Source organism: Eretmochelys imbricata, chromosome 14 (genome assembly GCF_965152235.1).
Source record: "Eretmochelys imbricata isolate rEreImb1 chromosome 14, rEreImb1.hap1, whole genome shotgun sequence".
NCBI classification, from domain to species: Eukaryota; Metazoa; Chordata; order Testudines; family Cheloniidae; genus Eretmochelys; species Eretmochelys imbricata.
The window spans coordinates 38,725,247-38,793,889 of record NC_135585.1 but is presented as its reverse complement, the minus strand read 5'-3'; the positions used below and the strand labels follow the sequence as shown (position 1 = coordinate 38,793,889).

At 52.5% G+C, this 68,643-nt stretch overlaps 4 protein-coding genes across 12 annotated transcripts in view; 2 read left to right on the top strand and 2 right to left on the bottom strand.

The window, feature by feature from the left end:
- Positions 1-6,769, top strand: part of LOC144275090 (uncharacterized) — a 12,188-nt gene extending 5,419 nt beyond the window's left edge. For 2 of the 4 annotated variants that reach the window (XM_077834210.1, XM_077834208.1), the window contains exons 4-7: positions 3,167-3,293; positions 3,864-3,980; positions 4,728-4,841; positions 5,430-6,769. In XM_077834210.1, coding sequence (XP_077690336.1) covers positions 3,167-3,293; positions 3,864-3,980; positions 4,728-4,841; positions 5,430-6,511 — 1,440 coding nt within the window. In that variant the 3' untranslated portion in view covers positions 6,512-6,769. The remainder of the gene's footprint in view (positions 1-3,166; positions 3,294-3,863; positions 3,981-4,727; positions 4,842-5,429) is intronic. The other 2 variants (XM_077834211.1, XM_077834209.1) reach the window with 2 other exon arrangements.
- A 1,732-nt stretch (positions 6,770-8,501) lies between these two features.
- On the bottom strand, positions 8,502-19,400 carry LOC144275098 (E3 ubiquitin-protein ligase TRIM7-like). Of its 2 annotated transcripts, none has more exons than XM_077834233.1 (7): positions 18,784-19,400; positions 15,501-15,587; positions 14,306-14,521; positions 12,752-12,777; positions 12,066-12,181; positions 10,897-10,929; positions 8,502-10,419 (listed from the first exon to the last, which is right to left on the bottom strand). In XM_077834233.1, exons 1-7 carry the CDS (start codon positions 19,210-19,212, stop codon positions 9,893-9,895), a joined length of 1,434 nt encoding a protein of 477 aa, XP_077690359.1. In that variant the 5' UTR covers positions 19,213-19,400; the 3' UTR covers positions 8,502-9,892. The 2 variants fall into 2 exon arrangements, with proteins under 2 accessions (XP_077690359.1, XP_077690358.1); XM_077834232.1 differs by having other exon boundaries at positions 14,288-14,521; positions 18,784-19,379.
- Positions 19,401-36,151: 16,751 nt separating this feature from the next.
- On the top strand, positions 36,152-40,953 carry LOC144275089 (uncharacterized). Its single transcript, XM_077834207.1, has 3 exons — positions 36,152-36,421; positions 37,724-37,819; positions 38,738-40,953. The coding sequence occupies exons 1-3, from the start codon at positions 36,226-36,228 to the stop codon at positions 40,654-40,656; spliced, it is 2,211 nt and encodes a 736-aa protein (XP_077690333.1). The 5' UTR covers positions 36,152-36,225; the 3' UTR covers positions 40,657-40,953.
- Positions 40,954-51,078: 10,125 nt separating this feature from the next.
- Positions 51,079-62,548, bottom strand: LOC144275095 (uncharacterized). Of its 5 annotated transcripts, none has more exons than XM_077834222.1 (4): positions 62,355-62,548; positions 58,380-58,500; positions 55,266-55,373; positions 51,079-54,432 (listed from the first exon to the last, which is right to left on the bottom strand). In XM_077834222.1, exons 2-4 carry the CDS (start codon positions 58,465-58,467, stop codon positions 52,946-52,948), a joined length of 1,683 nt encoding a protein of 560 aa, XP_077690348.1. In that variant the 5' UTR covers positions 58,468-58,500; positions 62,355-62,548; the 3' UTR covers positions 51,079-52,945. The 5 variants fall into 5 exon arrangements, with proteins under 5 accessions (XP_077690348.1, XP_077690350.1, XP_077690349.1 ...); XM_077834224.1 differs by having other exon boundaries at positions 51,079-54,429; XM_077834223.1 differs by having other exon boundaries at positions 62,423-62,537.
- Positions 62,549-68,643: the final 6,095 nt, after the last annotated feature.

Here is a 68,643-nt window from a genome sequence, read left to right as displayed (position 1 = left end):
TGGGAAATCAAAGGATAAAACGTCCCCTCCCACACATCCTGGATAGGATACTGTGGGGCAGGGGCGCCAGAATAGGGGGGCCATGGCCCATCCACTTTTCGTCATGGGTCCCACCCCTGCCCTTCCTCTTCCCCCCGAGGCCCCACTCCCCAGCCAGGCTGGCAGCTGGAGCCCAGGGCAGGTGGAGGGTCTGCGGCTCCTCACAGCTGCCCGCACGGCTGTTATCATGGCCAGGCTGCAGCTCCGAGGCCCCCGCCAGAGCCGGGCTGGGGTAGGAGCCATGTGTGCAGCTGTGGGGAGCTGGAAGGTGGAGGTTCTGCGTTTCCCTAGAGGTGCCAGGGCTCCCCGGCCGGGCTCCAGCTGTTGGCCTGGCCGGGAGTTGGGGCCTTTGGGGAATCGGTGGGGTCACAGTGGGGGCCCTCCGGACCCCCTTCCAAAGTTTGGGAAGACTCCACTGCCCCTGCTGTGAGAGCCTCAGCCTGAACAAGGTCCCACAGGTGAAAGGAAGCGTCGTCATATGGAAACATCCCTCTGAGACCTGGGCTGGGCCGGCAAAATCCTTGCCCAGCAAGTCTCGCTGGGCGCCCTGCGTGAGGGGTCGTGGGCAAGTGCGTGCACGTCAGCAACAGTGGTATAGTTATTATTAGCTCTATGCATTGCTGAAGTCCCTAGGGACCCCCGCCCTATTATGCAGGACAGGGTGAAAACCTAGAACCAAGAGACAGCGCCTGCCCCCAAATGCTCACAGTCTTAAGATGAGGCAACAGCTGCATAGACCAGCGTCATGGCTCGGTGGAATTTCACAGGCAGCGCCTCCCCATGAATGGGGCAGTATGGAGCACAGAGTGAAGGTGCTTGCTGCAAAAACGTTGGCATGACCAGCACGCCAAAGATAGACTCCTGTATTTTAAGGCCAGAAGGAAGCATTATGATCAACCTCTACTCTTATCGCCTGCATAACACAGACTAGAGACTCCCACCCCAGGAGGCCTTCATAGAACCCAGCAACTTGTGGTTCAACTAGAGCCCAACTTTTACAGAGAGACGTCCGCTCTGGAACATAGGAGCGGCCACTCTGGGTCAGACCAAAGGTCCATCTCGCCCAGTATCCTGTCTGCTGACAGTGCCCCATGCCAGGTTTAAAGGTTTCAAGTGATGGTTTATTACCCTCGCACTTCAGTTTGTCCCTTATTTTGCTGAGCTGTGAAACGAACAAATACCCTGGAGAAACCTGGTGGAAGATTTTGGTTCAGGGTGGGTTTTTTTCCCAATGTGAAATGCCTTTTTTTGATAGACAGAAACATTTGTGAACAATTTTTTCATTTTGGTCAGTTTTTTGTTTGTTTAAGAAAATTTTGGTTTCGTTTCACCGAGACGCCTCGCCCTCCCACCCCCCCCCCCCGCCTTTTTATTACCTTGATCTTTTTTCCAGCGGGGGAAGGAGCTTTTAAAACTGACAGAAAAGTGGGGATTTTCCCACAGAAAGGAAACAGAAGTTTTTTAATGTTTTTTTTTTTCAAAAAAACCCAACCAAACCCTAAAACAGCTTAAAAAGAAAAATGTTCGACAAAATGCAACATTTCCATTTCTTCTGATTTTTTCCCCCCTGCCAAATAAACTTATCCTCTTCAAACCTTCTGTATAATACTAACTGAACTAGTTGTCTTTAAAAAGAAAGATGCTGGGTTTTCCAAATCAGTTTCCCTCTGGGCAAGTTCAGTTCTTCAGATCTAGATCTGAACTCCGCAGGTCAGGTCTCAAGCTACTGTAAAGCAGTGGTTCTCAACCAGAAGTACATGTACCCCTGGGGGGACATCAACTCATCTAGATATTTGCCTCGTTTTACAACAGGTTTACATAAAAAGCACTAGCAAAGTCAGTACAAACTAAAATTTCATATCGACAATGACTTGTGTGTAGAGCAGTATAAACTATACACTGAAATGTAAATACAATATTTATAGTCCAATCAATTTATTTTATAATTAGATGGTAAAAATGAGAACGTCAGCAATTTATCCATAATAGTGGCTGTGACACTTTTGTATTTTTATGTCTGATTTTGTGAGCAAGTCGTTTTTAAGTGAGGTGAAACTTGGGGATACGCAGGACAATTCAAATTCCTGAAAGGGGCACAGTAGTCTGGAAAGGTTGAGACTCATTGCTGTAAAGCAAAGAATGCAGCTGTTCACTGTTATAGTTCAGGGCACCTCTAGTCCAGAGCTTGGGGGGCGGGCGGCAGGAAGGGGAGTCAAGATTCTCAAAAGTAACCCAGCAACACATGCATAAAACAGCACGACAAGGTGGCACGGTCCCCCGAGGGAATGGAAGGAATCAAAGAGAGAAATTAACCTTGTGGACTGAGCCAGATGCTGAAGGTTCAGGTTTCATTTGGCTGGGTGAGAATAAAGAGCAGGAGGGCTCCATCTCGCACCTGCTGGATCCTGCATTGGAGGAATTCCATATGGAGCTTCCATAGATTTGCTTGGTCGGTCCCTGTGAACCCAGTGAGAACCACCTCAGTTTCACATACTAATGAGTGACCCTCATCCTGGGAGACTGAAGGTGCATTAGGTAGCAGAGGCATAGACACAGACTCCGTGGGTGCTCCAGTGCTCAAGTACTCACAGAAAAAAAATAGGGGGTGCTCAGCACCCACAAGCCACATCTGTTGGGCGGGCCACGGTTGGCTGCCGATCAGCTCTTCAGTGGGGCCCCCGGGCTGGCTGCCGATCGCGGCAGGGGCTCAGGGGAAGGTGGAGAGGAGCCAGAAGTGGGCAGGCAGGGGGCCTTGGGGAAGGGGACTGAGAGGAGCGAGTGAGGGACAGGCAGAGGAGTTGGGGAAGGGGGCGGGAAGAGGCGGAGTGAGGGCGGAGCCTTGTGGGAAGGGGCAGGGCCTCAGGCAAAGCACTCACCTGGAAAAATAAGTCAGCACCTATGAGCAGAGGGAATGGCCAGAGGCCTGAATGATGAGTGGGGAGATGTTAGACCTAGGAGTGAGTGAGCCATTGAGCAGCACATGGGAGCAGTAGGGAGGAGATTCTAACTTGGGGATTAGGGATACTATAAGCCTTACTGAAAGTAAACAGGAAACTAGAACAGTCTGGGGCAGGTGGGATTGTGACTGGGGAACAGGTCCTGAGTGGGGGAACTGTGGCTGTTTCAGGGGCTGGTGACCTTCGAGGAGGTGGCTGTGTATTTCACAGAGGAGGAGTGGGCTGTGCTGGACCCCGGTCAGAGAGCTTTCTACAGGGACGTCATGCAGGAGAATTACGAGAGTGTGACCTCGCTGGGTAAGGGATTCCTTGTTCCCTTGGGTATTAGAAGCTTTCTCTCCGCAAATATCACGTTCAGTGCTTAACCCTTCAGAGTAACACTTCACTTTTAATTTCTCTCATTCTTCGACTTTCCTCCCCCTCTTTTCGGTTGGAAAAGGAGAAACGGGAGAAAGTAGAACTCTGGCAGAGTTCTTTCTCCCAAAAAAGAATTACCATTTCAAAATATTTTCTAAAAATGGAATTGAAAGCTAAACTGTTTTGCAATGAAATAATTTTCAACCAAATCTCATTTTCTGAAGAGAAGTCTTTTTTGTTGAAAGTTTCATTCCCTGCTACAGCCTGGTATCTGGCCTAAGCGGTTTGATATTAGTGCTATGGCTAGATCACAGGGCATGTGCAGATCCCATCGTCTCCTCCAGGGGGCAAAGCATGTCCGACTCTTCCAAAGGGTCTCCCACGTCCGTCTTCCGATGCCACGTCCCCACGGAGTGGGGAGGGGCCAGGTTAAGTCATGGAACTTTCTTTGTAACAGACATTCCACAAACCATTCATTCACCCCATCCCACCATGTTCTTCCCCCCTCAGCAGGATTTCTCATTCCCAAACCCAATGTGATCTCCCAGCTGGAGCGAGGGGAAGAGCCGTGGGTCTCGGATCTCCAGGGCTCCGAGGAAAGGGGGAGCCTGAGAGGTGCCTGCATAGGTGAGGAATTGATTAAACTAACACACACCACCAGCCAATGAAAGAAACAGCTGGGAATCCTCCAAAAGCCTCGTATGTTTCCCCAGTTCTGCCTCATCCCACACGGGTCACGATTGTCCCCACTAGGAGTCCCCTCATGGCAGATGTCACTCCAGGCTTCCAACCCACCTTGACACCAGCTCCCACCCCACTGACCTCCCTTGCCCTTGAGAGTTCAGATGGGTGTGAAGGGAGATTGGGGGGACTCCTCTCTGTCCTCTGGGGAAGGGATTGTGGGGATTTGGTTCCTGATTTCACAAGCTCGTTGATGGCTTCATTCCACAGAATGAGCTTGGCTCTAACGCCCTTGAACTGCTGCACTGGGTGATACCCCCAACTCTTTCCCATCCCTTACTGCACTGAATCCCACTGGTCCCAGCGTCCCTGTGACTCTCTGTCACTGGGCCCCTCTCCGTCTGTAAGAAGTGGATCCAAGGTGGAGTTTCCACTCTCTAGGACATAAAGTTGGTTTCCATGCATTATAGGAACCGCTTTGCTGATGAGTGTCTAGCTCTCAGTGTTTTCAGCAGAGAGCTGTTTCCCGCCCCACCCCCATAGCAGAATGTGCAGAGATTTTGAGCAGCTAGGGAGCTGGCCCTGGGATTTTACCGCTTTAAAATGAGCTGGGGTTAAAAATCATGGAACGCTCTTCGTAAGAAATATTCCACGAATTCACCTCATCTCACTTGGTTTCTTTGCCTTGCGCAGGATTTCCAATTTCCAAGCCTGATGTGATTTCCCAGTTGAAAGGGGAGGGTGAGCTGTGGGTCCCCGATCTGCATGGCTGTGATGAGAAGGAGAGCCCGCGGGGCACCTGTGCAGGTGAGGAACCAGCTCTACTGATGCACACCATCAGCAAGGAAAGGAAATAGCTGGCCTGCTGAGCTGCCCTCTACCCCCCAGAGCAGAGTTATCCTCAGCTGTGTCATGGCAACCATCAGCATGGCTTCCCACCCATTCCTGACTGACCCCTGGCAGTAGGTTCCTTCGCCCAAGTGCCCGCACGTAGGCGCTGAACTCCATGGGTGCTCACCAATCAGCTCCTCCCCCTCCCCCCAGCGCCTCCCACCCACCACGGATCAGCTGTTCAGCGGTGGGCAGGAGGCTCTGGGGGGAGGAGCAAGGATGGAGCATGTTCAGGGAAGGGGGCGGAGCACCCCTCGGCCAATCAGAAAACCAGCGTCTCTGTGCCCACCCGTTCCTGACTGACACCTAGCAGTAGCTTCCTTCACCCTTGAGTCTTCAGATGGGGTGGAGGCAGAACTGGTCCCCTCCTCTCTGTCCTCTGGGGAAGAGTTTGAGCAGGAACTTAATTCTTTTTCCCATCTCCCCAGCTGTTACTGTGGTTTGTTTCCCCCCTACACATTCCCTTCTCTGAGGTTTCCTGTCTGGATTCTCTCTCTGTCCCAGCAGGTGGGGGCCCGGCCTGTGAAAATGCTCAACACCACGGTCCCCAGCAAATGGAGCTGTGCAGGACGCCGTCCGTGAAATCCGAAGGGAACGCGTCCTGGACACCGGTGCAGGGGGAGCCGCACCCAACGTCATCAATGAAATGCGAAGGGGGTCATGAACAGGAGGACGTCTGTGCGAGCTGGGGCGGGTTAGAAGGGCAGGAGGGAGCCCAGCCCGCTTCCCCCGGGGGAGGCAGCGAGGGCCACAGATACATCCAGGTCCTGCTGAGCCTCCAGCCGGAGCAACAGCAGCGGCCGTGCCCCGAGTGCGGGAAGATCTTTGTCGACGGCGCTCACCTCCTGCGCCACCAGCGGCTGCATGCCCTGGAGAAGCCCTTCCCCTGCCCCGACTGCTGGCGGGGCTTCCTGCGGCGCTGCGACCTGGCTGTCCACCGGCGCTCCCACACCGGGGAGATCCCATTCCCCTGCCCCGACTGCGGGGAGGGCTTCCTGCGCCGCTGCGACCTGGCTGCCCACCGCAAGAGCCACATGGGGGAGTGGCCCCACCAGTGCCCCAAGTGTGGACGGCGCTTCCGCAAGCGCTCCGTCCTGGTCAACCACCAGCGCACCCACCTGCAGGACGATCGCTACAAGTGCCCCGAGTGCGGCCAGGGCTTCAAGTGGCCCGGCCAGCTGGAAATGCACCGGTACAGCCACATGGAGGAGAAACGGCACACCTGCTTAAAGTGCGGGGAAAGCTTCAGCCAGCGCTCCCACCTCCTGGCCCACCAGGGCAGCCACCTCGGGGACGCCCCTTACCACTGCGCCGACTGCGGGAAGGGCTTCGCCCAGCACCCAGACCTCATCCTCCACCGGCGGAGTCACACCGGTGACCGGCCCTTCCACTGCCCCCAGTGCGGCATCGGCTTTGGCCGCAGCTCGGACCTCAGGAACCACCAGAGCGTCCACGCGGGCCAGCAGCCCCACAAGTGCCCCGCATGTGGGAAAGGCTTCCAGGAGAGGGCACACCTGGCTGCCCATCAGAAAAGCCATGGCGGGGAGGATTTCTACCTCGGCGTCACCTCAGTTTGGACAGGGTGAGCGTCAGCTCACCGGGCAGCAGCCGGTCCCGAGCTGGTAATGACGCCCTGGCTCTGCCTGGCCTAGCAATCACCAGGTGAAGCCTTGATCAGCACAGCCACGTGCTGAGCTGCCACTGGGGCGGGGATTGTCAGCGAGCCGCCGTGTGCCCGGAAGGCCATCACTGTTTGTATTCGAGTACCATCTACGCCCCAGTGTGCATTGAATAAAATTCCTGCCAGAAAGCGTGTACCAGCAGTACCCCTGCTACTAGATTGATCTCTGAAGCCCTTGTCTCTATCATTTAACTTTGCCAGTCTAACCATTCAGCCTGTCAGCACTCATGGTCGGGGCGGCCTCAGCTTGAGGGGCTTGAAACTCTCAAAAATAAATCAACTCCAACCGCTTCCTCATTTTTGAGCCAATTTGGGAAGAAGGTGTGTTGCCAGGTGAAAGTTTCACCTTTGTTTCACCAAGGTGGTGCATGCTGTGGAGCAGGGACTTGAAATTTGGTGGGGGTGGGTTGCCCTCGTGTCTGGACCTTGCTTTTTGCCACCCCTGTAAAAAAAAAAAAAAATCCACCTGAATCGGCCACAGTTATAAACCACCAAACAGCTTGCACGTGCTCAGTAGAGGTGACTTGAAGAGTTCTGCAGCTAAATGCTGGCAAGATTTTGTCTGCACTGAGCATGTGCCAGCCTCATAGCTATTACAGGCTAACTAGATGATAGAATCATAGAATATCAGGGTTGGAAGGGACCTCAGGAGATCATCTGGTCCAACCCCCTGCTCAAAGCAGGCACAATTCCCAATTTTTCTCCCCCCCCCAGATGGCCCCCTCAGGGATTGAGCTCACAACCCTGGGTTTAGCAGGCCAATGCTCAAACCACTGAGCTATCCCTCCCCCAGATCTCCCCCCAAGGGAGCATGCTCTGAGCAGGATGGTCCATGTGTCTGCTCCTCGCAGCAGGAGTGCCCACCTAAGGTCCCTCTAAGCCGTATGGCTGCACAGCAGCCCCTTAAGTGCCGCGGTGGGGAGTGATGCTTCTCCCCCAGCCTGGACCTGTCATGGCCAAGGGAGAGGCACCTTTCCCGTGGCTCCAACCCAGCCCTGCCACTGCCAGGGGAGAGGCACCTTTCCCTGCCCCAGCCCAGGTGCTGCTACAGGGAGAGAGAGCTGGGGAGAGTCCTCTCTCCCCGCTGTAGCCCTGGGGCAGCCTGCACCCCAAACCCCTCACCCCATGCACTCCAACCCTCTGCCCCAGCCCTGAACCCCTTAACCCCACCCCTGCCGCACATAACAAAGTTCATTCCGCACATGCGTGGGAAAAATAGAGGGAACACTGGTGCCCACTATTATATGGCACCCACTGGCCCTCTCTTGCTCCCCACGTAGTCACATGGCTCAGTTTATGGACCCTGACCCAGTCTTGAGATGTTTCCTTTTCTGCAGCCTTGTCTGCCCGTCGTGGCCGCTGCCCCAGCTAGTGGTCACACCCGTGCAGGCACCTGCCAGCGCACCTTCTGTTTGCGTCTCAGGTGGGCACAAGCAATGCTACGATGCGCCGAACCTCACCGGTGCTAGGAGTGTGCACCGGCGCAGCTACGTCCCATCACAGACGAGGCCTCAGCCAGACGTGGAAATGTACTCCGCTTACCTGGCATTGAGACGGGCAGACGGAGGAGCCATCGTGTTATGCACTCATGAAGGCACCAGATGGGGAAAGCTGGGTTCTAGCCCCCCTCAGTGCCCTTAAGCCTGTCATGAAAGCAGCTCAGCCCGGGTTACAGCGGGGCAGAGCTGCAGTCCCTCCAAGGGGACATAGCAGTGCTCAGCCCAAGTGCTGCGAATATCCATTAGTGCCTGTGGATTAGCCATCACACTCAGCCCACCCCTGCTGTCCTCACCAGCTGCAGCGGAAGAGGGAGGCTCCTGTCTGGGGCAGCTCTGTTGCCTGCATAAGGCTGTATGCCAGGCAGGCAGCAGTGAAATACTTAACCCCACAGGAGCTTTTTCTATTTGCACAGTGAATTTTATTTTCCTACGAAACAGAGCGACAGTTCAGAGAGGCACAACACTGATGGGGTTACAGAGGCTAGAGTGAATGCTGGGCTGGACTTAGATACAAGCAGAGGGAAAACCCCTCTGGTTAACTTTACCCTGTTGCATCTGTGTTCAACCAGGGCAACTCCTGAAATCAATGGGGTTTAGGGCTGGAATCAAATCTGGACTGACTCCTGGAGTCTGCTCTCAATTGACACTGGAGTCACTCCAGACTGCTGTAACTTGCAGTTGTGTTAGTGTAACTCAAAAACATCATCCAACCTCAGGGGACCCCCTGGGTTCGATTGCCCTTGCTTATCTCACATTAACTCCAGAATATGGCCTCTAGACAAGCTGGCTCCATTTACCAGTGGATCAGCAGGTTATCACAGACCACCACCCCACCCCAGCCCTTCGGTCACCTACAGCTCATGCCCAACAAGCCTGAGCAAAACTGAGGCCCTGGGCTTCCAGCAGCCTCAATAAGGCCCCAAAACACCAACATCAAGGGCAACCCTATAACACTCACTAGGTATTTGACAACATAGGGAAAGCAACAGAAGGGGAAGCAGGCTTTACGCTTGTTACGTGCTAGTGGCCAGGAGAAGGGGTAACATTGTGTTATGAGAGAAAGCATCCTATTGCTAAGGCTGGGGAGGAAGGGGAGAGGGAATTGCAGCAGCTACATTTGCAAAAGGTGACCTGCAAAGTGCAAAAAAAAAGGCCCAGCTGTTTATGCCTTCTTCCCCCACACAGCTTGATTTACCACTGAGACATCAGGAGAATCAAGTCTAGTCTTCTCTGGCAGACTCACTGGAGGTTTCAGAGATGTGGATCAGGAGCTCAAACGAGCAGGTGGGAGTGGTGAATCTTTAACAAAGAGAGCTTTTCTCCCAAGTGTGTGTAGGGCAACTGAGTTAGTGGGGTGTTAAAAAAAAACAACCTGCCTGAATAACCTAATTCACTTCATCTCAAGCAGGTTCTTTGATATGGCTGCCAGGTCTCCAGTGGGCTATAGTCTTCCAGGACAGGTGTGGGGGGGAGGGAGGGGTGGTTGTTAAAAAACCACCTAGGAGCGCAAGTCACATTGAAAGGCAATACAACTTGTGCTCCTCAGCATCTAAGCAGAGATTCCCAGCAGGCCATGGCATTTTCCAGGGTAGACAAGCTCTGAATTTCTAGTGTAATGAGAAGAGAAAAGTTTGGAGGAAAAAGATCATTTCAAACTTTCAGGCTCTCTTTACGCCTCAGAAAGCAGCAAAAAAACAAAAAAAACACCCCAACAACAACAAAGAACAGAGGGGCCAGGACCCCCACCCTTTGCAGGTCCCCTTAAGGAGCAAACCAGGCCAGGCGTGTCAGTTGCAAAGTGTGAGGGAGGAGCCCACGTAGAAGAGCCAGAAGAAAGGGAAGATTTTCTCAGAGAAGGCGGCCGTGAAGGTGAAGATGGGGGCCATGTTATCAGCGTTGTAGAATGCCACCCACCCCCCTTCGTAGTCCAGGTAGACCCCGATCTTCCTGGGCCTCTCGCAGAGGGACAGGGGAGTCTCAGGGGAGGTGAAAGCCTGGTATTGGTCCCAGTTCTTGCCCTTCCAATTCAGCCCCACCGCCCAGATCCCCTCCTCGGGCGAGAAGTCGATCTTCTCCTTCCTCCTCACCGACTCCCTGGCAGCCCCCACGGCCCAGCTGTCCCCGTCCCCAACTTCCACCTCCCAGTAGTGCCTCCCCGAGGTGAAGCCCTCAGCCCCCAGGACAGAGAAGGAGTAATCGAATCTCTTGGGGTTGGCCGGCACGTCCTGCGGGGCGCTCCTCAGCCTCACGCTGCGCTTATCCTCGGACAGCACCAGGTAGGGATTTGCGGTGTCCAGGTCTAGAGTTATATCGGCTAGAGAGAGGGAGACAGGGATTTAACAGCAGAGCTCATCCCTGGGGACAGCCCCTTACGCCACCAGATCTTCCCTCTTTTAAGCTGTGGTACTATCTGTGGCCAGGCAATAGCCTGAGAGATGAAGGAAGCTGCAGGGGAAAGGGGAGGTCTCTGGGCCCAGAGACGCTGCATGCTCTTACAGTTTCCAAACTGTGTTTGCCTTTAAGAAAACAGGAGATTCAGGAAGAAATTCAGGGGGTCTGCTGAGGAAATGCAACAGGTGTTTGTCTCACCCTGCTTCGCAGCCGTCAGCATTTTGTTTCCTTATCCAAAAGGGAAACACCACGCTGAGGGGAGATTCTGGCTGAATTCCCTTCAGCCATCTCGCCAGGCCTACACCCGCACTGTTACTGCCACAGCAGCAGGGCTAACGTCAGTTTCCAGCATTGTTCCTGGGGCACTGGAAGAAGTCAGTGGAGGGAGGCGGAGGCTTACCTGTGTCGTTCTCCAGCTCAAAGCGCAGATTTTCTAGGGGAATGAAAGGAGAGAGAACTGAGCCCTGGCTTTCATGGGGATGAGCATCTAGACCAGGTTGAAAAAGTGAAACAATATCCACGAAAGCTTTCCTTCTGCCACTGAACCGGGGTAGGGAATGGGAAACAAGTTTTTCCATTACACTGGAAGACGAAGGAGTTTCCATTTTAGCACAAAGGCCACTGTTGGAAGACTTTCAACGACCGCTTAATATCCCGTGTCGAAGGCAGTGGTTCTCAACCTGTTTACCATTGTGGGCTGTATATGCAGCTCCCTATGGCCTGGTCTACACTAGCAAGGAAAGTCGATCTAAGTTAGGCAAGTTATGTAACTTAAGTCAACTTACAGCACTGTGTTATGTTGACAGGAGACGCTCTCCCATCAACGTAGCTTCTGTCTCTTGGGGAGGTTGGGTACTGAAGTTGACAGGAGAGCTCTCAGCCCTCGACTTACTGCATCTCCACCAGATCCACTAAATCGATGCTGCTGCATCAATCGCAGTGGCACCGATTTTAGACAAGCCCTGTGTGTTATGTGGGCTGCATCCACACAATATATACACTACCTGTAGGGCCCTGAGGATGTCCCGTGGGCCACAACTGTGTGCCGATTGGGCCACAAGCCGGCCATGGGTTGATAACCACTGGTCTAAGGCTTCATTATAGCCTCAGAGCTAGGAAATGCCCAGTGAAGGGGAAAGTATCCTATCCCTTGCAAGACACACTGTCACCAGGTCCTCACAACCCAACTCAGAACAGTGCCTTCCACAGCAAGGAGTGAGAGACACGCTACACACCCAATTCTTCCAACTCTTGCTATAAAACAAGCCCTCAGAGAAGGAGCAGCACATGTGGACGGAGCATATATGTGGCGGTAGGGGGTCACTGGAGGAGATGTGAAGTGATTTTGAGGACCACATGCTGCAACCTTAACCACGGGGTTGCTGCTGCTTTAGTCTAGCAGCGGATTTTAAAATTACAGGGTGGCAAGACAGAGACCACTGACTCAGGCACAGGTAAGGCCGACTGATATAAGTTAGGGACTGAGAGACCAGGTAAGCTACTGACGTAACAGCCCTCCCCAATATTACGGCAGCTATGAGCAGAGAAGACACAGATGCTTCCATTCACCTTTGAACTCTAGCAGGACTTCCTTCAGGACGGCGCTTTTCTGAGAGAAACTCCTGAGTCTTTTTTCCAGCTCCGCAAACGCAGGCTCCGGCTTCTGAAACGTCCAGTTCTCGCTGCTGGAGAGAGAGGAGGACGAAGGGTTAGAAACAGGCCTGAGGCCTGGCCCCAGGAAACCTGGGAGCTCTCAGGCCAGTTTGGATCTGAGCTTTGCAAGACAAACCGGGTTGTTGTGAGTCATGTGACTACAACCCCATGCTCCGAATGGCCTGGAACAGGACTTCGGAGGGCAGGAATGGAGACCCGTTCGAGAGCTCTCTGAATTCCCACTAGCCCAGTTCTCTCACCCTGGGCTACTCCAGGAACAAGGGGCACCAATCCCAGGGTTATGTGGAAAGAAAGGAGACAGAGATCCAGAGTGGGTCTCACATAAAACACTAGGACCATAGACAGCACAGGTCTCCAGCGGGGATAGAACCTGGGCTCTCTAACACCAAAAGACAAAGCCCCTACCACAGAAGCTAAAGGAGTAATCCCATTGGCTGTCACATAGCAGCTAGCCCCTCCCCTCCTTGCTATGGCAGCTGCTAGCAGCACACATGATCACGGGCGTCGCACTCCGTGGCATTCAGTGCTGTTTCCAAGCCGAGCTGAGCGTGAAGGGGAGGGAGATGGAGGCCAGGACTTACCCGATCCTGCTGCCGCCGCCACCACCCTAGAGAGGAGGAGAAAGAAGAGGAAGTCAGTGAAATGTGTCCCAGACTGGGGAGGCCTCTTGGACCTGCAGGGGAGTCCCCACTGGAGTCTGACACACAGGCTCCCGTTCAGAGAGCAGCTGCAACTTCCAGCTCCTTCCAGCTGGGATGTTTGCTCTCAGCAGCCTCAAGAAGGGTCAGCTGGGAGGTGGCCACAGGGGAAAGCATCTCCCCATGCACTTTACAAGAAGAAAAGATTTTCTGCCTTGGGAGCGAGAGCCCCATCCCCCCAAGTCTCCCTATCCTGCTAAACAGGGAGCTCAAGTGGTGCGGATGGATGAGCTTAGGGGGGTGGGGGGCATTACAGTGCAGCATTCCTGGCTCCAACTCTTTGTCCTGCCACTGGCTTGCTTGGAAAGTCAGTCCTTTTCTGCCTCAGCTTTCCTATCTGTAGAGCAAGCCTAGCAGTGCCCTTCTAGCTTCGAAGCTAAACTCACTTGTGTTTGCAGAGGGATTCCAGATGACTGGGAGGAAGGTGTTCAATGGGCACGTCTACACTAGAGCAGCCCAGCTCTGGCACTGCGGCTGAAGCACCGTAGCGTAGACACGTCCTACATCAACGGAAGGTGTCCTCCTGTCGCTGCAAGTAATCCACCTCCTTGCGAGATGGTAGCTAAGTTGATGGAAGAATTCTTCCATCCACCCAGCTGCATCTCTAGTGGGGATTGGGTTGACCCAATTACATCACACGGTGCGAAATTTTTCACAGCCCTGAGCAATGTAGCTAGGTCCACCTATTTTTTGGTGCAGACCAGACCTATGTGAACAGGGGCCGCATTCAGATCTGATTCATACCAGTGTCAAGCTAGACTGACTCAGTAGATTTACACCAACCAGTCCCACTTGAGAGCACAATTTGTCCCACTGAGCTATTAACATGAACGCTGGCTGAAATTTACCCCATGATTTTTTTATTTTTTTTTTTTAAGTTCTCTTTTCCCAACTTTGAGATTTCATGGATGTTTTTAATGCAAGAAATCTCAATTGTTTCCTTTTTTGTAACAAACAGCTTTTGAAGCCTTTAAGTTCAAAATCTGGCCATGGAACAAAATGGACCAAAACAAATGCATTTTTTTAAAAAGTGTTCCTTACTGTGAAAATTAGATGATTAAAAAAAAATATAAATTTAAAGGGGGAGTGGGTTGACTGGCTCCAGGTAGCATCTAGATAATGTATGTGTCAATTATGTTGTGAACTCTGAATCCTGGACTCCGACAGGGAATGGATCAGAATACATATGACAGACACATCCCTGTCGAGTGAAGGAGTTTGCAGTGGATCAGGACTCCTGGGTTCTACTCCGAACTCTGGGAGAGGAGCCAGGTCTATAGATGGGGTATCTGGGAGTCAGAACTCCTGGATTTTAGTCCCAGCACTGCAATCAACTTGCTTTGTTCCATGCCTCATTTTCTGCCTTCCTCTAATCGGCAAGATGGAAGATAATGATAGTAACCCTACGATATCTCTCACCTGCGCGGACTGGCTCACCGGCTGCTGCCCCGTCTCTCCTCCCTTCTCAGTGATCAGTTTGTCAATGTGGGAAATTTCTTCTGAGAGTTTAGAAACACTCTCATCCCTTCTTTGGGCAATGTCTCCGTCGAGCGCTTCCAGCCGGGACAGCAGGAACTGCTCCTTCTCCTCCAGGAACCCACGCAGCTCCTTACACTCAGAGAGGATCTTCTGTCTCTCGGCTTCTGTCTGTTTCTGCAATTACAGAGAGGGTGGCTCGGTAACAGACCATAAGTAGTCTCTCAGCAGATGGGGAGACTTCTTTAAAGAGAAAGGACAGAGCAGGATCCTCAGGGCAGGATCAAGCCCTTTAGCAGTAGCTCGTTAACCTGTCACTTTTCCCTAGTCTCTGCATCTTGTGCCCCAAAATCTGAGGTTCAGTTTCTATTTTTTTTTTCCCTGACAGTGACAAAAAAATAACAGAAAGTGTGAATGATGCAGTAAGGGTTACTTGAGTCTGCAAACAGCCTGAAACAATATCTCTCAGAGACATGAACTGTCACCATGTATCAAAATCATGTTAACTCTGAAGCCTAGTGATTACAAGGTAGAAGTCATCCTTGATAAACATTTTACCGCTGACCACAATAGGCGACAAGGGAGAGGGATGATCCTATTATGAAGATATGCTCCATGCACTGCAAATGGAATTTCGTTTGGAGATTGTGAGTGGGCAGAGTTCAGGAGAGACCAGAAGCCCTCACCTTTCCACAGAAGCCCAGCCGTGGAGAGGGAGGTGACCTGGAGTCTGGCCAGATGACCAATTCCTCATCCCGGTGAGGGAAGAGGGAAGGGAGGGGAAAAGGGGCACAGAGAAGGAACTAAAGTGAAGTCCGTATCAGAGGGGTAGCAGAGCGTGCGTGCCTCCTCTGTGATGGTTTCCAGCAGCCCAGAGAACAATATGGCTGCTGAGCTCTGCAGACAGGCAGTTCTTAGAGCAGACAACAGCAGCAGCATATGCAAGGGCATCTGCACCTTTGCTAACAGCAACAGCATGGATTTTTCTCAAAACCTTGTCCACCTGCACTGAACCAAACTCTCCAGCCAGCCAGCCCATGTTCTCTCTCCCCATCACCCCCAGGGGCTACAGAGAAACAGGCCCTGCGTTTGCCGTCTCACTCAGGGCACTCTGATCCCAGGCAAACCTGGGGTGGAGGGCGGCTCTGGCACATACCAGCAGCTCCTCACTTCTCTTCTCCTCATTGGCTTTGGCTTCTTCTCTGTCTTTTCTCAGACCGGCCAGATGCTCTTGTGGCGCCTCCTGGAAGAAGCAAGAAGGATCTTTGTTGGGATGGTTTCGCCACAAAGTTCCCAAATTTAGGAACACAGGAATTGCCAGTCTGGGTCAGACCAGGAGCCCATCTCCAGCCTCCAACACCAGCTTCTTCACAAGAAGGTGCGATAAACCCTGCAGTAGGGAATTATGGGCTAGTCTGCCCCCAGGCAAACCTTATTCTAGCTCATAGAGCAGAGGTGGCCAAACTCTGGCACGCAGGACCATCCTGCCTGGCCTATGAGCTCCCTGCCGGTGAGGCTAGCCCTCAGCCCCTCCCCCACCATCCTCCCTCCCCCGGGCAGCATGGGTGGCGGGGCTGCGAGCTCCTACTGCTCTGAGCAGCACGGTAAGGGGGCGGGGAGGGGGGGTTGGCTAAGAGGCAGGGAGTCCCGGGGGGCAGTCAGGGGACAGGGAGCAGGGGGTGTTGGATAGGCGTGAGAGTCCCGGGGGGGCTGTCAGGGGACGGGGTGTGGATAGGGGTCGGGACAGTCAGGGGACAGGGAGCAGAGGGGGTTGGATAGGGGGTGGGGTCCCGGGGGCAGTTAGGGGTGGGGGTGTGGATAGGGGTCGGGGCAGTCAGGGGACGGGGGCGATTTGATAGGCGTGGGAGTCCCGGGGGGTCTGTCCCTCTTGTTTATCTTCTCTCTAAACTGAGCAGCCCCAGCGCTGACAAATCCTGCCCATTCACAAGTCTCTCTGGAGTCCAGATCATGCTCTATGCCCATCTGTAAACCCCTTCTGTTACTGCTTGACCAGAAATGAATACAGTATCCCAGGTGAGGGCATCTCACCGATTTATAGAATGTTGTTAAAATACCGACCTTGTTATTCTTTATCCTTTACGTAGCCCAACAAATCCAGGCACAAATTCTGCCAAAAACACATACAGCTTCCCTAGGAGCCATTGGGACTGCTCACTCGCATGTCTGAGGGCAAGACGTAGGCCTCTCTGGGACTTTGTTTCTTAGCTACACTTCATGCTCAACCATGCAGATGTGAGAAGAGGAGACAACAGGACAAATGGATCTTCAACCGGGGGAGGGGGGGGGGGAGGAAGAGGGACAAAAAACCCCAGGCACAATTGGAAATAGAGGAGCCCTCTTCGTTTTACCTCCCAGACAGAAATTCCGTCATGTATTGACATACCAAAAAAATCCATCCTGCCCAAAACAACCCACTGCAACCAAGTCCTAGCCCCTCCAACCTACTTCAAAAACCGAGTCCAAATCCACGCATCCCTTAAAACCCCAGCTCTGAACATCCCCAGACATGGCAGCAAAAACACTGCCCCAAAATTAGCTCCCAGCCCCTGCCTCCAAATCTCCCACCCCTCCTGACATACCCTCAGTCATTCCAACACGACACCCAAACCGATCCCCCCAGCTTGGAACACCCCCTACGTCCAGCTCTGCTCCTCCCACAACTGGAACCAAACATTGCCCCCCTCCCCTCAAACCCCTAGACATAGAATCATAGCAATGTAGGGCTGGCAGGGACCTCAAGAATTCATCTCATCCCTGCCCATGCTAAGGCAGGACCAAGTAAACCTAGACAATCCCTGACAGGTGTTGGCCATTCCCTCCAATGGTGGGGATTTCAAAACTTCCTTTGGGAAGCCTATTCCAGAGTTTAACTACCCTGACAGTTAAAAAGTTTTTCCTAATATCTAACTGAAATCTCCTTTGCTGCAGATTAGATTTGCTGCAGACAAGATTGCTTCTTGTCCTGCCTTCTGTGGACATGGAGAAGAAATGATCACTGTCCCCTTTATAATAGCCCTTAACAGAACTGAAAACTTATTAGGGTTTTCCTCCCACTCTTCTTTTCCCAAGGCAACATGTGCAGATTTTTAACCTCTCCTCTCAGGTCAGGTTTTCTAAACCTTTTCTCTAACCTTCGCCCCCCACCTTAAATCCCCAGCTCCAGAGATCCCCTCAAATTCTCATAAAAATCTGCTTCCGATCCAGACTTTGGGGCTAGCATTTAGGCCTCACCCTGCAGTAGGAGCCTGTCTCAGTTACAAAGGCCTGCAATAAATTTGATTGTGTTTGTTTTACGTCACTAATCATTTCTGTTGCCCTTTTCCGAACCTTTTCCAATTCCAATATAGCTGGATGTGGCGACCACATCTGCACGCAGTATTCAAGGTGTGGGTGTACCATGGATTTATATAAAGGCAATATGATATTTGCTGTCTTATTATCTACCCCTTTCTAAATGATTCCCGACATTCTGGTAGCTTTTTTGACTGCTGCCGCACATTGAGTGGATGTTTCCAGAGAACTATCCACAATGACTCCAAGATCAGGCTATCCAAAGAAAGCTGATTAGAGGAAGGAAGGAAAATAATCAGAGCAGCCTGTTTCCTTCAGCCAGACGCAGGACTGACGTGCTTCCTTAACACCCGATTTAGATTCCTTCTTAATACAGGATTACCTTGCAGAAGATAAAACACACCCTGGCCTGTGCAAGCCACCCAAGAGACACTTCTCCCAGGCAAAGCCATACCTCACGATTTTGCCCCTATAGGGTTGCCAATTTTGGTGGGATGTAGCCCTGGAGATATCCCTGGAGGTTTAATTGCATGCCAGAATCTTGAATTAAAGATTCATCTTTAATTCCTGGAGACTCCAGGTTGGAAACCCTAGCAACATACCAGCTCAGGGGAGCTGGCACAACGTGTATAGCCCCGGGGAGTGCTGAGAGCCACTGAACCAAACTGGAAACCCCGTACACCAGCAGTTCTCAACCAGGGGTCCGGGACCCCTGGGGGGGGGGCCACAAGCAGGTTTCAGGGGGTCCACGAAGCAAGGCTGGCATTAGACTCACTGGAAAGAAAGACGAAGCCCCCCCCCACAGAGCTGAAGCACAGGTCCATGAGCCCGGCCACCCCGGGGCTGATGCTGAAGCCCGAGCACCATAGCTTTGCCGGCCCCCTCTGGTGTGGGGCCTCCATCAACTGCCCGGCTTGCTACCCCCTAAGCCGGGCCTGGCCGTTATATGCAGAAAAGCGGTTGTTGGGACTCTCCGGTGGGCCGTGGAGTTGTTATAGCAGGTTGGAGGGGCCTCGGAAAGAAAACGGATGAGAACCCGGGCTGTATAGGATGGAAACCGCTTCAAGCCAGCGGGGTGCGGACGCACCCCTAGTTCCAGCACCGAGGCACCGGGCGGCTTTTCCTACCTCACAGCCCCGGGCAGCCTCTTCTATGGGCACCACCCGGTGGGCTCGGTGGTCCCAGGACAGGTGGCAAACCAGACAGACGGGCTTCCGGTCCTCCTGGCAGAAGAGCTTCAGGGCCTCCCCGTGCCGCTCGCACACCCCGGCCCCGGCCGCCCCCGGCCCGGCGGCCGCCTGGGCCCCGAAGCGCTTGACGATCTCCACGATGTTGGCCAGGGGCCGGTTGGGCCGGAAGAGGCGGTGGGGGACCGGCTCCCGGCACTGGGGGCAGCCCAGGCTGCGCTCCGAGTCCTCCCAGCACTTGGTGACGCAGGCGCGGCAGAAGTTGTGCCCGCAGTCCGAGACCATGACCGGGTCCCGCAGGTACTCCAGGCACACGGGGCAGGTCAGCTCGTCCTGCAGGCTGCGGGCCGGCCCGGCCGCGCCCTCCATGGCTGCAGCTGCAAACGCACAAGGGGCTGCAGGGGCCGCCGCCGAAGCCGCCTCTCCCGCGGGGCGCGGGCCGGAGCGGGGCCGCCGGGCAGGGGTGGCTCTGCACCGCAGCGAGCGCAGGCGAGCCCGGAGGAGATGCCAATCGCCGGGCAGGCAGCCGAGGAAGAGGGAGGAGAGGGGAAGGCTCGCCTGGGTCCTGCAGCAATAGACAGCGCAGCGCTCTCTCGTGGCTAGCTACAGGCAGGACTCCTGGGTTCTCTCCCTCCTCTGGGCGGGGAGTGGCCTTTAGTGGTTAGAACGGGGGGCTGGGAGTCAGGACTCCTGGGTTCTGTCCGGGGCTCTGGGACGGGAGTGGGGTCTAGTGGTTAGAACAAGGGGGCTGGGAGTCAGGACTCCTGGGTTCTGTCCGGGGCTCTGGGACGGGAGTGGGGTCTAGTGGTTAGAACAAGGGGGCTGGGAGTCAGGACTCCTGGGTTCTGTCCAGGGCCCTGGGACGGGAGTGGGGTCTAGTGGTTAGAACAAGGGGGCTGGGAGTCAGGACTCCTGGGTTCTGTCCAGGGCCCTGGGACGGGAGTGGGGTTTAGTGGTTAGAACAAGGGGGCTGGGAGTCAGGACTCCTGGGTTCTGTCCGGGGCTCTGGGACGGGAGTGGGGTCTAGTGGTTAGAACAAGGGGGCTGGAGTCAGGACTCCCGGGTTCTGTCCGGGGCTCTGGGACGGGAGTGGGGTCTAGTGGTTCGAACAAGGGGGCTGGGAGTCAGGACTCCTGGGTTCTGTCCAGGGCTCTGGGACGGGAGTGGGGTCTAGTGGTTCGAACAAGGGGGCTGGGAGTCAGGACTCCTGGGCTCTGTCCAGGGCTCTGGGACGGGAGTGGGGTCTAGTGGTTAGAACAAGGGGGCTGGGATCAGGACTCCCGGGTTCTGTCCGGGGCTCTGGGACGGGAGTGGGGTCTAGTGGTTAGAACAAGGGGGCTGGGAGTCAGGACTCCTGGGTTCTGTCCAGGGCCCTGGGACGGGAGTGGGGTCTAGTGGTTAGAACAAGGGGGCTGGGAGTAAGGACTCCTGGGTTCTGTCCAGGGCCCTGGGACGGGAGTGGGGTCTAGTGGTTAGAACAAGGGGGCTGGGAGTCAGGACTCCCGGGTTCTGTCCGGGGCTCTGGGACGGGAGTGGGGTCTAGTGGTTAGAACAAGGGGGCTGGGAGTCAGGACTCCTGGGTTCTGTCCAGGGCCCTGGGACGGGAGTGGGGTCTAGTGGTTCGAACAAGGGGGCTGGGAGTCAGGACTCCTGGGTTCTGTCCGGGGCTCTGGGACGGGAGTGGGGTCTAGTGGTTAGAACGGGGGGCTGGAGTCAGGACTCCTGGGTTCTGTCCGGGGCTCTGGGACGGGAGTGGGGTCTAGTGGTTAGAACAAGGGGGCTGGGAGTCAGGACTCCTGGGTTCTGTCCAGGGCCCTGGGACGGGAGTGGGGTCTAGTGGTTAGAACAAGGGGGCTGGGAGTCAGGACTCCTGGGTTCTGTCCGGGGCCCTGGGACGGGAGTGGGGTCTAGTGGTTCGAACAAGGGGGCTGGGAGTCAGGACTCCTGGGTTCTGTGCAGGGCCCTGGGACGGGAGTGGGGTCTAGTGGTTAGAACGGGGGGCTGGAGTCAGGACTCCTGGGTTCTGTCCGGGGCTCTGGGACGGGAGTGGGGTCTAGTGGTTAGAACAAGGGGGCTGGGAGTCAGGACTCCTGGGTTCTGTCCAGGGCCCTGGGACGGGAGTGGGGTCTAGTGGTTAGAACGGGGGGCTGGGAGTCAGGACTCCCGGGTTCTGTCCAGGGCCCTGGGACGGGAGTGGGGTCTAGTGGTTAGAACAAGGGGGCTGGGAGTCAGGACTCCTGGGTTCTGTCCAGGGCCCTGGGACGGGAGTGGGGTCTAGTGGTTAGAACAAGGGGGCTGGGATCAGGACTCCTGGGTTCTGTCCAGGGCTCTGGGACGGGAGTGGGATCTAGTGGTTAGAACAAGGGGGCTGGGAGTCAGGACTCCCGGGTTCTGACCAGGGCCCTGGGACGGGAGTGGGGTCTAGTGGTTAGAACAAGGGGGCTGGGAGTCAGAACTCTTGGGTTCTGTCCCCAGCTCTACAAGGGTAGTGTGGTTAGAGCAGCAGGGGGCTGGGAATCAGGACGCCTGGGGTCAGAGGTGGACTAGGGGTTTCTGAGGCCCTTGACTAGAGCAAATGGGGGCCCCTCCCCACCCCTTCCATCTGCAGTCCCCTCTGCGCCCCGCGCCCCCGGTGCTCCTCCGGGAGAAATGGGGTTGGGGCATGGGGCTTCCCCTGTTTCCCAGCAGGAGCACCAGGTAGGTTGGGGTTAAATGGGTTAAAAAAGAGGGGGTGGGAGTCAGGACTCCTGGTTCTATCCCCAATTCTGGGAGAGGAGAGGGGTTTAGTGGTTAGAGCAAGGGAGGGCTGGGAGTCAGGACTCCTGGGTTCTATCCACAGCTTTGGGAGGGGAAAGGGGGTCACTGGTTAGAGCAGCAGGGAGGGCTCAGAGTCAGGACTCCTGGGGTCTATCCCCAGCTGTGGAAGGGGAGAGGGGTTTACGGGTTAGAACAGCAGGGGACTGGGAGTCAGGACTCCTGGGTTCCCTCTCCACCTCTGGGAGGAGAGTGGCATTTAGTGGTTAGAGCAGAAGGACCTGGGAGTCAGGACTCCTGAGTTCTATTAATGGCTGGGCCTTTGACCCCTCTATGGCTTTTGGGCAGGTCCCAGCCCCTCTCTCGGCCTCAGTTTACCTGTCTACATTTCCCATCAGGCTCCTCTCTGCCAGGCTGATTATTTCTCTGGATTTTTGGTTGGCAACTTGTAAAAAAAAAAAAAAAAAATTATGCCTCTTGAGGGAAGAATCAAAGGCCCAACAAACCCACCCCACCAATCCAGTCTGCTCTGTTCACCAGCCAGCCAGCTCCCCAATCCCCCAGGCTCCCCTACTACCACTGTCCTTCCCCCCCATCAGCCCCATCCCATTCCCCAATCCTCTCCTAGCCTACCATTTGTCCCCAGCCAGGCCTGACCCCCAACAACCCTTCCCTGACCAGCCAGGCCTGCCCTCCCTCCTCCAACCCCTAGGAAGGCAGGTCTGCCCCCTCTCCATGCCAACCAGCCTGCCCTGCCAGCCCCAGCCAGATTTCTCCTAGCTTGGCCTGACTCATCCCCAACCCTCAGCCAGGCCTGACCCTGTTCAACCGGCCAGCCAGACCTACCCCCCACAACCTCAGTCAGCCCCAAAGCAGCCAGGCCTCCTCCCACTCTGCCCCCAGCCAGACCTGCCCCTCCCCAGCCGCTGGACACCTGGGGTAAGCCCACCAGCAACACATGGCCAGGCCTCTCTCAATTTGGTTTGCCCCCTGCCAGGCCTGACCCTTTCCTTAGCTAGTCCCCTGGATCTATCCCCCTCACTCAGCCACGGTTGACCTGGCTCCCCATCCACCTCAGTCAATGCTCTAGGCCAGGGGTTCCCAAGCTATGGCTGCTAGGGTTGTCACCTCTGAGGTATAAAAGACCGGGACATCCGAACCACTTGGTCTGGGCCAGCTACCTCAGAAAAGGGGCTGTGCTGGGTGGTGGCCACCCTAGTGGCTACTGGAGCTTGAGCGTCTCTTAGCCACCCCCACCACCTTCCAAACTCCCTGCCTCTCAGGGAGCCATGCCCCTAGTTCCCCACTGGCTTCCCCCAGGCATACTCCAAAGGAATCGGGCTCTCAGAAATACACAGCCTTGGCTGCAGCTCTGGGTTTGAATTCAAATTCAATGGACATTTCAATCTTTGGTGAAAAAACAGAGGAGGGGATAACTGAAAATACATTCACATTTTCCTTCCTGGTTTTCAACCAGCCTCGGTGCCTTCAAATTACCAGTTCATGGTGAAATTGAACTAATGTGTTTTCAGTGGTTTGAATGGAGTAAAGAACATGTGAATGTCACGTATCAGTGCAGACAAGTGGCTAAACTGAGGAGGATCTAAAGTTTGAAGATCTGGAGTCTGAGGGTTTGTCTACACAGGAAAGCTACTGTGAATTTAAAGCTTCCTCCATTGGGTGATTGTTTCCTGATGTACCGTATAGAGACTCAAACCAAATGTATACCCCTAATAATAATTAATAAAAACAGTAAGAGGATGAGAAAATGCCACCATGGCTACACAGCAGAGCAAAAGAGACAGTTAGAGGCAAAAAGGCATCCTTTAAAAATTGGAAGTCAAATCCTAGTGAGGAAAATAGAAAGGAGCAAACTCTGGCAAATCAAATGTAAAAGTATAATAAGACAGGTCAAGAAAGAATCTCAATAGCAACTAGCTAAAGACACAAAAACCAACCGCAATTTTATTTAAGTATATCAGTTGCAGGAAGCCTGCTAAACACTCAGTGGAGCCACTGGATGATCACAACGCTAAAGGAGCATTTAAGGAAGACAAGGTCATTGTGGAGATGCTCAATGAATTCTTTGCATTGGTCTTCACTGCAGAGGATGTGGAGAAAATTCACACACCTGAGCCATTCTTTTCAGGTGAGAGATCTGAGGAACTGTCCCAGATTGAGGTGTCAATAGAGAAGGTTTTGGAACAAATTGATACATTAAACAGGTAATAAGTCACCAGGACCAGATGGTATTCACCCAAGAGTTCTGAAGGAACTCAAAGGTGAAACTGCAGAACTACTAACTGTGATATGTAACCTATCACTTAAATCAACCAATGTACCAAATGCCTGGAGGATAGCTTATTTAACACCGATTTTTTTAAAAGGCTCCAGAGGTGATCCTGGCAATTACAGGCCAGTAAGCCTAACTTCAGTACCAGGCAAACTGCTTGAAACTATAGTAAAGAACAGAATTATGAGACACATAGATGAACATGATTTGCTGGGGTAAAGTCAACATGACTTTTGTAAAGGGAAATCATGCCTCACCAATCTATTAGAATTTTTTGAGAGTGTCAAAAAGCATGTGGACAAGGGTGACCCGGTGTACTTGGACTTTCAGAAAGCCTTTGACAAGGCCCCACGCCAAAGGCTCTTAAGTAAAGTAAGCAGTTATGGGACAAGAGAGAAGGTACTCTCCTAGATCAGTAACTGGTTAAAAGACAGGAAATAAAGGGTAGGAATAAATGGTCAGTTTTCACAATGGAAAAGGGTAAATATCAGGGTCCCCAGGGATCTGTACTGGGACCTGTGCTGTTCAAATATTTATAAATTATCTGGAAAAGGAGGTGGCAAAGTTTGCAGATGATACAAAATTACTTGGGATAGTTAAGTCCAAAGCTGACCAAAAAGATTTACAAGGGGATCTCACTAACCTGAGTGACTTGGCAACAAAATGGCAGGTGAAATTCAATGTTGGTAAGTGCAAAGAAACACACATTGGAAAAAACAATCCCAACTATACATACAAAATGATGGGGTCTAAATTAGCTGTTACTACTCAAGAAAGAGATCTTGGAGTCATTGTGGCTAGTTCTCTGAACACATCTATTCAGTGTGCAGTGGCAGTCAAAAAAAAAGCTAACAGAATGAAACATTAGGAAAGAGATCATAGAATCATAGAATATCAGGGTTGGAAGGGATCTCAGGAGGTCATCTAGTCCAACCCCCTGCTCAAAGCAGGACCAATCCTCAGCTAAATGATCCCAGCCAGATAGGAGATGCCAGATAGCTAATAGGAAAGAAAATATCATAATACTACTATAAAAATCCATGGTATAGATTCATAGATACTAAGGTCAGAAGGGACCATTATGATAATTAAACAGTATGCCCACACCTTGAATATTGCATGCAGTTCTGGTCACCCTATCCCAAAAAAGATATAGTAGAATGGGAAAAGTTACAGGAAAGGGCAACAAAAATAATTAGGAGTATGAAATAGCTTCCATGTGAGGAGAGATTAAAACAATTGGGACTGTTCTGCTTAGAAAAGAGATGACTAAGGGAGGATATGATAGAGGTCTATACGGTCATGAATGGTGTAGAGAAAGTGAATAGGGAAGTGTAACTGACCCCTTCAGATAACACAATGACACTAATAGGAAGCAGGTTTAAAACGAACAAAAGGAAGTATTTCTTCAAACACACAGTCAACCTGTGGAGCTCCTTGCCAGAGCATGTGAAGGCCAAAAGTGTAACTGAGTTCAAAAGAGAATTAGATAAGTTCATGGAAGGTAGCTCCATCAATGGCTATTAGACAAAATGGTTAGGAACACAACCCCATCCTCTGGGTGACCCCAAACCTCTGACTACCAGAAGCTGGGACTAGATCATTTAATAATTGCCCTGTTCTGTTCATTCCCTCTGACACATCTGGCACTGGCCATTGTGGACAAGATACTGGGCTAGATGGACCATTGGTCTGACCCAGTATGGCCGTTCTTATGCCAGAGTTGGGTGAGATGATGTGTGGTATTGCCTACATCAGACGTTCAAAAATCATGTCAGGCCCCAATCACAAGATTGGCTTGAAAAATCACTAGATTTTTGAAATAATGATCATTGATACTTTCTAGTTCTTATGTAGCACTTACCATCCATAGGGTTCTTTACAAAGGAGGTCAAAATCATTGATTGCCCCTATGTCACAGAAATTTTGAGTTCTTTGTCTTTGCCTTCTGGGGTTTGAGTCCTCAGGATACACTTGAGTTAGGTTTCCACACTTGTCTTTGTAACCCTAAGGGGCAGAAATGTACTTTTTTAACAAAATGAGAGCTGAGATTTTCATGTAATCACTTGGATACTTTGGTAATGGGGGGCCACATAAGTTTGATAAATAGCTAGACATGTCCCCAAGAGCTGGGGCTTTCAATAAAACATCAATATCATGAGACTTGTGATAAACCCATGAGAGCTGGCAGCATTGGTTATGGGATGTGCCTGATCTCATTTAAGTTCTTATTGCCCCTAGAACATTACTCGATATTGTGAGTATGTTATTCAAGCTCATCTGACAAATACAGACCATGGGTGCGGTAACAAAAGAAATTAAACAAGCAGTATCAAGGCCAGAGCTGAATAATACAACCACTAGCTTTTATATAGCACTTTTCATTAGCAGATCTCAAAGAGCTTACCTAGGAGGTCAGGTGCATCATCAGCTCCTGTTTCCCACACCAAGGCTGGGAAGGGCTGTGACATAGTGGGGATTTTCCCTTGTTATGCTGTATGTGAGCCCATGTGAGTCTTACTGTTTTGCATGAATGCTGTGTGTGCCTCAATTTCCCGGTGTATTGCACCAATGTCTAGGTGGTGGGAATAAGGGTGTGTGACTTTTGCAGGGGCTGCTTCAGCTGCCTGCATGGATGCTATGGCAGCCCCTTCGTAACCTGAGACCCAGGAAGGGGATGTGACCAGGTGACTCTTGGCCCAGGTGGCGAGAAAAAAGGCTGGAGGAGGAGCAACAGGCGGGGGGCGGGGGCAGGTAGCTGGAAGCTCAGTCTCCGCTGGGTTGGGGTGCAGGGGGAGGGCCAGAGCCCTGGCTCTGGGCTCCCCTCCCCGAAGATGGACTTGGCTGAAAGTCACTGATTTCTGTGCTAACAAGTTCTGTCCTACGCTGAGTTCCTGTTGAATAATAAGCCTTCTGTTTTATCGGCTAGCTGTGAGTCACGTCTGACTGCGGAGTTGGGGTGCAGGACCCTCTGGCTTCCTCAGGAGCCTGCCTGGGCGGACTCACTGTGGGAAGCACACGGTGTGGAAGGGGACGCTGAATGCTCTGAGGTCAGATCCAGGAAGGTTGAAGCTGTGTAAGCTTCTTGCCCTGGAGACAGTATGCTCAGAGAGAGGAGGCTCCCCCAGAGTCCTGACTGGCTTCATATGGAGTAGTTCCAGAGCATCACCCCAGTGACTCTGTGACAAGGGCCAACTTCTGTCAGTTTCTTTGGCTTTGGTGCCTCACCTGCCAGCCACCTCAAGTGTAGGCCCATTTTACAGATGGAGAACTGAGGCACTGAGGTGAAGTGTGGTCAGCCAGTAGTTTGATTGTAAACTGTTCCCAAGAGGGACTGTCTTTCACTGTGTGCCTCTACAGTCATCCAGCAACATGGAACCTGGAACTCTTGGCACTATGCCTTACCCTTGTATAATGCTCTTCATCAATCTGAAAGCATTTTACACTGGAGTTCAATATCATTATCTCCATTTTACAGATGGGGAAACTGAGGCATGGAGTGTGACTTGCCCAAAACTCACTGAGCAAGCCTGTGACACAGCCAGGGATAGAATCCAGCCTCCTGCACCCCACTCCTCTTTGCTATCCACGAGGCCACACTGCAAATAGCGATACGTCCCACCTCTGCCTCAACTCAGATTAAGGAGTGTGCTGGGCCACATCCAATGTCCTATTCTTATTCCAAAATATGATTTTTTTTAAGGTCACACTTTCTTTCAAAAAATATTAAAAGAGGGGAAATTTTTTAAAAGAGGGGAAAGTGCACAAATAAAGTGATAACTGTTTCCAGAGCCATTGGGGAAGAGATTCTAGAAAGAAACTGTAAGTATGCAGGGGGAGGGGGGAAATCTATTTACATTGCAACAAAGGCTGATGCAGGCCAGGCAGAAGCTGTGCCCGCAGGTTAGCGTCACGGGATCGCTGAAATAGTCGAGGCAGAGGGAGAGGGTGATTTCGTCCTTGAGGCTTTGGAGAGGGTTTGCAATAGGCACCGTGTCTGAGACAGAGAAACAGGAAGGAAACGTTAGTGCTTCTGATACATTCCTGGACTGCATGGCTGCAGCCCTTTATCTAGAGGCAAGAGGATTTATCTTCCCCCGAGGATAAATCGACCCCCCCCGAGCATTCTCCCGTCGACTCCTGTACAGTACTCCACCGCCGCGAGTTATTGTTATTTTTCTTTTTCTTTGCTGAGCGCGTATAGTTGAATTCGCGTAAGTTAAATGCGGGTATGATGCGACTCCACTGAGTGGCTCTTCTATCTAGCAGACAAAGGTCTAACAACATCAAGTGCCTGGAAGCTGAAGCTAGACCAATTCAGACAAGAAATGAGGCACAAGTTTTTAACAATGGGGGTAATTAACCATTAGAATAATTTAATAAGGGTTGTGGTGAATTCTCCAGCATAAGCAATTTTTAAATCAAGGTTGGACATTTTTCTAAAAGGTCAACTCTAGTTCAAACAGGGATTGATTCAGGGAAATCTTATGGCTTGTGTTACACAGGAGGTCAGACTAGGTGAACACAATGATCCCTTCTGTCCTTGGAATCTATACATCTATTCAATCTATTTGGTGTTCCCATGGAAAATTTAATTGGATGCTACAAAGAAGCATGTTCGTGCATGGGTTAGAAAAGAAAGTTTGTAGGAATAGTTGCTATAATAGGGAGTGTTACCTAGTGGCTATGACACTGGACTAAGACCCTAAAGACATTGGTTCTATTCCTGGCTCTGACTTGCTAAGTGACTTTGGGGCAGTCACATTGGTCTATGCCTCAGTTTCCCTATCTGTAAACTGGGGTCAATGATCCTTTGTAAAAAAAAACTCCCATTGAAAAGTACTATTATTATTAATCAAGTGATGACATTACAAGCCAAAGCATAACTTAAGTACCATTGCTCCCTTCCCTCAAAGCTTCTTATTTTCTATTAATTCTCTCTACTGGAAGATTGCCCTCTTTTTGGAATTTCCCCCCCCCCGAATGCCTTTTGTGACACTGGCCCTTTAAATTGGGCAAAGACAAACAGCTGATGCCCTAAAGTGATCACTTTGCAACAGGCAGTAGCTGTCTTTCACTTAGTCAGTGTGTGTAATGTTTCCTTGTGCTTGTTCTTGTGTCAAGCTATGTGTAATGATTCTGAAACCTAGATCTCAAGGCGTGTTGTAAAGAGAGATGTATGTAACATTGTTCCCATTTTACAGATTGGTAAGGCTGAGGCACAGTGAGGTGAAGTGACTTGACCAAGTTTGCAAAGTGACTCACTGGCTTGAATTCACTCCTTTTGACCCCTCAGTCCAGTGGTCTACCTGTTGGACTGGGCTGCTTTCCTTCACTTTGTTACTGACTGACAAAAATATGTTGCAGATCAAGAAAATTAATCCTTACTGTTTGGTCACCGATTAATTTGCAAAGTGACTACTTCTAAGCGCTTGGGAGGCTGAAAGGCTGAGTTAAGGTGATTTAGGTTTCCTAACTGTACATTTCCATAGCACAGTATCCTGTCTTCCATCAGGGGCCAAACCTACCACCCAACGTGGGGCTCCAACCCATGACCCATGAGACTGAGTCTCATGCGCTACCAACTGAGTTAGCAGAGCTGTGCCTATGATCTAAACTACTCCTCAACTAGTTAACAGATTTACTTGAAAATTCTTAGAAAATGAATTCCCTGCTATCAATTTTATGGGGGGATCCCTTGCATTTTTCATTTGTACCAGAGCAAAGGACTCATCCTCTTTAAGCATAATATGTAACTCAGCCTTCACCATGGAGCTGCAACTGGTACCTCCATAATAAAAACCCATCCAACTATATGCTGTTCACAGAGAGAGAGGATTAGACCTCATGTCCCTGTACCTTTCCCCTCCTCTACCACTGTCGGTGACCTGCAAGTAGGGTGACCAGATGTCCTGATTTTATAGGGACAGTCCTGATTTTTGGCTCCTATTACCTCCCCCATCCCCTCTCCCAATTTTTCACATTTGCTGTATGGTCACCCTACTTGCAAGTGGCTTCTGAATTTTTCCCCACAGATTCCCCCCCACACACTTTTCTGTGCTAAACCCACATACCCGAGCCCAATGATTGCAATTCATTAATAAGCTCTTTGGATCAGAGGCTATCTTTTTGTTCTGTGTTTTTACAGCGCCGAACACAACAGGGTTCTGGCCCATGACTGTGGCTCCTATGTGCTATGGTAATAAAATAATAAATAGTCACTACCCTCTGAGAAAGGTGGCAATATTGTCCCACTGAACTCTTTCCGGCCTAACCCATCCTGATCCTCTGTCACTCTTCTCTTTCAAGACCTGCCTTCTGCTAATACCACCTATCATCTGATCTACACACACAGTGTGTGTTTCTCTGTCCCAGTGCTCCTCATTGTGTCCATGTCTAATACCTGATGCCTTTGCCCAGAGCAGCTGGGTTATAAACACAGCACCAGAGTCTTTTGTGCATTACAGACCCTTCTCCAAAACCAGACAAATTCCCTCCTTCCTGCCCAGGAGTTTGGATACATTTTCCCAGATCTGGGATACATTTCCTATCCCACTGTCCTGACTCATATTTGCTGTGGCTCAGAAGGAAACTCCAGGGAGCATCTGTCTCACACACACCCTCCCTACCTTCTACTTACTTGAGTCAGAGCCCTGTGGGTCAATAGTGATTTCATCACCCAAGGTGAAGTTCTGGAACAGTCTGGCTGAAGATCCCCATGTAAGTGCTGAGGGCCAGAACCCCAGCGGGTGTAAATTAGCATAGCTCCATGGGGCTAGATTCCCAGCTGATGTAAATTAGAATCGCTCCATGGGAGTCAATGGGGACCAGATCCCCAGTGGGTGTACATTAGCATCGCTCCATGGGAGTCAATGGGTACCAGATCCCCAGAGGGTGTACATTAGCATCGCTCCATGGGAGTCAATGGGGACCAGATCCCCAGTGGGTGTACATTAGCATCGCTCCATGGGAGTCAATGGGTACCAGATCCCCAGCGGGTGTAAATTAGCATCGCTCCATGGGAGTCAATGGGTACCAGATCCCCAGAGGGTGTACATTAGCATCGCTCCATGGGAGTCAATGGGTACCAGATCCCCAGCGGGTGTAAATTAGCATTGCTCCATGGGAGGCAATGGGGACCAGATCCCCAGAGGGTGTACATTAGCATCGCTCCATGGGAGTCAATGGGTACCAGATCCCCAGCGGGTGTAAATTAGCATCGCTCCATGGGAGTCAATGGGTACCAGATCCCCAGCGGGTGTAAATTAGCATCGCTCCATGGGAGGCAATGGGGACCAGATCCCCAGCGGGTGTAACCAGCCATAGCTTCCACAAAGTCAGCCGAGCGATGCTGATTTACACCCGCCCAGCATCCGGCCTGACGCCTGGTTCCCGAGGCCGGCGGGGACCAGCCCCGCTCCCCGCGGGGCGCTGCGTGGCACAGGGGCCTGGAGAGCCCGGCTGCCGAGCACGGCCCTGGCTGGACCCGGATTCCCGACACACACTCCCCGCAGGCGGCTGGGGTGGGGGCAGAATCCCTCTGGCCAGATCCGCCCCCTTTGGGCCGTGTTCTGCTCCGGCGGGAGCGCAGCAATGCGGATCCAGGAGCTGGTGCCACCAGAGGGCTCTGGTTATTGCGGAGGGACGGGAGGCTGCTCTGGCTTATGCCTTTGCTCTCTTCCTCTGTATTTGCTTCTTCTTCTCCTTCGCTCAGGATATCAGGGGGCTGAGCTTCCTGGGTCAGACGCTGAGTGCCAGCAGCTGCGTCCATAGTGACCCAGGAGCCAGGACTGAGCAGTTGCTGCGCCAGGGAAAGACCTTCAGCAAAGCGCCCTCTGCGCCCAGCCCAGATTGGGACTCTCTCCGGTGGCTGGGACCTGCCCCGGGCTCTGCCCACACCAGCTCCTGAGCCGGAGCCTGCAGGTGATTGAGAGAAAGAGAATTCAGTCTTGGCTGTGGCCAGACTGTAAAAATGGCTCCTCGTTACCCTCCCCATAATCTCTGCTCCCCGGGGGTCCGCGAGTCCCCGAGCTGCTGCTGTCACTGGCAAGCCCGGGCTCTTGCTCCTGTTTGCATGAGTGGATCCAGAAGTTAGCATTCTCCTCTGTGTGTGTCTGTGTGTGATTTAACTTGCTGAAGGCGGCATGGAGCTGCGGTTGGCTCTGGGGGGGAATGTAAATTGGATTTCAAAAAGCCTCTGTATGATCATGCACGGAAAGGTGGGATTTAATTAGCCAGCGCTCGCAGAAGTGTCTTTGCTAGAGAAAGAGAAATATGTTGCCAACACCAAAAGAAAATGCAATCAGACATGAAAATCAGCTGCTAGAACATAGGATTGAAGGGTAGCGAATACATTTGTAAAGAGCTCTGGCCCTTGGAATTGCAGATGAGTGAACCTGATTTCAGTATCTGGAAAATCTCTTTCCAGCAATATTTAAAGACGGTTATAAACCCTCAGCTTCATAGGCTGATAGGTCAGTATTATGTGATCGAGACTAACCAGCATAGCTTCTGCAGAGCAACATCATGTTGCTCTAAGCTATCAGAGTTCACTAACCCAGCGGCTCTCAACCTTTCCAGGCTACTTACCCCTTTCAGGAGTCTGATTTGTCTTGCCTACCCCCAAGCTTCACCTCACTTAAAACGGCTTACTTAAAAGAATCAGACTTAAAAATGTAAAAGGCTCCCAGCACAGTATTACTGAAAACCTGCTTCCTTTCTCATTGTTACCATACCATGAGAAAACAAATCAACTGGAATATAAATATTGTACTTACATTTCACTGTATAGTCTATAGAGCAGTAGAAACAAGTCATTGTCTGTATGAAATTTGAGTTTGTCCTGACTTCGCTAGTGCTTTTTATGTAGCCTGTTGTAAAACTAGGCAAATATCTAAAGGAGCTGCTGTGTCCACTGGAAGGCCTCTGTGTACCTCCAGGGGTACGGGTACTCCAGGTGGAGAACTAGGGCAAATAGTGGATAAGGGAGAAGCAGTAGACAGGTTTAATTTGGACTTTCAAAAACTTTGACAAAGCCCCTCACAAAGGGCTATTAAGAAAACCAAATAATGATGGGATGAGAGGTAAAGTTCTATTCTGGGTTGGAAATTGGCTAAGAGACAGGAAACAGTAGGTATAAATGGCCAGTTAACATAGATACAGAAGCTTAATAGCAGCTCCAGACTAGGAGGTTTAATATATTAGTGATTTGGAAACGAGGTGGCCCCCTTTGCAAATAACTAACTGCAAGAGTTTTGAGTCAACAATTAACTCTTAACCATTAACTAACCCAGCTGGGCAAATGGGCAAAAGAACATCTGTGTCAATGAATGCATGGCAATGTACAACGGAGGGAATGATTTGAACCTGCTGCTGGGTTGTAAATTGGTAGAAGTGGGTGAAAATAAACGGAGGCAATTTTCAGCGACTCAAGGCATGTGTTATCAACTCCACAGAACGTGCTTTTGTGGTTGACTAAGAAGTTTTGTGTCGGCTGCCCAAGAGAAAGGGTTTAAAGAGTAGAAAATAGTTTAGCTTTGAAACATCGGCTAAAAACCAGAGACAGATGGTCAGCTGGTGTAAATTAGCAGAGAGACACTGGACAGGAGCGGCTCGGATTTACCCTCTGCATGTGGCCCAGGCTGGGTGGGACTGGAAATGGAAATCACATGGGATACACCATCAACACACAACCCCCCACAATGCCTTTTCCACGGAGTCCCTGCTTGGGACAGACCACTACTTTAACTCTTCCTTTCTCCTTCCCCCAGGCTTTTGCCTCTTTCCCCACCCTGCCCTTCTGAAATCGTGGGGTGTAATTCTCCATCTGCCTCACATTTTGTTGCAGCCCGGTCACATCCGTGCAAAGCAAATGCAAAAGCTCCAACGTTCTGATCTGGTTGACTTTTGCACCCACCCTGTGTAGGTGTAAATGATCCGTCCCAAGGGGCTAATTGTAACACACTTAAAGACCTAGATTGTATGGCCAGAAGGGATCTCTTTGGTCACTAGTCAGACCTCCTGTGTAGGATTTCACCTGGAGATTCATGTAGTGAAGGTGGGGATTTTATTCTTGACCCCTGTAAAGTGTGTGTGTGTGTCACAGCACCCTCTATCCTCAGAGAGGATAAGAGGCTACTACTGGCACCAGCTGCTGAAGTTCCTCCTTTAGCTCAAGAGGCTCAAATATGTGCTTTGATGGCGGAAGATTCTGTGTTCAAATTCTGCTACTGACCCTTCTCTGCACGTGGCTCTTTCACAAGGCTGTGGGAACCCTTGTACCCTTAATTATTGGGCTCAAAGGAGATTATTGTTGTTGTAGTTTGGTGTCCATTTGGAGCTGAAATTTAGCCAATGGATTAGGGCCATTTCATTGGAGATAGGCAAAATGGAGGCTTGAATACCATGCAGCAGTGAAAGAGGACTGTGTTTTGTATGTTGTTTGAAAATCTCGCACTGTTTCAGGACTGAAGTTATGTAAACATTTAAATTAAGCCCTTTTCTCCAAATTTCCTGCACCAAATGCCATGAGATAAAATCACAAGAATACAACATTGAGTTTCCAGCCTCCTAAACTGCAGAGATGCTTGAAAATGTGACCTCCTATAGGCTCAAAAACCAGAAAGAAAATACTCCCCCCCCCCCCCATCATTTATCGTTATTTTTTAAATCTCCTTATTTTTTGGTTGGGGCCTGAATGCTTTGGGGTTGGCAATACTGTAGTTACCCTTACCTTTCTGCTACGTTCCCCTCACACACACTGATATAACTCATGCTTAGTGTGGCTTTCTCCCCTCTAGTGACAGAAACGTGTAGAGCTTTGAGCTGGCCCCTGATGATGGGGCACACCACCTGGGTCTCTTACGTCTGGCAATTGCAGCTCATACTGTTGGATCTAGAGGTTGCAGGTTTAAGCCCCACCCAGGAGCGGGAATCTTACCCTTCTGCTTCTATCCAAGAGAGGGTGAGGGGTATGATGCTCTCAGTAGATGAAAGGGATCTGGTCTCTTCCCCTCCCTCCAGTCTCATCCTTGGCTGAGTCTGTTCCTGGCTTGGAATGCAGCACAGATGGGACCAGGGTGTGGGCTGCCAGGAGGATGCAGCCACCAGATGGAGAAGTTGAAGCTGGTTAGTATATACCAGTGGTTCTCAAACTTTTGTACTGGTGACCCCTTTCACATAGCAAGCCTCTGAGTGCGACTCCCCTTATAAATTAAAAACACTTTAAAATATATTTAACACCATTATAAATGCTGGAGGCAAAGCGGGGTTTGGGGGGGTGGAGGCTGACAGCTCGCGATCCCCTCCCATGTAATAACCTTATGACCCCTGAGGGGTCCCAACCCCCAGTTTGAGAACCCCTGGCATAGACCTTTCCAGATCAGCTGGTCTGTCTTGCATGCGCACCTGCTTCCCTCCAGCCCCTGTGTCAACAGCAGAGTAGCCCCTGGGTATGGGGGAGAAAGGGGGAGACCCCCCCCCAACACATTTTCCTGAGACTCCAGACTCCCCATTGCCCCTGCTCCACGCCTCCTGCTATCAGCCCCTTCCCCACTGAAATGAATGGGAATTGGGTCTCCTCGCTGTTTCTGAAAACTTCACCCTTTAGTTCTAGAGCTGGTCGGAGACACTGGGATGGAAACCTTATGCCATCGGAATATGCAGTTCTGTCATCAGATTGATTTGGGGGAAAAAAGGGAAGAAAACGTTTTGATTGTGTGTTTTGAAATGACTCGTTTTGAAATAGTAAGGAAACAAGTCAGAACAAAACCTTTCAAATGCCCTGAAACAACTTTTTGAATTTTCCTTTGCCGAGAATTTCGAAATTTCCGGTGTTCGTGCCAACTCCCAACGCAGGTCCGTTTAGAAATCACGAAACCCTCTGTGACATGGAACCTCTGTACTCTGCACAGCTGTGCTCGCTTACATGTCAGTGTTGGGCGCTTACACGGCCTTCGTTATTGTAGCACTTGTGCACTTTGCAATCACAATTTTTAACATCTATATTCGTGCCCCTCCCCCAGTGCTATATGTTTGTTGGAGAAGCCAGGTCCAAGAACTGGGCTTTGCACTGGTGGCGGGGAGGGTCCTTGCTTCCTGAGAGAGTTTATTCCACTGCCTTAGGCACCTCCAAGAAAGTTCTGATTCATGCAGGGCCACCAGCTGCTGTAATCAGGGTACCACCCACAGAGTCCACTTAATAACCAGGAACCTGATGCTGCAGCCTGGGCTGATCCCAGGAATAAGAGGTAGGGGCTTAGCAGAAGCACATTAGGCCTGCACAGGGGAGGGAATGACAGTCCACCCCGGGAGGCAGAGGGCAGCCTGGCCCTGCGATGCCTGCACCGGCGGACTTACGGCTGGGGCGGCGGGTGCTGAGCGGGGGAGGTTTTGTTGTTGCAGAGGCCGGCGACCAGTGGAGGAGGCAGGAGCCGTGTCTCACCATGGAGCAGTACGTGCTTCTGGACCCCCGGCAGAGGGCCCTGTACAGGGATGTCATGCAGGAGAGCTACGAAACCCTGATGGCCCTCGGTAAGTAATCGCTTCCTCTTCTCCGTAGGGAGCCGTGAGTGGCCCCATTCAGGGGTCTTCCTTGCTGGGGAATCCACCCCCTGCTTCCCCCTATGCCCGAGAACTCAGGGATGTAGTGGAGAAGGGAGTGAATGAAGCCATGGGAGCAGGACAGTGGGTCCCAAGTGGTAGCTAGGGCTGGTGGTAGCTAGGGCACTACCAATTTCACGGCTGTGAAAAACATGTCACAGACCATGAAATAAGCCCTTCCCCATTCAATCTGATCTCCTTCTGCTGCTAGGAGAGCCCCAGCCAGCGGGCTCCTAGCTCCAGCTGCCCTGGGGAGTCACGGGACTTGTCCAACCCCTGCACAGCCGCTTGGGGGGCGGGGAGAGCTCAGACCCACTTCCGGGAAGCTCCCTGATTGCTGCCTTCAGAGTCCAGCTCTGAAGGTGGCATGGAAGTGAGGGGGGCAATCCTGTGACACCCCCCCCCCAACAGATTTGTGACTCCTCCATAATCCCCTTTTGGGTTGGGACCCCACGGTTATACCACCATGAAATTTCAGATTTAAACATCTGCAAACGTGAAATTTACCAGTTTTCAAATTCTATGGCCATGAAATTTACCAGAATGGACCCTGAATTTGGTAGGACCCTAGTGATAACAGAGGGAGACAAAGGCGGAGGAAAAGGATATCCCAAAGGCAGGGCTGCAGAAGCCTGCAAAACAGGACAGGACGTGTCCCAGGATGCCAGAAGGGTCTGGGAGGGGAGGAGGTGGGTCCCTGTACTGGAGGCAGCAGAGGGTGTGAGGAGGATACGTCCAGGCGTGGGGGGGGACAGGCCCCTCAGAGTTACTAGGAAAGGCAGCAGAGGGAGACTGAATCTGAGTGGGAGAGCGGGCATCTGAGGGCTGGAAACAGAGATCTCCCTTGAGGAGCTTTGGGGTGAGAATTGGCGGATGCGATAGCAGGGCTGAGTGAGAGGGGCTCCTCTGGGGTGGGGAAAGGGAAAAGCAGCCTATTTAACAGGGGCAGGAGTAAAGGAGTGGGGAACAAGCTAGTAGAAATGTGACTCCTCTCTGATGGGCTGTGATGTCACTGGATTTCTTGAGCGGTGAGGAGAGAGGCTGAAGGCGGATAGGAGATGAGGTCTCTCACAGAGGGGAGAAGGACGAAGGACCTGGTTGTGGCAGAGAGCAAGAGCCCCAGGGGCTTCTGGGAAGGGGCCACTGAGGCTGAGGGAGGCGGGGGGGGCGGCGTGGCAATGCCCAACCTGCTCTGATCTTGCTCGTTTTGTTGCTCGCCCTGTCCCCGAGCAGAATTTCCAATTTCCAAGCCTGACCTGCTCTCCCGGCTGGACCGAGGGGATGAGCCGACAGCCCTGGATCTTCACGTACCCAGAGGTGGCCGGGCAGGTGAGTCCCTCTCCAGGAAGGAGAGGATCCCTGCAATGTCACGCATGGCTTCCCACCAACCCTGACTGAGCCCCGGCAGTAGCTCCCTCCCCGGGAGCGTCCAGATGGGATGCAGAGGCAGAATCGGTCCCCCTCCTTTTGGGGTCGGGTTCTGGGTGGAGATGTGGCTGCTGGCCGTTTGATCTCCCTGCTAAGGGCAGACAGAAAGCAGAAGATCAGGAGTCCGAAGTGCAGGCAACGTGATGTTTATTGGTGTTAATCAGGCAAGCATAGCCATAGCTCTGCACACTGGCAGAGCCTGTTTCCCCAGTGTCCCCGTTCCCCCCTCCGTAGCAGGCATAATTATACCTGTAGTGCACACCCTTTGTCCAACCCCTTACCATTTATGGTCATGTGCCATTTTGGAGGGACTTCGGTCTGGGGGCTTCGGTAGCACCTCTTTTGTACCCCATGGGAGGGGTAAGGAGTGAGGTTATGCTTCAGTCAGGGACAGGCATTTCTTTGGCCTGTTAGTGTTTCTTATACCCCCCGCCCCACTCCAGTCCCTTTGCCCCTCCTGACTGGTTGCCTGACCTTGCCTTGAGATAAGATTTGAGGCAGTCTTCAAGTGTACGCTCTCTCGTATATTACACCCCCATTCTACCCAGCAACACCAACTTTAGCTCTATTTCTTATCTCTTCCTCCCCCTCCCCCCATCTCCTTGTGGGCAGATGTAACACACAGTGTTCTTTGTTCACCCATATTAGTAAGAATATAAAAATATCAAAAGCCAAACGGGCCAACAAGACCCAAAATTCTATCTCCAGCAAATATAGAGGCCTGAATGCTGCATTATCATCACTAACACTCCTCGGCAGTTGTGGTTTGTTCCCCTCGCCGTGCAGGGAATGACTCGTGTCTGGGTCTCTCTCCCCTAGCAGCAGACAGCAGCGCCAGTGGGAAAGAAGAAGAGAAACCCCAGGAAGCGAGCCCAGAGGAGCCAGCCCCGGGAAAAGCCGATGGCGCTGGGAAGGCTCCCCAAAGCCCCGAGGCAGGGGAGAAGCCGCCGGCTAACAGCGGGGAGAGCCCCAACACCTGTGCCGAGTGTGGCAAGACCTTCAGCCACAAGTCGGCGCTGGCCAAGCACCAGAAGATCCACACGGGCGAGAGGCCCCATGAATGCCCCGACTGTGGCAAGACCTTCATCCAGCGCTCGGACCTGACCATCCATCGGCGGGTGCACACCGGGGAGCGCCCCTATGCCTGCCCCGACTGCGGGCGCCGCTTCAGCGTCAGCTCCTCCCTGCTGACCCACCAGCGCACCCATGCGCCGGGCGGAGAGAAGCCCAACCGCTGCCCGCAGTGCGGCAAGAGCTTCGCCGACCCCAGCGCCCTGGCCCGGCACCAGAAGAGCCACCTGGGCGGCAAGCCGTATGAGTGCGGCGTCTGCGGCAAGGCCTTCGCCTGGAGCTCCCACCTGGAGCGGCACCAGCGCATCCACACGGGAGAGAAGCCCTTTCAGTGCGGGGAGTGCGGCCGGGCCTTCGCCTGGAGCTCCCACCTGGACCGCCACATGCGCACCCACGCGGCAGCTGCGGAGGAGGAGGAGGCTGAGGAGGAAGCCCCGCCCCCGCCGCAGAGATGCGCCGACTGCGGTAAGCGCCTCAACCACCAGACGGACCCACAGCGCTTCAAGCACAAGGGGACGCAGACCCAGGACGGCGGCGGGGTGGGAGAGGGGCCCTGCCAGGTCGAGGAGAGTGGCCCCGAGCGGCCCCACCGCTGCCAACAGTGCGGCAAATGCTTCAGCCAGAGCTCGAACCTGCTCAAGCACCAGCGCGTGCACACGGGCGAGCGCCCCTACGCCTGCCCGGACTGCGGGCGCCGCTTCCGCTGGGGGTCGGCCCTGGCCAAACACCGGCGCACCCACGCCCGGGAAAGGCCCGCCGAGGGCCCGGCGCCGGCCCGTGACGCCGGCGCTGCCGGCAAGCCGTACCCGTGTGGGGCCTGCGGGAAGAGCTTCGGCTGGATCTCGCACCTGGAGCGTCACCGGCGCATCCACACGGGAGAAAAGCCCTACCGGTGCGGGGAGTGCGGGCGGGCCTTCGCCGTCAGCTCCCACCTGGAGCGTCACCGGCGCATCCACACGGGTGAGCGGCCCTACCGCTGTGGCGACTGCGGCAAGAGCTTTGCCGTCAGCTCCACCCTGCTGGCTCACCGGCGCACCCACGCCACCCGGGAGGGGAGGCCTCACCAGTGCCCTGACTGTGGCAAAGGTTTCACCGCCGCCCCAGCCCTGGAGCGGCACCGCCGGCTGCACCGGGGTGAGAAGCCTTACCAGTGCAGTGTCTGTGGCAAAGGCTTCGCCTGGAGCTCGCACTACGACCGGCACCGGCTCACCCACACCGGAGAAAAGCCCTTCCCCTGCGCCCACTGTGGAAAGCGCTTTGGCCGCAGCTCCCACCGCAACCGGCACCAGCGGGCCCACGCCCAGGCCGGCGCGGAGAAACGGCACGTCTGTCCTGACTGCGGCAAAGCCTTCAGCCTCAGCGCGGCCCTGGCGGCCCACCAGAGACTCCACACCGCCGGCACCGACAGCCCGCTCTCCCTGCTGCCGCCCGCCTGGTGGGAGGCCGAGAGGAGGACCGGGACGACCACGCCACCGCCCGAGGCCTGGGCTGAGGATCCGGCCACCCGCTTCCAATGCCCTGTCCCCTCCGCTTCCCCGACTGCTTCCCCCCGGGCCTGGGCGACCAAGCCTCTCTCAGCTCCTGGCGCATGGAGGCCAGGGGAACGGGAGGCCAGTGCTGCTGCCCCTCTGGAGAGCTGGGCCCAGCAACCTCCTCCCAGCTCCTAACATGGCTAAGCAGGGTGTGTAGGGGGAGGGGGAACCCCTGTCTTTGGAGAGAGCCAGAAACACCCTCTGCCCTGGATGGGGCTGGTTGGGGGACTGGCATGTTCTCCCCCCCCAGCCAGGGGATTCTCTGCGGGTGAAGGGGGGGTGGCAGTTTGCCCCCTCACACCGGCAGCATGATTCACTGCTGATGCAGAAAAATGGCCCTTGAGCCGCCTGGTAGCTGAGACCCTCTTCTCCCCCCCCGCAGAATGCCATAGGGCCAGGGGGTTCCCCCCACCCACCCCATACCCAGGCGGAAATGAGAGCTAGAAGGGAAGGGGGTGGAGGGCTGGGTCTGGGATAGGGACTAGATATGGGGGGAGGTGGGGTGGACATCAAGCAGGGGGGATGAGAGTTTGGGGACTGGGGGTGTAGGAACCAGAGGGGGCAGCAGACATTGGGTGGGGGGAGGGTGGGAAGCAGAGCGAGGTGGGGGGCTGAGTGTTTAGGGTTCAGAGGGTTGGATGGGAAGCAGACGGAGCTTGCAGCGTATGGGTGTGCTGGGGGCAGGGGGGTATCTAGCATCGTGGGGTAGAGATGGGATTACGGAGGTACCGCCCACCGATACAACTTTTTCCACCTGCTCCACTCCGTTTGCTTCTGTGCTGTTGCCGGCTCAGAAGGAAATGGGGGAGACCTCAGAGCAGACAGGCGTGGAGGATGTGGGGCAGAGGTTGGGAGAGAGAGAGTGGCAGGGCGGGGGGATCTGTCCCTGGAGCAAAGGACTGGCTTTGGAGCAGCACACGGTTCACCAGTGGGACTCCCTGGTGCTGGAGACACCTGGAGAAATAAGCGCAGTGAAGGGCCTCTGTGGCTGGGAATCTGCCTTGTTATAGGCAGATCAGGGATCCCCAGGAGCCAGGAGGGGCCAGTGACCCAATGCCCGACAAAGGTGTGAAATTTGGCCCTAGAGCCACAGATGCACAAGCCCCGCTCCATGGGTCCTGACCCTCTTTCAGGATGTGAAAGGCAAGGCTCAGGACTCTGCCTTGCTCTCTGCTCCAGGGGGATGAATTCACCCAGGACCATGCGGCGCTGCAGCTGGTTTCCATGGGCCCTCCCCTTTGTGGGAGGCCTAGAACAGCCTTTGTGGACCCAGGGAATCCGATGTCAATAGCATTAGCTTTGGGGTGTCACATTTATATGATCCCCGCCTTTGTGTTAGCCTGGGAGGGGTCACATTTTATACAGTTCCCCCTCCGTTCCGTTAGCTTCAGGGTGTCATGTCTATACTGTCCTTCCTTTCCGGAGCCTCCGGGCATTTCATTCATACTGCTCCCGTCATATTCGGCGTGACACATCCCATGCTAGACAAAGGTTGGTTAGAAAGGCTGAGCTAGTATATTTTCTACGTTGGCTGCACTAACGCTGGGTCTGACTGTGCTTCCCTGGGTGGGTGTCAATGGAAAAATCCTCTCTGGCCTTTCGGGGCCAGTTGGTTAAGTAGCGATGCTCACAGCTAGAGACGGAGACAGACCGAATTGGGGAAGGAAGTTACTGCCTGAGCTCTGCAGTGATGTCAGACAGTCAGGAGGGAGTGAAGGTCAAAGATAAGGGCGCTGGGAAACGACAGCGTTTGCTCTTGAGAGCCAGCCAGCTGAGAACTGTGAACTTGCTGAACTGGGACAGACAGGAAATGTCCTGTGAGTATCAGGGAAAGCTGCCCTGAATCCTAAAGGGCTACGCATGACACCCCAAGAGGAGGGAACAGTGTGGGAAAGGGGGTGTCTGCGGGCTCCTGAGAAGAAGAGGCTGGTCAGAAAAGAAAGCTGGGGAAGTCAACAGGCCAGGCCGGCCCTGAAACCAGACCAGGCTGAGTCCATCGGTGAGGAGGCCACAAGGAGTCGGGAACCCTGACGGCTCAGCTGCCGGAATCCGCCTCCTTCCTGGGAGCGTGGCTGCTGACGGACAAGGAGCTAACACTACATCTCCTAGTTACCACAGCAGGTGACTCCTTGGAACCGGGTTCTCCCGGCCGCATCATTGGCTTTTGTCACTCGCTCAAGCGGTTTGTCTCAGGGAAGAGCCTGAAAGGCTGGTTTATTGTTGGGGGAGGTGGGTACTGGGACAGAGATGGGTTGGGAATGGCACAGGGGTGTAGTTGGGCTGCAGGCACAGAGGTGGGACGAGGGTTTAACTTTTGACTTCCTTGCTTTGGATTAGAGGGTAATAAAGTAGAATGTAGTTTAGCAAAACTCAGTGTGTCTGGAGTCGTTCATAAAGAACAGGAGGGAGAGGGAGGGGGAGTGTTGGAAGACAGAAGGAAGTGTATTTGTCTTTGCTGCATCCATCTGTGGTGAGAGCCCAAACAATAATATCCAGCTCTTACTTAGCGCTTCTCATCCGCAGATCTCAAAGCATTTTACAAAGGTGGTCATCAGTGGGAATTTTCTGTAATATTTTTATGAATCCTAGGCATACCTCAGTTTCCCTTGGTACGCTGCACTGCAACCCCATGAGTGCAAAAGGGTTAACGCTGCTCCTGGAACAGTGCAGGAGATGGGTGTGTGGCACCTCGCTGTCTAGGGGGAATAACTGGGTCACTGAGGAACTGATTGAAACAGACCCAGATCAACAGAGGATGCAGCAAGACAAAGCGAGACCCCCAAGGACTGAACAATCAATGCCTAACAGGAAATCCCAGCAGGCAGGACATGTGAACTGGACTAAGAGTTGCCCTTTTGGAGGGACACAGGAACTGTGAGCTGGGCAGACAAAGGGGAGGGGGAGACAGGGAGGGAGTCCATCACAGCTTGGCTCATGGCACTCGCTTGGCCAGGATGGACTGGCATAATTTCTGCCTCTCTCTGCTGCCCTGAGGCTTTCAGATCTGGTGAGTCAAGGGGACTAATAAATGGTTCCCTTGTTTAGGAAAGGCTGCTTGCATCTCTGCAGGACTCTCTGAGAGCCTGGTGCCCTGAAGGGCTGCCGTACAAGCCTCCCGCAAGAATCTGGCTCCGCTGGATTTGCTGGTAGAGAGAGACAGGGATCACTACTGCCTAAGACTCAGTCTCGGAGGCCGAGGGCCTGCCCTCTGGGTCCTAGACACTGAAGGGGGTCACTCCCCAAAGACTGGTGATGGTTGGGGGGCGGGAATGTAGACCAGACCTTGTGACTCCATGACAGTATCATTATCCCTCTTGTACACATGGGGAAACCGAGGCACAACAGAGCAACCTGCCGGAGGCCACCTAGCAGGCCTGGGGAAAAGCCAACAATAGACCCCAGCTCTCCAGAGTCACAAATAGTGGATTAGCCACTGGGCCAACGGGGCCCATCCGCAGGGGCCCCAGCCAATGGGGGGCACCTGGAAAAATGGGCAACCACATCACCCTGACCTGCTCTCCACCCACCCGCCGCTCCTGCTAGGGAGCAGGGCAAGCCCCCGTGCCCCAATCTCATTTCCCTGGGGGGGATGGGACCCCACTTGTTCTCACCCAGGGCCCCACAAACCCCTAATCGGCCTCTGAGAGTCACAGTCCAGTGCTCTATGCCCTAGGCCACCAATGGTGGGAGTAAGTATAGGGAGTCTGTCTTCCATAGCACCAGCTGGAAGCATTCAAAACAAGCAGGAAAGAATGCCATTTTTAAAAATCCCAGGGTTTTAAAGACATTTTTTCTTCCCCTTCTGGTCTCTGAGCCCTTGGGTTATGCATGTGGGTCATGGTCTCAAGCTTTTTTCTGCAATCACAGAAGCTAGCAACTTACTTAAAAAGATTTTCCTACAGATTTTCCAGGAGCTGGGCACATACCTCGAGACTCTTAAAATGGGGAGAGTGGGCAACCTTGCTGTGCGTAAGATAAGTGGATTTTCAAAAGTGCCTCAAATTTTGCTCATCAACCCCTCTCGCCACATGCCCACTTTGCTGCCGAGCCCAGCCCCTGCCAGCTGCTGTGCACAGCTGCTGTTGGTCTGTGCAAAAGTGGGTACAAGGAGCCAGGTGTGCAAGAGAATTTCAGCTGCAAAGGAATCGGGCAGGTTTAGTCCCATGTTTATGCAGTGTCTAGATTTCATCCTAATTCCATTTTGACTGGAAACACTGCAGCTGGGAGGCTAGAGCCCCCTTCTATCCACCTCTGAGAAAAGAGACCCCTGGGGATGTTGATAGACAAGAGCTGGTCCCTCCTGTTGTTACACAGCTGTGGGCACCCTGAATGCCACCTCCTTTCCAGGTCAGGGTAGGGGGGAGATGTTGGGGGGGGGGCAATGATTTTTTTTTTTGTTGGGGGGGGTGCTGGTGCTGAATGATTTTTGGTAGGGTGTTTGAAGAGGGGAACTGGAGCCAATGGGTTGCTATGGCAGGGGTGTGGGGGTGATGCCCCCACAACCTCTGCCCGATGGAGTGACCTGACCTCCTCCCAGCCCCCTGTCTGTGCTCTGGTTGTGGAGCAGGAAAGAGGGGGAGGGTGGCAGGACAGCCAGGGAAAGGGGCTGTTCCCCTGGGAAGGGAGGGCCTTATACGCCAGTACTGGTAGATTAGCACTTAGTACAGGGAGGGGAGGGCTCCCTTAGGGCAGCTAATTAGCAAAGCCAAAAAACTTTCCCAGGTGCAGAACTTGGGGGGGGGGGGTATGTTTTGCTGGCCCGTCATCTGCCTGCCTGTAAGGTGGTGGGACTTCTCACATGGTGTCTGTGCAGCCCCTGGAATCACAGGGGGCCTGATCTCAGTTGGGGTCTCTCAGGGCTACCATTATGCACTGTAGCACCTAAGAGCCCCATCCATGGAGTAGGACACCATTGTGCCAGGTGCTGTACAAACACAGAACAAAAATATTGTCCCTGCCCTGCGGGGCTTACAATCTATAACAACAAAAAAGGGGTGTGAGTAGGGGAGGCAACAGAGCCAAATTATTTCCGGGGTGTGTGGGGAGGGGGGAGACAGAACAGGAGCCAAATTATATGGGGAGGAGGCATGTGAACCAAATGATTTTTGGGGGGGGACTAATGGGAAAGGGAGACAGGAGCCAAAAGGGGGGTGGGGTGGAACAGGAACCAAATGTGTTTTAGGGTGTGTGTGTGTGTGGATTTTGGGGTGCCACAGCAATGCCACAACCTGGCCAGGGAAGGATGCTGCAGAAATGCTTTAACTTTGCAGAAAAAAATGTTTCTTTGAAGGAACACAAACCCCAGCTCTTTAGTGGAGAAAATCACCCTCCCCACGGACCACTTCTTACCTAACAACTCAATCTATCAACTCGAATACAGACTAACACGGCTGTTACTCTGAAACCTAGCTAAAGAGAAGAAAAGATAAACCAGCTTCAGGTGGGACACTGCCAAAGCCGGCCACATGGCATGAGACAGTATGGCTCGCTCTGGCTAGTTGTTGGCTGGTGGTCCTCTGTGCTCACAGCGACCGGAGTTCTCTACCACAAGACAGAAGCCCTGGAGAACATTAGCTTAATGGGGTTGTTCGGAAGATGATTGGCTTGAAGCCTGCAGCACCGACTTAGCAGCCTTGGCTAAGAACTCCATGGCCTATTCGGTGGTGGCAGATGGGAGCTTGGACATAAAACTCAGCCAGCAGCATCCATCTGTGGCTGCAGCCAGGGGCTTTGTGTGACAGAGATGTTGCTGGAAGTCATGCTGATATGGACAGCTCAGCAGCGGGCACCTCTGCAAACCTGGAGAAGATGCCTGCTAAAGCCCACGCTTCTCTGTGACAACTGCCTGCTCAGCTCTGCCTGTGATCAACCCTTTGATAGCTCAGCCTGTCTTAGAGAGCCACCTGCCCTGGGGAAGCTGGGCCAAAAGCAGCCGTAGGATGCAGGCAGACGCCATGTGGAGGAGCGGGGCTATCTGCTGCAGACAGCTTGCAGCAGGCTCTGCTTCTGTACTATGTGATATTTGACTCAAAATATGCACGTGCTTCTCTACAAGCTCTCATTTTAACACAAGAACACCATCTGCCTTGCAGTGAGCTCTGGAGGTCAGATAATCTCCATCGGACTCAGAACCGGATTAAGACCTACGGTGCCATTTTCAAAGGTGCCATTTTCAAAAGTGACTTAGGCCCAGATTTTTAAAGGTATTCAGGAGTTGCTCTGCTCACTGCTGACCTGGAGCCTCAAAGGTAGCTCCTTTGGGAACTAGGTGGCTAAATACCCTTTGGGGGTCCAGGCTGGCGTGTGACAAAGTGGGGATTTTGGTAACATTTTTTATGATCGCTATGCACGACTCAGTTTCCCTCTGTGCTCTGCATAGCTCCCTAGTGAGTGCAAATGGGTTAAAAAGCTGCTCTTAGGGCAGAGCAGGAGCTGTAAGGTGTTCGTAACTGTTGGGGGGGGGTGGGCTGTTGGGGGGCGGGTATGACTGGGTCCTGAAAGGAATGGCTGAAACTGACGACCTATCAGTGGAAGATCTGGGAACCCCAATGGCCAGGATGTTTGCAACCAGCACCCCAAAGGAAAGAGATTGCCCCCCCCCACACACACCCTTTGGCAGGGAAATGGAGCAAAGGCCCCAGCTGGAGAACAAAGGGGACAGGTGGCTGGGATACAAGGACAAAGGGAGTGAGAGCCAGACAAGATGCCTTTGATGGCAGCGTGGCTGAAGGGAGCCTTGGACAGGCTGAACTCTGCCTCTCGCTCTGATTCTGTACACCCAGGGACTAATCAATGGTGACCTTGTTTTGCAAAGGCTGTCTGGTGACTCTGGATATAATCCCTGAGAGCCCTGAAGTGGCCCAATCCAAACCTTCTGCAGAAATCTGGCTGGGTTGGATTCGCTGCAGGGAGCCATGGACAGAGACAGGGAGCGCTGGTGCCTGAAGGCCATCTTGGGGTACGTCTACCTTCCCAAGACAGACCTGCAGTGCTGAGTCTCAGAGCCTGGGTCTTGGGCTGTGGGGCTAAAAATAGCACTGTAGATGTTCAGGCTTGGGTTGCAGGCCCAGACTCTGTGAGGGTCTTGGATCCTGGGTGGGAACACCTACATGGTTATTTCAGTCCATTGACCTGGCCCCTGAGACTTGCCTTTGCAGGTTTTTCTTTGCAGTCTCAACATACCCTCTGGGGCTAGGGGCCTGCCCCTGAAGGGTCTGGCACACTAAAAGGGTCACTCCTGCAGGTCTGGTTACAAGGCAAGGCATAGATCAAATCCTGTGGCTCTGTGATGCTATGTCCCACCATCAAAGGTGATTCATTGACTTTCAGTGAGACTTAAGCTCTTATGTAACTATATCACTCCTGAATCCCATAGGTACTTTCTGAAAACTTTACCCTTTGGCACTACTGGCCCTAACTCCCGTACTTAGTTGTTGTTTTTTTATAATAATAAGGTTCCTAGCCTTTGTGGTGGTTAAGCTCTAAAATGTGACCAGAGTGTAACCCCTGTGGTGATGTCTACCTGAGTCTGCAGAGACGCTGAGACAATTGCTCTGAGATGGGGCGGTGGGGGAGCTACCTTATCCATCCCAATTTTAACTCGGAAACTTGACTGCTCTGGGGAGCCCTGTACTGCTATTGCCAAATTGGGGGCTCTGGGTTGGGCCCTTGGGTGCTGCTGCCCTGCATTGTGGCTCAGCAGGGGCCCCTACAGAGAGAATCCTTTGAGTCAAGCCCAGGTGAGATCTCCACTTGCCTGAAGGCAGGGAACAGCTGACTCAGGCTGCTGAAAGAGGAGAGGCAGAGGCTTTCCATCAGCTGGCTCTTGCGGTGGTAGCTTCTGCTGCTAGCATCCCAAGTAGGGTGTGGCTATAGTGTGGAGAAGGGCACAGGTGACATGGCTAGGACCCTGGCGGCTTTTAATCTGGCCCTAATTGCAGCAATTAGGGGAGTACATTCCAGAGTTGCCAACATCTTTATCACCGGTCTTGTGATATTTGATCAGTCTAAAAGCCCCAGCTCCTGGAGTCCTGTGAAACTCTCCACAATCATTTTTTAGAGAGAGAAGTCATCATCCAGTCCCCTGTGTTGCAGAGAAAAACTTGAACATGTTAACCCCTAAAGGCTCAGAAAGCAAATACAGAGAATCCAGAATTAATTTTTTAAGGGTTTTTTTTAAGCCACTTGTGACTTTCGGCGTCCCAACTCATGGTTTTTGAATACATGGGACTGGCAATCTGGAGAGTTGGGGATTTTACTATAAACGCACAACACGAGTTCTATGTACCAAAGGTCACCTAGGATAGTGACACATGGCCTCACGGCATGGCTGCCTCCCCTCTGAACATACTAAAGAACCTCAGAAAAGTCAAACATGAATCTCTTGAGTTCCACAGCCAGGAAATTCCCTCTACTGCTCCAGATCACTGTGCACCTACCTATCCTCCACCCCTTCAGAACCCCAGCGGAAAGATGCAGTCAGTAATGATTTGTGCTTACCTCGTATTTTCTCCACAGCGGAGCTCCAAGCACTTTCAAAGAAGGAGCCAGTGTCATGACTTTTTAATCCTTTAAAAGATGCTTAATTTCTTAGAACATGTCGACACGCAGAAGTTGCACTGGTTTAACTTTAATTTGGCTTAAAAGCCAATTTAAACCTGGTCTACGTTACAACATTAAATCAACCTGTGTCAACTTTGTTTTGCTTGTGTCCACACCTAAATTTGCTGAATTGGTGTAACCCACCTTACTTTGGTTTAAAACTGGTTATATCAACACAGCTTGCACCTGAAAATTTGCCAGTGCAAGGTAAACCGTTGTAAAACAGGTTTAAACCAACTTCAGAGTGTCCATACATAAAGCTGCATTGGTTGAATTGAATCACTTTAAAATGTCAACTTTAGCACTTGTTTACATACAAAAGTTGTACCGTTTTATCTATACCGGTGTGGACAAAGTTATGTCAGGCCTTGTCTACACTACAAATGCTTTGCCTGTACAGATATACCAGCAGACCCTCTAGTGTAGACACAGCATATGATAACAGAAGCAGGTTTTCTTTTGGCATAGTAACACCACCTCCCACACTGACATTAGCCACGTCAATAGGAGTGTTCTTCTGTCAGCACAGCTGTTGGTCACACCCCTGACCAACATAGCTATGCTGCCAAAACATTGTAGTATAGACCTGACCTCAGTATAAAAGTACTTATACAAGAATAGCTATACCTAGAGGGAAGGGGAATAAGACCATGTCTACGCTACAAAATTAAGTTGACTAACTTACGTCACCATACAGCTGCCGCAGTAATTGTATCACTTGTCCGTGTCTATTCTTTGCTCCTTGTATTGGTGCGTGTCATCACTAGGAACCCTTGTATCAATTGTACTGTCAATACGGGGCATTGTGGGATGGGTCCTGAAAGCCAGTAACAATCAACTTAAGCAATGCAGTGTCTACACTGAGACTGCATTGACCTAACTACATCACCCTTGATTCTACGCTGCTCATGGAGATGGAATCATTGTAGGGGGGCAGTTACATCCACGGGAGCGAAATTTAAGTGTAGACACTTCCACAGTTAGGTCAAAGTAGCTGCCTTGTTATCTAAGTTACACCAGAATAAGGTACTTTTATATCAATAAACTAGTGCAACTCGTTCATTAGAAAAATCACACTCCAACCATGATAATTATGCCCCTATAAAAACCGTGCATAGACAAGACCTTCATTAAACCAGCGAAACTCTGCCAGACCTCTGAAATTTTCTGTAATTTTTTCCCCCCATTTGCTGTAAAATTTTGAGACTGCAGGTATTTTAATTTTGGGAGTTTGCAGGCAAGGGGAGGGAAGGGAAGGGGATTGAAAATTGGGCCACTGAATAAAATTGGGCCTTTTATTTGGTGGTCAGAATAAAATTGGGCCACAGATTTCCAGAGGTGCTTAGGGAGTTTGGGGGCCGAGCATGAGTTGCCTGAAAGGGCCAAGCTCCTGCCCTTCGGAAAATTAGACACCTTTATGGAGTCTCAAGGTGGACACCCAAAAGCTGTTCTTTTCTATATAGGTTCTTCTATTGCGCTCATCTCCCAAGTATCTGAGCGCCTTCCAGCTGGGCACTAAGCGACTTTGGTCTCTCATACAACACCCTAGAGGAGAAGCGTGTACAGTAGAGTGTCTTGTTTTGGTAAGGGTTTCTAAAACCAATATGCATGTCACTATATCCTTAAGTTCCAAATGGGAGGTCAAAGAAACCCTGCACTTGGAGTAGAAGATGTGAGGTTTAGTGCTTGGGGAAGTTCAAATAGCTCGTCACTTATGAAAGGCTTGGCCTGTTAATGGGCTCCTGGTTGATAACTTTAACTGAAGAGAGAGTGCAGTCTCTCTCCCTTGCGGGGGATCCTAAATAAATATTCCACAGAAGTCCTGGGTTTGTCTGAACCAGCCCTGAGTTAATGGTACCTATTAGATCTACAACACTCCTGTTCAAATTAAACAGACTCTATTCCAATGAGTATCGTGCTGTATTTCTAATCATGCCAAGTATCCTGGAGGCTAAGGCTGGTAAAACTACATTCTATTTTATTTGCCTCCAACAGAAAGCAAGAAAAGTCACAAATAAACCATCGTCTACGACTCAGTGGTGGAGAACTAAACTCAGCACGACGCATTCCAAAAAAAAAAAAAAATAACCAAGAATGCAGCCGCAAACAGATCCCAGCTCCCGGAAGTGTCAGACGGACGTTCCTACAGGGGTTGGGAGAGGACAGGCCTCTGGGGAGCCACGCTGGGATCTGGTGACAAAAGGAACTGATTTCGTCCTCAGGGAGCTCAGTTCTGCTGGAGAAATGGCCTTGCTGCGGCCGCTGCCTGCCCAGCACGAACCCCTCATCTGCTGGCAGCTGCTCTCACAGGCAAGGGCAGGTCACAGCAGCATCTGCAGCTCCGATCCTGGTGGAGGCTTTTCTCACCCTGCGGATGTTAGCCCAGAACCTCAATGACATTTAGGCTCCTAAAATCCACTGATATCAAAGGAATAAATACCTTTGAGGGTCTGGGCCATCCTGGGTATGTTGCAGAGGGAGGGGTGTGATTGCAGCAGAGTCTCTGTTTAAATCTCCATTATCCCTACACAGGACCCCATAGCAAATGGGGGGGCGGGGGGAGATGACCAGCTGGCCTGCCAGGTTTTTTGTCTCCCTCCGTGACTGGGGGCGGGCCAGGACAGTTGATTTCTTCAGCTTCCTTCTCATCTCTGCCCAGCCTCGTCCTTTCAGAAATCAGGAGGTGCTGCCAGCCTGCCCCCACCACCACCTCCGTCACTCATCTATAGCTCTTTAGAATTCAGGGATGGCTTCCCCTGACATTTCTTGCCTGTCCGCAGTGCAACGAGTTCACAGTTCTCAGGCTCAGCTGTCTGGTCTGCATGAGCTAACCCTGCAGTCTCCCAGTTCTGTATCCCCCCGACTGCATCTTGCATCACTGCAGGGAACAGGCAGTAATTTCCTACCCTGTTCCTGTTGCTGCCTCTGGGAGGGCGACGGCGATGCTCACAGGTTAACAGCATGGGAGGCGACAGTGCCAGGATGACGCTCAGAGATCAGTGGGTGGGAGGTGACAATATAAATGTGACACTCATAGGTAACAGGGTTTGGGGCTACAGTATAAATGTAACACACTGAGTGGCTGAAGTGGGATTATCTGCCTACTAAGGCTTTTCCCCTCTTCCTTGGGAAGCGCCGTAGAAACCAGCTCTTCTCCATTATGCTGTGTGAATTCATCCCCATGGCACAGAGACTGAGGCAAAGACCTGTCAGCCCAGGCCCTTAGCCTCTCGTGCTCTGAGCTAGGGTCAGGCGCAGGTGGGTCTCTGTCTCTATGGGAGATTCACACATGCTCTGAGACATCTGGAAATCCCTTTTGAGGGACTAGGGTTGCCACCCCTCCAGGATTGTCCTGGAGTCTCCAGGAATTAAAGATTATTTTTAAATTAAAGATTACATCATGCGATGAAACCTCCAGGAATACATCCCACCAAAACTGGCAACCCCACTGTGAGACACAGGGAATCCCAGGGCAGTTGGGCCAAGGGTCATTTATACTGTATCTGAGTGTCACGTTTATATTGTTCCCCCACTGTTAGCCTCCATGTGTCACATTTATACTGCTCCCCCACCCCATTAGCCTCCATGTGTCACATTTATACTGCTCCCCCACCTCATTAGCCTCCATGTGTCACATTTATACTGCTCCCCCACCTCATTAGCCACCAAGTTTCACATCTGTACCATTCCTCTAGCCTGTTAGCTTCTGAGCCTCACATTTATACCATTCCCCACCACACACACGCTTTTTAGCCTCCAACTGTCATGTTTATCCTATCCCCCTTTCGCTCCCTCCACCCTGCAGCCCAGTCCGTGCATCCCCTCAGGGTTCCTCCTCCCCATGGCTCCTCTGGTGTTTGATGAGGTTGGCCCGGCGAGTGAATCCTTTCCTGCACTGGGAGCACTTATAGGGTTTGCCGCCCATGTGGGTCCGCTGGTGGATGATGAGGTCAAGAGTGAGGCCGAAGGCCTTCCCGCACTCGCTACACTTGTAGGGCCGCTTGCCCAGATGGCTGCGCTGGTGCTTGGTGAGATGTGAACTCTGGCTGAAGGATTCCCCGCACTCGGGGCATTTGAAGGGCTTTTCGCCGGTGTGGATGCGCCGGTGCCGCTCCAGGTGGGAGACCCAGGCGAAGCCTTTCCCGCAGTCGCTGCACTTGTAGCTCTTCTCCGCTGCGTGGCCCTGCTGGTGGGCCAGGAAGGCGGCGTTGTCCCCGAAGCGCTTGCCGCAGTCCCCGCACTTGTAAGGCCGGTCGGGGGAGTGGGTCTTGCGGTGCTGGAGCAGGTGGGCCTTCTGGGCGAAGCGCTCCCCGCAGCTAGCGCAGGGGAAGGGGCGCTCGCCCGTGTGGACCCGCCGGTGCCGCTCCAGGTGAGAGGCCCAGACGAAGCCTTTGCCGCAGTCGCCGCAGCGGTGGGCTCTCTCCCGCCGGTGGGAGCGCTGGTGCCGGGCCAGGGCCGGGCCAGCCCGGAAGCACTTCCCGCAGTCACCGCAGCGCAGGGGTTTCTTGCCCAGGTGGATCCGCTTGTGGCGGGCCAGGTCCGAGCTCTGACAGAAACTTTTCCCGCAGTGCGGGCAGCGGTAGGGGCGCTCGCCTGTATGGCTGCGCCGGTGCTTTGCCAGGTGGGAGCTCTGGCTGAAGGCCTCCCCGCACTCGGGGCATTTGAAGGGCTTTTCGCCGGTGTGGATACGCCGGTGCCGCTCCAGGTGGGAGGCCCAGACGAAGCCCTTGCCGCAGTGGCTGCACTTGTGGGGTTTGTCCGCCGCGTGGCCCTGCTGGTGGGCGGCCAGCTCGTCAGGCTGGGCAAAGCGCTTCCCGCAGTCGCCGCACTTATGGGGCCGGTCGCTGGTGTGGGTGCGGCGGTGCTGCAGCAGGTGGGAGCTCTGGCTGTAGCTTTCCCCGCACTCGGGGCAGCGGAAGGGGCGCTCGCCGGTGTGGATGCGCCGGTGCCGCTCCAGGTGCGAGGCCCAGGTGAAGCCCTTGCCGCAGTCCTGGCAGCGGAAGGGTTTGGCGCGCTCCTCGGTCGGCTTGCCCTTACGCTGCCGGCCCCCAGCCGCCCCACACTTGGAACTCTTCCTGCAGTCGCCGCAGCGAGTCTGGGCCGCGGTGCCCTTCGGCTTCCTCAGGCCTGGACCGCGCTGCGTGGCTTTGTCATGCTTCTTCCCTGGCTGGGCTTTCTTTTGTTCATCGGAGCCGGCAGGGCTCTTTTCCCACTCAGGGTTCTGAGACGTGCGTGGTTCCAGCTCCTCTGAGCCTTCATCCTCCTCTTCTTCTTCCTCCTCCTCGTTGTCGCTCACCAAACCATCAGCTGCTGGGATAAAGGGAGAGAGAGTCCAGGCATGAGTCACTCCCTGCACAGGGGTGGGGGGGCGGGGGGAAAGGAATCCGGATTTCCCCAAAGAAGAGAGAGGAAGGGGTTTATTCTGCCTTCACATCCCATCTGAAGACTCCAGGGAAGGGAGCTGCTGCCAGGTATGAGCCAGGACGGTTGGGGAACCATGACTGACGTCTGCCACAAATACACATCTGGAGTTAGTTGAAAAGCAACAATTATGATTTGTGAGAATTTTTTTTAAATGCTTTTTAATTTTAATGTTGTTTAATTTCCCACACCAAAGATGTCACTGTAAGAACATGAAGTCAGAAAAGTCACAGAATTTAAGGCTAAAAAGGGACCCACCGGGACATCTAGTCTGAAATCCCTTTCCCTCAATTTTCAGTTTTCGAAAAACCATCTGCAGTTTAAAACTTTGAGCTGTCTCTAAAAATGTTCAGTTTTCATAAATCAACCAACCGACCAACCATTTTATTGCAAAACAGTTTTTTTAAGAAAGGCAGATTATTTTGATTTTCCAGTTTTGGGATGAAAAAGTAGAAATTTTGACCAAAATGAAGATTTCCTGCAAAAATGTTTGTTTTGGTGAAAACGCTCCTTTTTTTGGTCCTCCCTCTTAAAAAAAAAAAAAATGTTAATGAGCAAATTCCAACCAGCCATAGCCACAACATCTGCTGCGGGCTACAAACCTGACCCGGGTGGGAGGAGGCAGAAGCAGGGAGCTCACGGGAATTCCAGCGGCTCTGACGTTTGTGCCCCGTTGACCCAGGTGGATGGGCCGGGGGAGTCTGATTCACCCGGTTGCTCACCTGCGTGGGCTCCGCGGGGGCTCTCCCGTCCCTGGAAATCCCGGGCGGATGGCTCCTCCCCTCGTTCCATCCAGGAGATCAGGTCGGGTTTAGAAATCGGAAATAGTGCTCGTGGGGGAAAAACAGGTGATATCAGGGTTCATTAGGTGTCTCTACTCCAGCTCATTGCCCTCTGATTCTGCCTTTCTGGCTGCCCCTTGTCCTGGGGATCTCTTTTCTTCCCCAGCTCTTCGCTGGCTCAGCTGTTCAACAGCTGAGTCCCTCTCTCCTGGCCTGGTCTCTGTGATGTGTTCTCCTCTCTCTTTCTGATCCAGGCCTCATTTCATTTCCCTGTCCCCCAGTTCATCCTCCTGCCCCTGCCACTCACAACTTCCCTAACTCCTCTGGTCTCTTTCTCCCCTTAACTCTACTGACTCCAAGCTCACAGCCTTCAAGTCTATGCCTTCTTCTTCTACACTCGCTTACTGTCGTTCCTCTCTGTCCGTCTCCTCCAAACCTCCTGTCCTCTAGCCTATCCTCTGGCCTTTATAGCCTTCCCAGCCCTAAAAGAAGACCATACATGTTGCTGTTCTGTCCAATCAGCGGCCTTGACTGCACCAGAGAAATTAACCATGCTAAAAGCCGTTTCAACCTCCCCGCATGCTTGTAGCATGCCCTGGGTCTGCTTGCAAACGTGCTGGGCACAGTTATGACCTGGGCTATGTGAGTAAGGACTTTCCAGGGCTGAAGTCTGACCTGCATTAGTCTTCTTAGCGTATGCGCGACATGCCTTAGGGGGCATGTGACCAGGGTTCATCACCGAATTGTGCCCGTTGGTTGGATCATTAGCTTCCCTGGGCCGGGTACTGACGGGGAAGGCGATGTGAACACTGATCAACGCCCCGCCATGATGTTAGTGCTGCAGGGAAGGTAAGCTAGGCAGAACTGTCTGACTAGTCCTGCGGCCGAACCACAGCTGGTCCTATGGACACTGCGCTGGGCTGGCAGTCGGGACGCCCGGATTCTATTCCTGGGTGACCTCGGGCGAGTCACTGCCTCTGTTTTCCCTCCCACCCTTTATCTATTTGAAGTACAAACTCTTCAGGGCAAGCATCCCCACCAGCTAGGTTTGAAGGTGAGGCGAAGTACAACAGAACCCCAATCTTGGCTGGGGTCACTCCAAGTAACAAAAATAACAGCAACATCCGTGGACTCTCCAGCTGTCGGAGAGGCTACCCAGAGGGCACTGCCGTTTGGGAGGTGAATGCAGGACAAACCTGCAGTGGTTCAGTAAGCCAGTAGACCGCTGAGATCCTTGGGATTACAGCTGTTCAGCTCGAATGGCTTCATTCTCTGGTGTAGACCAAAGGCCTTGACTGTGTCATCCTGCTCTGAGCTAGGCCGAGCCACCCTCCCCTTTTGTCCTCTGACTCCGTGGACACCTTCCTTCCCCCTGGCCTAGAGCGTGCAGACTATTAATAAATAAAGCAGATTTTGCACTAAATCTATAAATGACTCAGATTTCAGTTTGCTGCTGTTCACAGGGCTGTATTACGGACCGTTCCCAGCAGCCAAGGAGCAGCAATGTGGTCAGTAAGGAGACCCAGGTTTAATTCCTGGTTCTTCCACTTATTTTACCCCAGGCCTCCTCTGTAAAAAAAACTGAGCTAATGATGCTCTCCTGCAAAAGCTGGGAGAGCCAACCCAGAGCTGTTTGTGATGGGAGCGGGGTCCAAACACCTACAACCAATGTTAGCATGTCTGGGACCATGCAGGGTGCCTGAATTCTCATGCATTAGCCTGGGCGGTTTGGGGCCCTGACAGACACCATGCAGCCCGTTCCTCCTGGTTACTGAACTGGGAAACTGAAAGTATCTTTACTTTGCCTCAGATCTTCAGTTCACCACCTCAGTTTCTTCGGATTCCTCCTTTCAATCCCCATCGCCTCCTGCCTGACAGCCCTTCTTATCCCGCGCCACAATCTCTTTCCTCTGGCGCCTCCCCTTTCAGGCAGTCCTCTGTTCCCCTCCATTATAGATGATTTCTTCATCTCCCCACTCCCTCCATCCCAGCTCCTAAATACCTTTGAGGTTCTGGGCTTCTGTGCTCTGCCTCCATCCAGCCCAACTTCCCCCCTCTCCACTAGCCGAGCTAGCAACCAGCTCCTGGCCTGGCCTATCCCCCCAAACACATCCTCATTGCATTCTCCACTGCCACAGCCCGGACCACATTTCCCCCCAGGCCTTCCCTGAATGGAGAGTCCAGGACACCGTTCCCTCCGCGTCCTCCTCCCACTGCACTCTGGACTTGTGGCTTCTGTCCTCAGCCCCCTCCTTGCTCCACGGTTTTGGCCGTTGTCTGGTTCCCTCTGCCTCTCCCCAGTATCGCCTTGCCCCGGCATCAGACCCCTCCTCCCACAGCCTCCAGCTCCCATGGAGAGAGCGGGTTGAAAAACGAACAAATAAATCGATATTCAGGCAAAAAATTGCAAAGTTGTTTTCATCTCAGTGTCCCATAGTTTTTAAAAAATTCAATTTTCTCCCAAAATGTGTATGGAAATTGTTCATTTCCATTGTTCATTTCCCCCCAAAATTCCATTTCTTGGGAAACAAAAAAAACCTGTTGATAATGGTTTTGATCAAAATTTCAGGAAAACAAGTATCCAAAAAAAAAAAGCCCCCTCAACCAAAAAACTGACAATTCTTTGAGGGAAAAAAATTATTTTCGGAGGCGGGGAGAAGCCGTCTCTTCCTAACAAAAACCATCTGGTTTGAGAACAGTTGACCACCTCTAGCCCTGTGTCCTTTCCACTTATCCAGCCCCTGCTGCTCCTTAATCCTACGACAGCTCCTCAGTCGTCTCTTCACTATCGGCAAAGCATAGTTCTCTGTGGCAATTTGCTTAGGATTCATGAAACGTTTAATACTCAATCAGTATCAAGGATTCCCATGGGGCTTTCTAGCCACACAGGAATGACACCTGCTCCCTCACATCTGGCTTCCTAGGCTGCAGCTCCCTGCCTTTCTTCTCCGCTCTGTCCCATCTTCATGGAGAGGGGAAAGCAGGGCGGGTGGGTGGGAAGGAGTGGATTTAAGTTGGAGAGAAGAGAAGGGAGAGATGAAAAGAGTTCCTCACCCAGGGACATCAGGGTCTCATAGCTTTCCTGCATGACGTCCCGGTACAGGGCTCTCTGCCGCGGATCCAGCATCACCCAGGGCTCCATGGTGAAAGTCACCTCCTCTAACGTCGCCAGTGACTGTAACGACAAACGCCCCCTGCTCAGTACCAGCGGCCCGTCTCCCATATGTTGCACCTGTCACCGAGTGTCTAGCTCCTTGGAAAAGAAGTGGATCCAGCACCCCTATACCAGGAGTGGCCAGACCTCCCGATAGCAGGGGCTTTGTCTTATATACGCAGCTACCCTCCCTGCTCCCTGAAAAAATGAGTCCCAATTTTTCACTCTTGCTATCTGGTCACCCTAGCAGCACAGGTGTGTCCCATTGGGGCTAATCTATGGAGACCCGGGAGCAGGACATCTGCTCTCAGGGAAGGGCTCCCAAGGAAGAGCCCTGCTGCGGTGCAGGGGGGAAGCTGCAGAGAATTAGAAAGGTTTGCTGGCTCTTTCTAGGAACAGGGAGAAAGACTCAGGGAAGGGGCAGGTGAGAGACAGCTGAGAAGAGGCTGAAAGAGGCAGGAGGGGCAGGTGAGAGATGCCTGAGCAGGGAGCGGGGTATGAGGTGTGTCGTTCAACTGCGTCGAAGGAGTTGTGTGTACCGGGGGGAATGGACTGTGTTTGGGGCTATTTTGTACCGTGTGGGATAATAAAGGGTAGGGGTAATACTGGATACAGGAGAACATGCGGTGGAGTCTGAGAAGGGGAACCAGATGGTGGGGTGACTGCAGGGCCGTGCCATGAGGGGGCGTTTGGAGATGGTAACACCGTGACAACGTCCCTCAGAGAACAGGCCTGGCTTCATGCAGGTATACCAGGGGATGAATCTGCCGCGCCCTTTGCATGGACAGAGCCGGTCCTTTCGCTCGGGCCTAGACGGTGGCCCTTTGTCCCTGTTCATTGCAGACCCACCTCCCATGCAAATCAGCCAACACCACGCTGCCTCACCCTGCACTTTCCTCTCTTTGGCCGCCCCAGCTCCGTAGCTGCTGATCAGTCCCGTGTTTGGGACCCTCAGGGCTGGTCTAAACTGAAAACTTACATCGGTCTAACTATGTTGGTCAGAGGTGTGAAAAATACACACCCTTGAGAGATGTAGTGAAGCCAAGCTAACCTAACCTAGACAGCGTTAGGTCCATGGATGTGGATTAGCTACAGTGACGGGAGAACCCCTCCCATTGCTGTAGTGAGCATCTACACGGAAGTCCTACAGCGGTGGAGCTGCAGCAGTGTCACTGTAGTATTTAAGTGTGGATGTACCCTGAGAGCTCCCTGCCAAACAGAGGAAAGGGCTGAGGCCCAGGTATTCCAGGGTTTATTCCTTTGACAGGTTAATGTCTACAACCTCCCCAACAGGCCCGTTCCCAAAACTCAGACCCGGAGTCACACAAGTCGCATTTACTGTCCTTTTCCTCCTCCTTTTCCTCCTCCAGCAGCAAGCTAAAAATACCCTCACTGAGCTGAACAGAACTTGCTCCATGCCCCAGGAGGGCTGGGAGGATCTGGAGCGAAACGGGGCCATTATGCTGCAGCCGGTCAGGCTGAGAAGGGCGACTGGGGAGGTTTCAGAAGGCACTTGAGTCCACTTCGCCCCCTAGGCTTTTTCCTTGCAGACAGACACTAGGCCGGGGTGGGCAAACTTTTTGGCCCGAGGGCTACATCAGGGTTGCGAAACTGTATGAAGGGCCGGGTAGGGAAGGCTATGCCTCCCCAAACAGCATGGCCGCGGCCCCCTACCTGCCCCCTCCCACTTCCCGCTCCCTGACTGTCCCCCTCAGAACCTCCGACCCATCCAACCCCCCCACCCACTCCTTGTCCCATGACCGCCCCCTCCCGGGACCCCCCGCCCCTAACCGCCCCCTGGGACCCCATCCCCTATCCAACCCCCCTGCTCCCTGTCCCTTGATTTCCCCGACCCTTATCTATACCCCCGCCCCCTGACAGGCCCCCTGGGACTCCCATGCCTATCTAACTGCCCCCTGCTTCCTGTCCCCTGACTGCCCTGACCCCTATCCACAGCCCCACCCCCAACTGCTCCCCAGGACCCCACCCCCTATCCAACCGCTCCCTGTCCCCTGACTGCCTCTGGGACCCCCTGTCCCTTATCCAACCCGCCCCCCCTTCCCCTTACCATGTTGCTCAGAGCAGCAGGAGCTTACAGCTCAGGGGGAGCTCAGCGGCAGGGCAGGACGGTCCCGCGGGCCGGATGTGGCCCGTAGTTTGCCCACCTCTGCACTAGGCTCTGTCATAGGTGCTGAAACTAGGGGTGCTGGGGGTGCTTGGTTTGAAGTCATTTCCATCATTTAAAGGGTTTACAGTTTTGTTTAATGGCTTTCAGCACCCCCACTGTACAAATTGTTCCAGGACCTATGGGCTCTGCCTTGCTGGGAAAACGCTGAGGGCTTGTCTACACGACAGGTTATGTCGGTGTAACATATGTCGCTCGGGCGGGGGGGGTGAATAAGCCATGCCCCTTGAACAATGTAAATTACACTGCCCTAAGCTCCGGTGTGGACAGCGCTATCTGGGTGGGAGAGCTTTTCCTGCCAGCATAGCTACTGCCTCTTGTGGAGATGGTTTTATTATGCTGACGGGACAGCTCTCTCCCGTCAGCTTAGAGCATCTTCACCAGATGCCCTGAGCAGCTGCCCCGCTGCAGCGCTTCAAGTGTAGACGAGTCCCCTGTGTCACTTTAGCAGACCCGGCCTCTCCCATCAGCACTAAAGCCACCCAAACATTTTAAACCCTGCCAGGAACAGAGTCTCTTACCCATGTGTTAGAAAAGAGCAGAACCCAAGAAGCCGCCTGTTTTGTGGGATTCCCCTTGAGCACAGGCAGAACAGCGCAGGGACCAGGCAGAACTGGCTTTTCCTCTCTCTCTGCTCCTCACCTTGTTCATGACAAAGTGAATCTGCCCAGGAACGCTGCAGTAAATGGGTCTGGGCAGGTTGGCTCCCGGGGCTTCCCAGAGTGACACTTTCATGACTGGCAGTTCGGTCCTGCCCTGCTCCCCGGCAGAAGTGGCATGTGTGTGTGGGGGGGTGTTGTATGGTGCTGGGTTAGGCAGCCGGGGGGGCTCTCTGCTCCCTCCAAACCCAACAGCAGCCTGCGGGAGGGTGATAACAAGCAGAGGGCTGAATAGGAGGGTCTATAACTTGGCCATGGGGACAGAAGGTGGGGGAGCGACTGAAAGGTGACGGGACAGAATTAGGGAGGCTGGTGGAGGAAGGGGTAAAATGGGGGGGGGGCTGCCCCAACTTCCCTACAGCCCTCCCCAGATTCCTACAAGGCCCACCCTAGCCTGCCTCAGGATCCCCCTACACCCACAACAACCTGCTGCCCCAATTACCCCAGACTCCCCACACGTTACCTAGGGCGCTACGGGCTGTCCCCTCCTCAGTGGCCTCTGACTCCCTGCAATACCCTGGTCCCCAGAGGTGCTCTGGGCTCATCCCCAGCCCCCTTTGTTTGGGGAGATGTGGGGAACCCCCAGCACTGGTTCGAGACCTGGGGGAACCCCCCAAAGGGGAATCCTCGAACCAGGCGTCACTGGCAAGACTCGTCACCCAGAGACTGGGCGCAACACTGGGCCCCTCTGGGAGCCCATAATAACCTCCCTCCCCACTGATTGCTCCTGCTGCCCCTGCCAGCCTCTGCCCCTGTCTCCCTCCTGCCCCCTCTCCCCTCCCCTCGGGCTGGGAGACTCGGTCCTTGGCCCGGTCCTGGGGCGGTCGCTCTCCCGGCGCTGGCTCGGCTCCTGCCGGCGCTCAGGGGGGCAGAGCCGGGGGGGGGCAGAGCCGGGGGGGGGGCAGCAGCAGCAGCTCTGGGACTCGCAGACCCCCGGCCCCCCGGGAGCAGAGCTGGGGCGAGGAGGGGCCGTTGGTGCAGAGTCACTTTCCCCCCGGGCCCCGGCCCTTCCCCCGGGTCTCCCCCCTCACCTGCAGGCTCCGGCTCAGGGGCTGGTGTCGGCAGAGCCCGGGGCTGCCCAGGGGCTGGTTCCACCCACCGCAGAAAGTCCCCCCGGCTGGGCCCAGAGCGGGGTTAATGCAGGTTTCCGACGCTCCGCAGCAGCGGCTCAGTCTGGGATCTCGGGTCACAATGGAGCTGGCGCCCGCCGCCACTACCAGCCCTGTCTCGCTCCGGAAACCAAACCCCGGTATCCGGGCCGGTGGAAACACAGGGCGCAGCCTCCCCTCCCCGAGCCAGAGCCCTCTAGAGGCCGCCGAGACAGACTCCGCTTTCGCCAGCCCCTCCGCTCCCTGGCAGAACCTCATGCTCTTTCCAGGCGTGTCTCTAGCTGCAGCCCACAGCACCATGGGATCCAGTGCCACACGGGCTTTCACCTAGCCAGGCATCCTCCTCCCAGCGGTGCTGGGACGCAGGCTACCCCCATGCTACAGCTGGGAAAGGAGGCACAAAGAGTCTAAGTGACCTGGGATAAAAACATAAGGGCCCTACTGGCTCAGACCAACGGCCCATCTAGCCCAGTAGCCTGTCTTCCAACAGTAGCCAATGCCAGGTGCCCCAGAGGGAATGAACAGAACAGGTAATCATCCAGTGATCCCATTCCCAGCTTCTGGCAAACGGAGGCTAGGGACTCTATCCCAGTTCATCCTGGCAAATAGCCATTGATGGACCTACCCTCCATGAACTTATCTAGTTCTTTTTGAACCTTGTTATAGTCTTGGCCTTCACAACATCCTCCAGCAAGGAGTTCCACAGGTTGACTGTGTGTTGTGTGAAGAAATACTTCCTATTATTTGTTTTAAACCTGCTGCCTAGTAATTTCATTTGGTGACCCCTAGTTCTTGTGTTATGAGGAGTAAATAACACTCCTTATTTACTTTCTCCACACCAGTCATGATTTTATAGACCTCAATCATATCCCCCCTTAGTTGTCTCTTTTCCAAACTGAAAAGTCCCAGTCTTATTAATCTCTCCTCATATGGAAGCTGTTCCATATCCCTAATAATTTTTGTTGCCCTTTTCTGAACCTTTTCCAATTCCAATGATGAGCGAGACAAGGTGGGGTGAGGTAATATCTGTTATTGGGCCAACTTCTGCTGGTGAGAGACAAGCTTTGGAACTTAAGCTATGTTTACATTGGCATTTTTGTGACTAAAACTTTTGTCACTCCAGGGTGTGGGGAAAAAACAACCCCTGAACCAGTAGTGTAGCTGGGGGGGAGCAGGGCAGTGGCCGCTCTCCCACTGAGCACAAATGGCGCCTTTTTAATTTTTTGGTGCCTTTTTAATTTTTACTCACCCGGCGGCGCTCCGGGTCTTCAGCGGCATTTCAGCAGCGGGTCCTTCACTCGCTCCGGGTCTTCAGTGGCATTTCAGCGGCGGGTCCTTCACTCGCTCCGGGTCTTCGATGGCATTTTGGTGGCGGGCCCTTCAGTGCTGCCGAAGACCCGGAGCGAGTGAAGGACCTGCCGCTGAAGTGCCACCGAAGACCCGGAGCACCGCCGGGTGAGTACAAGCGGCTGGCACCTTTTTTTATGTCCGCTCCCGCTGACAGAGCTATCGTTGCTCGTTAAGGGTGGTTTAATTAGCCAACAGGAGAACTCAACACAGGAGACCTTATAGCGGCACAGCGCCATTGAAAAGTCTGTAGTGTGGACGTAGCTTCAGTCAGTAGACAAAGAGTGAATTGAACCCATATGACCTAAATGTAAGGCTGGCAACCCAAACCTCTGAGCCTTTCTTTCCTTCCTAACTAAATTAGGCTTTTAACGGTTTATTTAATATGTTTAGAATCTCCTTCCCAACCCTTTTGTGAGACAAAACATCTGAAAAGCCATGGCTGGATTATGCTCTTGTTTACTCCAATTGCTGTCCCACTGAAATAAATGTAAAGATGCAGGCTGTTGTTATCTTTTCAGGCTAAACGGCGCCAGCCCCTTGTGAGGCTAATTCTCCTCTGTCTTGACCTTGTTGTCCTCATTTACACTTAGAACCCAAATCAGAATTCTCCACTCCCTCACACACACCAGAGGCTTTTCCCCTTGTGTTGTCATTTACATCAGCAGTAGCACTTTAGAGATTGGGTTAAACCTTGAAGCATGAGGTTTACTATCCCTGACAGAATGTGGTGGTGTTCATTGAAACAGTTCTGGATATTCTTGTTCGCCATATAAATCCTGCTGTGTTCTTGTCCTCAACAACTTCCTGTAGCAATGAGTTCCGCAGGCTAATTGCAGGTGGCACAAAAAAGTATTTCCTTATTGGTTTTTAATTTTCCCACCTTTTCATTTCATTGCATGTCCCCTTGTTCATTAGAATGGCTCTACTGGGTCAGACCAATGGTCTATCTCGCCCAGTATCCTTTCCTCTAACAGTGGCTAATGGCAGGTGCTTCAGAGGGAATGAACAGAACAGGTAATCGTCAAGCGATCCCGCTTTCTTCCTTTGCTACAAGACAGGAAGAACAGAAATTCCTGCACTGCTATCTGATTATCCAGTTTCAAAGCCCTTCTCAAAACTCTGCTTTGCTGGGATGTAAAAAAACCCTCAAACCTCAACCATGTTTTGGTCTTTTTCTGAACTGTAGAGACCATTGTCTATCACGCTGACCAACAGTGTCTCGGGATGGGGGGTGTTCAGGGGAGGGTGCGGGAAGAGATGGGGCAGAAGCAGAGCAGGGACGGGAAGAGGTGGGGTGGGGCATTGGGGGAAGAAAAGAATGGAGTTGGGGCAGATTGAGGACAGAGCAGGGGCAGGAAAAGGTGGGGTGGGCATGCGGCATTGGGGGAAAGGGTGGAGTGGGGGTTGAGCACCCCCCAGGACAATTGTATTTCGGTGCCCGTGTCCATACCCATCTGATGTCTCTTGTTTCATACTAAGTTTCTAAGACGCTTAAGGCAGGGACTGTCTTTTTGTTCTGTGGGTAATGTCCGGGAGTAAGGCAGGGCAAAAGGGAGTCCTGATCAGAGTTCATACAAGAAGTCTGATCACGGTGAGATCCAATCCAAGGGGAAGGCACAGCAAGGGTGAGGCAGAGTCAGGTGAGGCCAAGTAGCAACTAGCAAGGCAATGGCCTGTTACACAGACAAGGCTAGTAGCAAAACAGGAAATTTATATAGAGTCGCCAGGCAATCAGGGCCAAGACTATGTGGCCAATCAGGAAGTGGGTCATAGAACCCTGGCAGCTGGCCCACACAAATCTGTGAGTTCCCAATCCCAGTGTGTTGGTGTAGCACAGTGATAAAACTGTAATATGTCTCCTCTGGCTCTTTGCAGCATACAATATTAAAACACTGTGTGATTTAATTATTAACCAATCTAAGTTATTAACCAATCTGGATGCTTTTACTATGTAATTAACCAATTAAGTTAGCAACTTGCACCAAGTTATTAATTTATTTGCTTTGAGAAATATATATATATTTCTGAGGTCTGAGTAGCACTGGTGAAACATCCCAGAGCTGTTTCCCGAAAACCCTGTGGGCCTGGATTCAAGATCAGCTTTTAACTGTATGCTTGTACAGCAACTAGTACAAGAGGATCCTGCTCTATGAATATGGCACCTAGCTGTTAGGACAATTATGTCCCCTTACAGTCATCTACTTTCTAGAGTAAACAATCTCAAAATTGTTTTTTTTCAAAATCAATGGCATTAATTAATCAGGGAGTGAAATACTATTCACAGCAAGGGTATCAGAGTTTGGCCTATCCCTAAGGATGATAGATTGACTGTGGATAGTACATTTTTCCTGGCAGATTAATTCCACAACAATTTTAAAGCCACTGGGAAAATATGCAAGTTGGATGTTTTTAAGCCATTATTAGATTCTCAGCGCCACTTGCTCCTTTAATTTCATAGTCTGGCAATGTCTCAGTCCCACTTATTTTAAAATTAAAAATCTGTGAGCCTGATTCCTGCTTGTAAACATCTTCTGTTGTGGGGCAGAAGGAGTCTCATATTAGACGCCAGGATGAGATCTGTCTGGGGGCAGATTATCCCACATCTGCTATAGCAAAGCTCTGTCATCTTCTGGAACAGTCAGAGAACTGACTGGGAACTGACCCAGTCTGGCAATTCCTATGTTTCCCACATACTATTCAATATGAATATGTGTAGCAGAATCTGTCCTAAGTGTACAGTGGACACAGAAATCACCCACTGATGAAAGAACTACACCTACACGCAGTATCTTTCTTTGCTCCAGTCACTGAAAACAATGAATAAATGGCACTGGGCCATCACAGACTGTATTCTTCACTTTTTTCTTTTCTAATTACTATTATTTATTTGTATTACTGTAGTGCCTAGGAGCCCCAGTCAAGGGCCATTTGTGCCAGGTGCTGTACAAACACAGAACAGGAAACAAAGAGTATACAATCTCAGTTTAAGACAAGAGACAACAGATGGATACAGAAAGACAGACCTGGGAGTACAAGGAAACAATGGTACAATGTTGGTCAGGGTGATCAGCAGTGTTCTTAGCATTCCAGCAGCCTAACCACTATCAAGTTTCTTTGCCAGCTTCAGTAATGAAAAATTGTGTCCAGAGCAAAGCAACCTATTAAATATTTTAGTTCTCCTCCTGCCTTTAAGATTGTCTGTGAGATGAAACAATGTGAAAAGCACCTAGGCCCCGATTCAGCAAACACTGAAGTTTAAGCATGCGAGAAATCTCAATTGACATTAATGGGACTACTCTGCGTTTGTGTTTGGCTGTATTAGGGACTGACAGAGTTTATCACCATGAGATCTAAGCACTGTGCATGGATTAAAGCAGTAGTCCCAAAACTTTTTCAGTCATGCCCCCACCTTACCCAGTCTGCGCCCCCCTCGGAGTTGCAGTCAAGAGCTGGGCCCAGTAACTGAGCTGCAGCCAGGCCAGAACAGTGGTCAGGAGCCGTGGCCAGGAGTAGAGCCGTGGTCAGGGCCAACGCTGGAACTACGCTGGAACTGGGGTCGGGGCTGAAGGCAGTATGGGGCTGAGTGGTGTTCCCTTCCTGCCCCCCTCCCCCGTGGGGTCTGGCCTGGGCCCTGCTGTGCCCTCCCAAATGTTCCTCTGTGCCCCCCTAGTGGGGCGCACCCCACCGTTTGGAGACCACTGGATTAAACAAACAACAGTCAGGCTGCCTGGATGAAGTGATCTATTTAGGTAAGGTCTATACTCTGATTTAGTATTGGTATAATAATTCAGATAGGGGTGTGATTTTTTTTTTTTTTTTACTGAAATAGTTATACAGGAAAACCTCAGAGTTACAAACACCAGACTTATGAACTGACCAGTCAACCACACACCTCATTTGGAACCGGAAGTACGCAGCCAGAGACCAAAAAAAGAGCAAATACAGGACCGTACTGTGTTAAATGTAAACTACTAAAATAAAAAGAGAAAGCAGCATTTTTCTTCTGCACAGTAAAGTTTCAAAGCTGTATTAAGTCAATGTTCAGTGGTAAACTTTTGAAAGAACCATAACGTTATGTTCAGAGTTACGAACAACCCCCATTCCCGAGGTGTTCGTAACTCAGGTTTTACTGTACTGGTAAAATCCCTAGTGTCTAGGCAGTTATATCAGCACAAAAGTGCTTATTCCAGTATAGCTTATTCCCCTTCTCATATGGGAATAAGCTATAACAGCATAGGCACTTGTATATTGGTATTACTGCCTCCAGGCTAGGGAGGTTGTTCTGGTTTAATTGCACCAGTATAGCTAAAGCGGTACAACTTCTGAGTGTGTATAGAAGGCCTAAGGCTTTGAATCATGTGCCCCTTCCCGTGAAGTATCTGGCCATTGATGCAGACGGAAATCGATAGACCACGAGTCTGACCCAGTGCGGCAATTCCTGCGCAGTGCAATGCGATTTCTTTGCGCTTGCAGCAAAGGGGCAAAAGGAACAGGAAGTCACTTCGCACCCAATAAAGAGGAGCCACTCTGAAATCTCTCACTCTCACCACATGTGCTGCTTATTCCGTTTATTTAAAAAATAAATAGATCAGTCAAAGCTAATTCTCATAGTCAGTGAGACCTAAACACCTGAATCTAGCCACAGTAGTAGCTGAGTTTGTAAAAGCATGAGGATTTCGCTTCTATACTCACAGGGGGCGGATCAGTGAATCCAGGCTAAACTATACTTATATTTCAGTAGCACCACTTGAGACCAAGGCCTCATTGCACCAGGCGCTGTACACACAGAGACCAAGAGATAGTCCCTGCCCTACGCAGCTTACAATCTAAGTAGACAAAAGAACAAGGACCATCCCTGTTT

Excerpts from the sequence above, each read along its gene's own strand:
- LOC144275089 (XM_077834207.1), top strand. The coding sequence starts at position 36,226 with ATGCCTGCACCGGCGGACTTACGGCTGGGGCGGCGGGTGCTGAGCGGG. Across the intron at positions 36,422-37,723 it reads CGAAACCCTGATGGCCCTCG|AATTTCCAATTTCCAAGCCT; the intron begins GTAAGTAATCGC and ends GTCCCCGAGCAG. Across the intron at positions 37,820-38,737 it reads ACCCAGAGGTGGCCGGGCAG|CAGCAGACAGCAGCGCCAGT; the intron begins GTGAGTCCCTCT and ends TCTCTCCCCTAG.
- LOC144275098 (XM_077834232.1), bottom strand. The coding sequence starts at position 19,212 with ATGGAGGGCGCGGCCGGGCCGGCCCGCAGCCTGCAGGACGAGCTGACC. Across the intron at positions 14,522-15,500 it reads AGAGAAGTGAGGAGCTGCTG|AAACAGACAGAAGCCGAGAG; the intron begins GTATGTGCCAGA and ends CTGTAATTGCAG. Across the intron at positions 12,778-14,287 it reads CGGTGAGCCAGTCCGCGCAG|GGTGGTGGCGGCGGCAGCAG; the intron begins GTGAGAGATATC and ends CCTCCTCTCTAG.
- LOC144275095 (XM_077834222.1), bottom strand. The coding sequence starts at position 58,467 with ATGGAGCCCTGGGTGATGCTGGATCCGCGGCAGAGAGCCCTGTACCGG. Across the intron at positions 55,374-58,379 it reads TGAGACCCTGATGTCCCTGG|CACTATTTCCGATTTCTAAA; the intron begins GTGAGGAACTCT and ends TTCCCCCACGAG. Across the intron at positions 54,433-55,265 it reads CCCCCGCGGAGCCCACGCAG|CAGCTGATGGTTTGGTGAGC; the intron begins GTGAGCAACCGG and ends CCTTTATCCCAG.